The 72,089-nt window shown below is 43.0% G+C and overlaps 1 protein-coding gene across 1 annotated transcript; it reads left to right on the forward strand.

Annotated features, from left to right (window-relative positions):
• The first annotated feature begins 1,021 nt into the window (after nucleotides 1-1,021).
• On the forward strand, nucleotides 1,022-52,382 carry LOC137414124 (uncharacterized). Its single transcript, XM_068099606.2, has 5 exons — nucleotides 1,022-1,083; nucleotides 3,063-3,189; nucleotides 17,639-17,695; nucleotides 35,657-35,833; nucleotides 50,394-52,382. Exons 2-5 carry the CDS (start codon nucleotides 3,063-3,065, stop codon nucleotides 51,236-51,238), a joined length of 1,206 nt encoding a protein of 401 aa, XP_067955707.1. The 5' UTR covers nucleotides 1,022-1,083; the 3' UTR covers nucleotides 51,239-52,382.
• Nucleotides 52,383-72,089: the final 19,707 nt, after the last annotated feature.

Here is a 72,089-nt window from a genome sequence, read left to right on the forward strand (position 1 = left end):
TCCCAATTCACGAAAACTCGTAGAAAGGACACCCAAAATTAGTGGGATTTGTTCAATTACTGCAGGTATACGACTGTTGAATAAATTTACGTTTCTTTTGCACCGATATTTATTTTACGATGTTGTCCGTATTTGCATCGTTATTGGCAAGGGGGGTCTCATTAAAATCCGAAATGGAGCGAAATGGACCTCAAAATCCGAAATGGAGCGAAATGGACCTCAAAATAACCAATAACTTCCCCATAGCCTACACTTTTCATTTCATTTCATACACAACATATTAAACCAACCTCAATAACATCCGAAATGGATGGTGATTCAGTAGTAAAATTAAATGTTAAAATACTGATCTAAAACAGGTTAGGAATGAATAAAATGTAATGTTAATTAAGTACCCCTAACCCTAACAACCCTAACCCTAACCCTAACCCTAACAACCCTAACAACCCTAACAACCCTAACAACCCCAAACCCTAACCCTAACCCTAACCCTAATCCATTTCGGATGATTTTGAAGGTCCATTTCGCTCCATTTCGGATTTTGAGTCCATTTCGGATGATTTTGAAGGTCCATTTCGCTCCATTTCGGATTTTGAGTCCATTTCGGATGATTTTGAAGGTCCATTTCGCTCCATTTCGGATTTTGAGTCCATTTCGGATGATTTTGAAGGTCCATTTCGCTCCATTTCGGATTTTGAGTCCATTTCGGATGATTTTGAAGGTCCATTTCGCTCCATTTCGGATTTTGAGTCCATTTCGGATGATTTTGAAGGTCCATTTCGCTCCATTTCGGATTTTTAGTCCATTTCGGATTTTAGTGAGACCATTGGCAAGGGTGTTTTAAGAGGCGGTGTATAACGTGCAATCTGTGGTTGGTCGCAGGTTTTTCATTTTCCGTTTCTTTAATTGGGGAATAATTTACACAGAACAGCATCTTACCATTGATTAATATTTGGCGTACAATAATAACGCTGGATAACACGGTAACAAGATGGGATGAGGTAAGACACCTATACACTGTACTGTACTTCCTTATTGAGGTCGGCGGTTTCAACGTGAGGTTTGCGATTTGACGTTTTAAAGGTAAGTTGGTGCTTGTACAATTAATTATCTCTTGAGATGTGTAAGTTTTCTTCTCGTGTAGTCATTCTTATTCTTCAAGACAACAAATGCTTGTTTTCATGTCCAGCATGTTATTTAACCAGACTCGGTGGTGTAATGCTAATGTAATGCCAATGCAATGGTTAGAGTTCGCTATGAGTTTGGGAGGTCGGCGGACCTCCCGGACCACGGACGAATCACACCAAAGATTTTCAAAACGAGTAGTAGTACGTGCTGCTTCCTTGCTCGACGCTCACCTTTTCAAAAGGATAGTTCCGTTTTGGTCACCATAGCTGTCAGGTATAACTATAAGGTACAGCGTGGAGACGTGCCATGGCGAGGATACAGCATAGAGTCAAGTTTCAAATTCCTGCCCCAAGTAGTGCTGGGAAGGCAATGGCAAACAACCCAGTATAACCTTTGCCAAGAAACTGCTTTGACAGCAGCACCGACGCTTTGTAACAGAGCACAGTACATCAGAATCGTAGCCCTCTATTAAGTATGTACGGTTACAATACGAGTACTGTTACATTTGCAGGGGGAGGGGGGGGTCAGGTAGAGATTACCTTGGTACAGTTAGCGATGTATAGATTAGTATGGTCCGTGTTTGGGTAGTTTGGCAATCTTGATCTATTGAGCAGAGACGGTCTGTTTGGCTGTCTGTCTTCTATCTCTTGAACGGTTGGGCAGAAATTCACCAAGCTTGGTAGTTGTGATCACCACATGGTGCATGAAGGTGCAATCCTGAGAAGTATCGTATTTGTTCTCCCCCTCCTCACCTCCACCCTCGCCAAAAAGTTGTGGCCGGTTTCGGACGAAATTTGACAGAGATATAGCGTATGTGACAATGACGAAATGATTAGATTTTGGTGATTATCCGAATTTCGGATAATAATTTTTTTTTATTGATTCTTCATCATTGGGGGTTGGGCCAAAAACGGTATATAGCAGGATATCTCAAAAAGTTGTGGAAGGATTCCGCCGAAACTTGGTGGACAGTTTGGGTGTGTGACAAGACTGAATCGATTCGATTTTGATGAAGATCTGAATCTGAATATGGATTTGGATACGAGAATTATTTAATTTTTAAGTGAGGGGACAGTGGTTAGGGTACCTAGGATCTTGAGTTCCTAGACTCCTAGGATCCCAGGATCCCGAGTTCGAATCCTGGTCGATCGCTAAATTGACGCGGGAGGGGGGGGGGGGGGGGGGGGTTGTGGCTCAGCCTGTCATCCTTCCGAGGTCGGCAAATTGAGTACCAGCTTGCTGGGATGAATGTGCCGGTGTGTGCTCCGGTTTAGAATAGGTACACTATCCCTGCGCATCGTAAGAGGCGACTAAGGGTTGGCGTCAGGAAGGGCATCCGGCCATAAAACATTGCCTCAAAAAGGGAACCATGATGATTGTACCATGATGATTGTACCATGATGGCCCGCAAGGCCCCTGTTCTAGCAGGGAAAATGGCCTTAAAATAGGTTGTTTTTTTTAAAAGTGATTCTTCACCTGTGAGAGATCAGGCAAAAAGCGATATAGAGCATGATATTTTAAAAAGTTGTGGACAAGTTGTGACTAAACTTGGTGGATGACTTTGTTAGGTGACAAGAACAAGCTGATTAGATTTTGGTTCATGTCGAATCCAGATCCGGCCCATCAGTGGGATACAAAATGTAAACTGGTCAGCCTGGCGGGGGTATGCTCTCTACCGAGTGCCGTTCTGGTTTGTTTTGTTATTGCTTTTGGTACACAAAATATATCTACCACAATTTGGTTTTTATCTCAACACCAAAAGCAATAATGTTTTACAATATTTTTGTGTGTTCTATAAACATTGCAATTAAGTAAAATGTTATTTCAGAAATAGGTGGGGAAATAATTGCTGCTAACCACTTGTGTGCAGCCAACTGCTTTCAAACCAGTCACTTTATAACCATAATCAATCCGCTGTTTGTTTCTGATTGCAGATGGAAGCTGGAACCCTTGAGATAATAGCCACCACAGTGTCTTCCTTTAAACCTGTGGAGCGTGTGGAAAATGTGGAGCAACCACTCTGTGTAAAGGAATGTGACAGCATTGCCGACCGTGACTTTTGTGAGTTGTGGTTTGTTTGTCATGCTTATGTGATAATATGTGGGTGGTTCAAGAATGAGGAGGACCTTTTACTCTATAACAGGTAAAAATAATAGTTCAAATCTGACATTTTGTCCAATGATATTGCCAAACTGATCAAGTTGACGTCACTGCTGGTCAAATAATTTGGGGTAAAATCAAGATGGCAGCCAATATGTAGAACAGAAGTGCATCATTGAGTCAATAAGTTAATTGTGAAGCAGAACATCAAAGCAGCAGAAATCCACAACACACTAGGTGTGCAATTTTGTGATGTTGGTCCTAAATGGGGCAGTGAGGTCAAAAATAGTCGTGAATTTGGGAGCAATTTTGAGCATATTCACGTGAAACGTCATTCAAACGAACATTAAACATATGTAACAGCTGGTTTTGAAGAACCGCCAGATTACGATGTGTGAAATTGCCGAAGGAATGGATGTGGGTGTTGAAAGTGGAAACAATAATTAATTCTAACCACTTTTTGGGTTTGAAGAGAGGTCTCGTCTCTTCAAAGCTGTCCATGCACGCTCGCTTTCGAAGTTAAGTAACTTTTCACAATTGTGTTTTTGTCGAAACTGGTCTTGTATGTACCTATTGGGGTGTCTTTAATAGTATTCTTGGCGTTGGTTTTTCATACCTGTGTACAGAATCGTCGGTCTTTCTCATCGTGTATTCTGAGGCCTAAGTGTAGTACTACTACTAGGCTACTGTGTCCAACCTTGGCTTTAGGCTTTGTTTTTGTCTCAGCGGTTCTCTGATTGCGCTGAAATTTTTTTCCGGTCTCTGTTTTTCACGGTCTTTTCATCCTATACTTCCTTGTTTTAAAATCTCAAAAAAAAAAAAAAAAACCCAAAAACATTTCCTTCCGTTTTTATTCGTTTATTCGTTCTTAGTTGTTCGTTCGTTCATTCTTCGACCACGCTGTTTGTGATCACGTTGTTAAAAAATGTCTCATCTGAACCCTGAAGACCTGTATTCTGTCATATTCTATAACACCTTTTTCTTCTTCTTCTATAAAAGGATGCTTTCGACTTGCTCACCAAATCCATTCATTCCAAAAAAAAATTCCATCTCTTATAGTGCATCTTTCATTCATTCCCTAAACTCTCCAGCACTCCATCCTCCCTCCAGCATCCTCAAACGTATTTTTGACTCGAATGTCTCAAGAAACTCATTTTGCAATAAATGTTCGTTTCCCATTAATCGTACATTTTTCAAAATCCCATCACCCCAAAATCCCATTTCCCATCACCCCTCCCCTCTAAATCTACCCCCTTGCCCATCCCCTCCAAATCATCCCCATCACCCATCTCTTTCAAATCTTCCCCCTTGCCCCTCCCCTCCAAATCTTCCCAATCACCCATTCCTTTCAAATCTCCCCCCACACCCCTCCCCTCCGAGACTCTCCCTCGCTCCTCCCCTCCTAGACTCCCCTCTCACCCCTCCCCTCAAAGCGTCCTCCCCGCTTCTTCCCCCTTCCAACTTTCACCTTCATCTCCCTCAACCTTCTGCCTCGCTCTTCCCCCTCGTCAAATAACACCTCACTGCGCCTCTCCCAATCACCATCAAACCTTTTGGTCTGCCCCATCCTTCCCTTTCTCCGAGCTATTCTGTAATCTCTGACACACCTTCAACAGCTCTCCCTACCTCTTCCTCCTCTTCCACATCTTACCCTACCGCTCCCCCCCCTGTTCTGTATCCGATGCTCCCCCTTCCTCTTCCTTAACAGTATGGACCTCAAACATCCGGGGCCTTCGCTCAAACATGTCTGATCTCTCCATACAGGTTGCTTCTGACAAACCAGACGTGATCTGCTTAACAGAAACTTTCCTCCTTCATGATGTCTCTGATTCCTTGGTATCTCTCCCAGGTTACTCCCTACTCCGGTATGATAGACCTGAGCCTCGTCCTGGAGGTGGGGTTGCTATCTTTATAAAAAACTCTCTTCCTCACTCGCCCTGCACTGCCCTCTCTCCACCTCACCCCCAGGAATACCTTTGGCTACGGCTTCCCCTTCGCTCCCACCTTTTGTTCATATGTGTGTTGTACCGTCCACCAAACAGTGATGACTCCATCTACATCTCGCTGTCTGAGAATATGGACCAACTTTTATCTACCCATCCCAACTCTCTCTTCCTCATATGTGGTGATTTCAACTGTCACCATGCCAGTTGGCTGGGTGTGGGTACCTCTCTCACCAGCCATGGCTCTTCAGCAAAGGACTTCTGTGACTCACTGGGACTGACACAATCTGTCAATTTCCCGACCCGGATTTCAGTCAACGGAGCATCTTCTCTTCTGGACTTGGTTATGACTAACTTCCCAGAAAATGTCTGCTCCTCTTCTTCTGCTCCAATCGGCTCTTCTGATCATGTGCTTGTTAAAGTGGACATCTCTCTGACCATTCTCAGAGAGCCTCCTCAGCGTCGACGAGTCTGGCATTTCACTCAGGCCAACTGGCACGGTCTTCAAGCAGCCATCAATCATCTGGACTGGTCTCCCATCTCTACTGCCTCTGACATAAATTCTTCCTGGGAATTCTTCCAAAGCAAACTGCTGTCTCTCATGCACAGATTTATCCCATCTCGTCTTCTGTTGTCATACCCTTCCTCCCGTCCATGGTACACGGAATCTTGTGGTGAGGCTTTTGCCCAGAAACAACTTGCTTTCGTCTCCTGGAAAGCAAATCCAACGGAAGGAAATCTCATTTCCTTTCACAAAGCCCGAAACAAGTGTGTGTCCACCCTCAGGAGAGCCAGGAAACAATATCTCTCCGTTCTCAGGACCGAACTCTCTTATCTGTCTCCCTCTTCCAAATCCTGGTCGCGTCTGGTCAAATCTGTTTCTGGTGTTTGTTCCCCCTCCATCCCCTCCCTCACCTCAAATGGCCACACGGCTGACTCCGCACGTGAAAAAGCTGAATGCCTCAACTCTGTGTTTGCCTCTAAATCTTGTGTCCCAAACCCATCCCTCTCTGTACCCACCGTACCCAGTCGTACCCAGCTGCTCCTGGACTCTGTGTCCTTTCCTCCTGACAAGGTGGAAAAGTTTCTGTCAACCTTCGACTCGGATTCTGCAACTGGACCTGACGGCATCAGCCCACGGGTCCTAAAATCATGTTCTTCCGCTCTTTCACTCCCTCTCTCTGTTCTCTTCACCCTCTCTTTTGCTCAAGGTCATCTTCCATCTGCTTGGAAATCTGCCAACATCACCGCTTTGCACAAAAAAGGTGCAAAAACAGATCCCAGCAACTACAGACCAATCAGCCTTCTCCCAATTATCAGCAAAGTCATGGAATCCATCATTGCTTCAGATATGAAATCTTTCCTCTTTTCCAATGGCTTGATCTCTGATCATCAATTTGGTTTCAGACCTGGACACTCTACTCTGGACATGCTGCTTCTGCTTTCTCAACAATGGATGGAGGTCCTCAATGCCAAACAGGAAATTAGAGCAGTCTCCCTTGACATATCACGTGCCTTCGATACGGTCTGGCACCCCGCTCTGCTCACCAAACTCTCCTCTTTTGGTATCCATGGAAATCTCCACGCATGGCTGGCGGACTTCCTCTCTAGTCGTAGTCAACGTGTGGCCCTGAATGGGTTTCTCTCATCTCCTCTTCCTGTTCAGGCTGGAGTTCCACAAGGCAGTGTTCTAGGCCCTGGGCTTTTTCTGGTCTTCATCAATGATCTCTCTGACTCTCTTGAAAATCCTCTGTATCTCTTTGCTGATGACTCTACTCTCTGTCGCTCCATTCTTCATCCCTCAGATCGGCAGTCTGCTGCCTCCTCACTCTCTGCAGACCTGGACAAAATCACAGACTGGGCAAACAAGTGGAACATGTCTTTCAATCCTGACAAATCTCACACTCTTACGATGTCTCTCCGAAAAGACCGACTGGACAACCCTCCCATCCACTTTCTGAATAATCCTCGCCAAGAAGTTCTGTCTCTCAAGCTTTTGGGTCTCTCTATCTGCCATGATCTTTCCTGGGAAAACCACATTTCAAATCTGGCCTCCAAAGCCAGTCGCCGACTGGGCATCCTCCGTCGTGCGAAGTCCTTCCTTGGCACACCTGAGCTCCTCACCACATACAAGGCTTTCATCCGCAGCTCAATGGAATACTGCTCTCCCCTCTGGGCTGGTGCTCCTGCCTCACACCTAGCTCGTCTTCACGCTGTTGAAACCAAAGCATTCAGAATCATTGGAATCTCCCGCGATGAAGCTAACTCCAAGGGCCTCTCACTCACTCACCGCAGGCAGGTTGGTGGTCTTTCCATCTTCTACCGACTCCTCTCTGGCCTTGCCCCCCCAGCTCTCTCTGGGCTCTGTCCCGCAAATATTCCTTCAGGTCGCACAAGATCTGCCTGCAACCCTCTTATGGTCAAACTGCCAAAATCAAGACTCTCTGCTCACCTTCACTCCTTCATTCCTGTTTTCTCCCGCCTCTGGAACAAACTCCCTCACTCTCTTCAATCCCACTCCACCCTCCAGGTCTTTAAAACAGCTGTTCACCACCATCTCTTATCTTCCCCCATCCAAAACCTTGATCTTTCCTACCCCCGCTAATTTCACCCCAATTCCACTTTTTTGAAATACCAACTTCTGTCCTGGAAGTCATTGGTGTCCTTGTGTTTTATACTTCTCCCTCCACCGCCCCCCCCCCCCCCTTCCCATGCCTCCTCGCCCCAAGCCTTCTCCCTTCCACACATCTCCCTGCTCTCAAATGTTGTGTTTGTGTGCTTCACCTTCTCTCCCCATCTTGTTTTCCGCTCCCGCTTTTTGTGTGTTTTGTTTGTCTGGTTGATTTGTTTGTGAAGTAAATGTTAGCTCTTTCACGAGCCTCGATTCAGTACACAAAAAAAAAAAAAAATTCTTGCTTGAAATTAATTAAGGTTGATATAATAATATGAGTTTCCTTATGAGGAACATCAGTGCAGGAGGGGGCCAGTAGGCCCAAAAAGTCTGTGCAATAGTTTCCAACCTATGGTTGTTCATGCTCTATCCTTTTTAAATGTTAAGCGTCAAGCAAGGAAGCAGCACGTACCAACTTTAGTCTTTGTTATAACTCGGCAGGAGTTGGGTTCGAACCGTCAACCTCCCAGTCTCAGAGTAGATGCTTAGTTTAAGGTGAGTACCAAAGGGCCTCGCATGCGATGAAAAGGCAAAAAGTGTGGCCACTGCTACAGAGCGACTGAAATACGACTACTAGAGAGGGAGATGATTTTTAAAGAAGATTCTTCTGACATGTGTTACGTGGTCCCCTCGGTGACTACCTGGTCTCGGTGACCCCCGGACCGTGAGAGGACCTTCGCCAGCAAGTAATATTATATATATGCGCTTTCGCAACGCAATCCCTATGAATTCCACCCAAGAGAAACTGATGTGCAATGATATATTTCCAGGGTAAGGATAGCATACGATTTCAATGATACAATCACGGATATTCCCCGAGCAATCAACAACAAACAACCATCAACAATTCCCCAATCCACAATCAATTCCCTATATGCTTAAGATGGCCATCTTATATAGGTGTGTCCACTTCTGTACTCACGACCCCCTTTTGGTCTCTGCCCCTCACAATGTCTCTGGGCCCCTCCTGACCGAGATGCGGGTCGGCGTCGCCGCTCTCGGGCGGTTGAACGAACCCCGGGTGGACGTGTTTCCACCGGGCAGGTATCGTACCAGGCACCGCGGCTGCAGCCCCTCGTGGCCACGCGAAGCGGGTACGGTAAATCAAGCCAAAAGCCCCACGCCGCTTGCAAGGCGTGTTAGGCCCCAACGGGCGACCCGTACGCGTCTGTTTAGACGGTGCCGCGAACGGTGCCAGACGCGGGGTCGATGCACGGCCCCACGTCAACTTGACGTCTCCACCGGGTAGGTACACGTCCCGGTAACTCCTCTCGCCAGACGGGCTTCGGAACGCCGCTTTTCCACGCAGCGCAAGGTCGATCCCACCTTTCGTCGGAGCGGGGCGAGGAAGAAGAATACTCGTCGCTTTTCTTCCTCCTCTTTTCTTCTTCCGTTTCCGGTCACTTCCGTTTCCGGACACTTTTCAGAAGGGCTCCTGACCCTCCAACCACAACAACCCTTAATCTACTAAACATGGATAAGCAAAGACCTGAATGGTAATTCACATACATTCACATAAATATGTAACACTCCCCCCCTTCAAGAAAGAAAGTTTGAACCCAGCGAAAACTTTCTTTGCCGGCCAATTTGGAGAAACAAACCAGATAACTCAACCCCCCCACATTATCAGTTCCCCCCGGGCACAGTTATCACTTAAAAATAAAGCAACCAAAATTTCACCACAACCCCTCCAGATTACTCACTCTGGACTAAGCACCAGCAACGACATTGTCCCTGCCAAATCAAACTCCATCTCATGACCCTCTGACTTTGACCGTCAGTTTCTTGTGAATGAAGGTTAAGGGGTTGATCAAAGATCCAAAGTTAAGCCACTCGATAGCACTTTTTCCGGGAGGCCAAGCCGAGTATTCACTACATGGATGCCTTTAGGAACGTGGAGTTCACGGTTAGTCCGTGCAGGAAAGTTCTCTACATGGGCGCCTTGAGGAACGTGGAGTTCACGGTTAGTCCGTGCATGAAAGTTCACTACATGGACGCCTTTAGGAACGGCGTTCACGGTTAATCCGTGTAGGAATCTTGGCTCGGCGGCTCCGCCGCATTCAGTGCTTCAACTTCTCAGAACTTCCCTAATACTTAGGGTGGGACCACTTGTCCCTGTAGTCCCATGAATAGCGGTCTCCTTCTCGGCCACTACTTTGCCAATCCTTCCTTCGGGAGCGGCCGTAACTCAGGGAGCCTCCATAATAATATTGATTGCGGCCACCACCAAAACTACCGCCCAGTTGTCCTCTCCTGTAGACCTCTCGACGCCTACGAAATGCCTTCCCTACTGTTATGGTCCGACCCTCCAAATCCTTGCCATTCCAATTCTTCTCTGCCTCTCTGGCGTCTTTTGTGCTGGCAAACGTGACAAAGCCGAACCCTCTTGACTGTTGCGTTTCCCAGTCTCTTACCAACCGCACTTCCACCAGCGGCCCATATCTGTTGAAGACAGAGGTCAGAACTTCTTCCTCTGTTTTGAAGTTCAGTCCCCCTACAAATAACTTGGCACTTTTGTCGCCATCCCGAGCTGGTGTGGCGTTATTTTCCCTGCTGGGCTCTTTACCAACCCTCAGGTTACCATAAACTTGACCCCCGGCCAAATCATTCCCGATAACCACAGATACACCCTCTACAGGAAGCGTGGCTTGTAAACCGACGGTGACCGGTCCTGACACCAAATCGGACTCCAAATGGATGACATGAAGGGGAGCACTAACACCGCCCCCGATCCCCTGTAAACGAACACTATCCCCCGTTGCCGTCTCCTCGGACCATGGCAAAATGCCTTCAAGCATTAAAGATTGATGTGCCCCTGTGTCCCTCAATATCCTAACCGGTTTCCGGTTAGTCGAGGCTCCATCCCGTGACACAAACCCCTCTGAAATAAATGGTTGGTAACCCTTTTGATGGCGATTTCTCACAATGGCCATTGCGTTTGGAGTCGTAGTAGTCGGACTCCGCTCTGGGTCTTCGCTTTTCATGCGGTAACAACTGGACATCAAGTGTCCAGGTTTCTTGCAAAAAGCGCAAGTAGGCCCGGAGGAAAAACTCGTGGTCTGCCTCGGGCCCCCCGAACTATAAGTTTGTCTTGGGCCCGCATCCCTCTGATTTCGAACAGGTGGGGTATCATAGTTGTCCCCATAATCATCTCGAGGCCGCCGCCATGTATGGTCGTTCTCCGCACCTGCTGTTCCCCACCTCCCCTGCGGAGATCTAGGCGAGGAGTTAGGTTCGTGGACCCCTATTCGGTGGGTTAAGGCATAATCATCTGCCATGGTGGCTGCGTCCCACAACTTTGGTACTTTCTTTTCCTGCAGGTACACTTTGATGTCCTCGTGGACACACTGCTGGAATTCCTCCACCAGGATCAAGTCCCGCAATGTTTCGAAGTCTTTCCCGACTCCTTTTGACTCACACCACCGATCAAACATGTTTTCTTTCACTCTGGCAAACTCCACATGGGTCTCACTCTCCCTCTTCCTGGCATTCCTGAATTTTTGCCTGTAGGCTTCCGGAACCAACTCATAGGCTTTGAGGATGTGCTTCTTCAGTACCTCATAATCTGCACATTGGTCCATTGGTAGCGCCGAATAAATTTCCTGAGCTTTCCCCACCAGCACACTTTGCACGAGTATGGTCCAGGCCTCCTCCGGCCAGTTTAATTGTCGAGCCACTTTCTCAAAGTGTGGAAAAAATTTCGCGACTTCCTTTTCACTGAACGGTGGAACCAGCCTCACATGTCTGCCCACATCCCAGGTTTTCTGGTTAGGTGTCGACCCCGTCAGCAAGGGTGGTGCCTCTCCCCGTTCTCTCATTAACTCCAGCTCCTTGAATTTGATTTCTTGCTGAAGCTCCATGTCACGTTCCTTTAATTCCCTTTCCGCTTTTCTCTCCTCTGCTTCGAGGTCCCTTGCAGCTCTCCTCTCCTCTGCTTTTCTCCCTTCTAACCTTTCCTGGAGTTCTCTTTCCACTCTCCTTTCCTCTGCTTGTTTCTCTTCTCTCCTCGCTTCTGCTTTCCTTTCCTCTTCTTTTAACCTTTCCTGGAGTTCTCGTTCCACTCTCCTTTCCTCTGCTTGTTTCTCTTCTCTCCTCTCTTCTGCTTTCCTTTCTTCTTCTGCTCTTTCCTTTTCTGCTTTCCTTTCTTCTTCTGCTCTTTCCTTTTCTGCTTTCCTTTCTTCTTTTGCTCTTTCCTTTTCTGCTTTCCTTTCTTCTTCTGCTAACCTTTCCTGGAGTTCTCGTTCCACTCTCCTTTCCTCTGCTTGTTTCTCTTCTCTCCTCTCTTCTGCTTTCCTTTCTTCTTCCTTAATCCGTTCCTGGCTCCGTAATTGCAACTCCAGTTTCCGGAGCTCCACGTCTTCTGGTTCTTCGGGTAGCCACTCCCAGGCTAACTCGTCCCATGTTCCCAATCCCACCATAGATTGTATCACTGTGGCCTGCAACTCTGCCTTCCTCAAATTAGTTCGGACCTCCAAGTTAAAATGTTTGGCCAATTTCAAGAGGTCCGACTTTAGTAACGCTCGGAACTGTGCCTCACTCGGTGTTACCGCAAAGTTCTGTGCCACAAACGCCATGGTGACTATCGTTAACACCTGTTAACCTTCACCCAAGACTTTACCCCAATTTCCCCAAAAATTCTCCAATTAATACTTAATTAATAAATTTTAATTAATAAAAATATTATTTTATTATTTTATACAAATACACTTTTAGATCCCGGACGTAGACCCAATTGCGTAATCGTAATTTGGACGAGCCCCCAATTCTGTTACGTGGTCCCCTCGGTGACTACCTGGTCTCGGTGACCCCCGGACCGTGAGAGGACCTTCGCCAGCAAGTAATATTATATATATGCGCTTTCGCAACGCAATCCCTATGAATTCCACCCAAGAGAAACTGATGTGCAATGATATATTTCCAGGGTAAGGATAGCATACGATTTCAATGATACAATCACGGATATTCCCCGAGCAATCAACAACAAACAACCATCAACAATTCCCCAATCCACAATCAATTCCCTATATGCTTAAGATGGCCATCTTATATAGGTGTGTCCACTTCTGTACTCACGACCCCCTTTTGGTCTCTGCCCCTCACAATGTCTCTGGGCCCCTCCTGACCGAGATGCGGGTCGGCGTCGCCGCTCTCGGGCGGTTGAACGAACCCCGGGTGGACGTGTTTCCACCGGGCAGGTATCGTACCAGGCACCGCGGCTGCAGCCCCTCGTGGCCACGCGAAGCGGGTACGGTAAATCAAGCCAAAAGCCCCACGCCGCTTGCAAGGCGTGTTAGGCCCCAACGGGCGACCCGTACGCGTCTGTTTAGACGGTGCCGCGAACGGTGCCAGACGCGGGGTCGATGCACGGCCCCACGTCAACTTGACGTCTCCACCGGGTAGGTACACGTCCCGGTAACTCCTCTCGCCAGACGGGCTTCGGAACGCCGCTTTTCCACGCAGCGTAAGGTCGATCCCACCTTTCGTCGGAGCGGGGCGAGGAAGAAGAATACTCGTCGCTTTTCTTCCTCCTCTTTTCTTCTTCCGTTTCCGGTCACTTCCGTTTCCGGACACTTTTCAGAAGGGCTCCTGACCCTCCAACCACAACAACCCTTAATCTACTAAACATGGATAAGCAAAGACCTGAATGGTAATTCACATACATTCACATAAATATGTAACACATGTGATGTAGAGAGAGTGATTTTCCATGATCGCGGAAAACGAATGGAATGTAATGTATGCAATCCGAGACGTGAAATGGAAAACTGAATCTGAGACAGCAAAAAACCGGATGTTGTAAAATTACAGAATAAAGTCTAGATTAGGGCTAATTCCAAAAATAATATTCTCTATATTGTCTGATTTTGTGTGTGCAATTCTCCAGAGCTTAATTACGAAAGGTATTAAAAATAAATGCACCACAATTCCGTGCACAAGGGGTACCTTAAGGGGTACCTTTCTATACCCGAATTATCCACAAGGGGTACCTTTCTATACCCGAAGCACGAGCACAGCCAATGCTCTGCTCGCGTCGATCACAGCTACTTCATCGCTGTGAATCACAATCTCGATTGTTGGCACTAAACGATGAATGAAATTCAATTTCAATCGAACAATCCCTGGAGAACCTAAGCAAAGTGAAATTCGATTTGAAGTCTCACCACCTTGTGGAAAACTTGAGTATTTCCTGAAAATACAATTGCCTACGAAAAAAAGAATGTCAGTCATTACTTTCACATGCGTGTCACTTTCGAGAAACTATTTTTTGCGGTAAAAAGCGGCATAATGCAGGTGAGGTTGCCAAAAACTATAATCAAAACCAAAAGAATAGTAATTTTAAAAACCTGGTGTGTTTATGTCAATATACAGAGTACCACGTCTGTGTACTTCCTTTTCTGTTGAGCATACATGGACATTGTAATCATATTAAAATGCGTGTTTTTGTCTGTTTGCTTTTTTGGCAGACATGTACAGCTTGGCCGATCTTCACTCATTTTTGTAGGGTCAAGTCGGTGGCACCAAATTATTCACTTGTTAAGCAGCTATAGTGGGAAATGTTACCTGTACCCCTTTTCTCCTTTTATTATAAATCCATCCTTTTCTTTTGCTACTTACATCTTCACTAAAACCAAATTTTGCAACCATGTCAACTTTCTCAATCGCTGCCTCAAGTTCAAAGTGATTCCATCAGGTTTTCATTCATCATTCCAACCATCATCCTTCGTTCGTCCTTGGTGCCGTTATTTGAATGATTTACATCGTGCCTCTGTGACATTCTTTCGCAACATTATGGATCCACAGTCAAGGCGATGAGTTCCATGTGCAAACATCTCGACTGTGATATTTCTCACCTCCGGTCTGAGCTTGGAAAGGGGTGCCCTGCTGTTCTTGTTTGTCCCACCGGCACAAAAATCCACAGACCGAATGTTAAACTCTACAACTATCTGTTGGTCAACAAGACCCACGAATTTAATGAGCTTGTCGGTCTCTCCGTTGCTGAACAACCATAACCACATCCATCCCATAATAAATCGTTGCTGACAATCCTCTCACCAAAGTTGAGAAAGCAGTTTTGAACAAATTTTTGAATTTCGTTCCAGTTATAAAAACAAAAGACAGATGACCTTGCTGTGAAGCGCGCGTTACCTCCCAACCTCCCATGGGGAATTTTCAAATGCATGCGCAGCCATTGCAATATCTGTGATTGTATCAACCCCACCACATAAATGTCAGGACTGAATCACACCACCAATATCGCTGATCATTTTACCTGCACCAGGTCTGCTTTTTCTGTAATTTATGTAATTTACCTGTATCTGTAATTTATGGAATTTATTGCATTTCAAGTTCACTTTGCAGTAAACTCTAAATCAGTGAAACTGGGCAATGGCTTCGAGACCACTTAGTGAACATCTTAACAATGTTGAAACAAATAATAATGACCTGCATAAGCTGGTCTCTCATCGTTTTAACCAGCCCAGACACTCAATCCATCTGGTGGCTGTGTGTGGTTTAATATGCCTCCATCTTCATCAATTTTCTTCCCACTACTCAAAGAACAGCACTTCATCTACAAACTTGGAACATCAGTACCAAATGGTTGGAATTAAAAGTTTTCTTTCTGTTAATACTGTTACCGTCGTCGCCCGTCTGAATGACTCTAGAGGGAAGGCGAGTCTTTAAAGACCACGATCGTATTTCGTTCTGAGAACCTTGAGCCAGTTCCATGTGCAAAGCCGTGTTACCGTTACCAGTGAGGTTAGCATTACGAACAGAGAATAGTGCTGACAGTCACGTAACAGATCTTGATTGATTGGCTGAGCAGAACCAAGTTACGTGCTGTGTTCTTATCTAGAGTCCAAATTTTGATCAACCAATCACCAGTTGCCAAACACCACCCTCAGGACAGATAAGATGAATCGGGACATGAAATGCATTTTTATCATGTTTTAAATCTTTCACATGTATTTACAGGAGTAATTATGTATTTACAACAATCATATATGTACAATCAATGACATTCCCTCTTATCCCCTACCCACCTCACATTCCCACCTTTGGATTCCCACACAGTCAACTTAACACTGTACAATATGCCGGATTCATGCATCCATTCAAGAAGTGAAAGATAGGGATATTAAGAGTTAGATGGGGTGTAAGTGACGAACCCTCTCGCACCTTGTGGCAGCCCTGGAGAGCTGATGCAACTTCCCTGGCCTAAACCCGCCGTGGCTCCTCTCAGGTCACGCCAGTCCCGATCAGCGTCACGCCAGTCTCGATCAGCGTCACTCCAGTACCGTCGTCGCTCTGGCGGACTGAAGTTGGACTCCTTGACTGAACACTCATACTCTCAAAGTTCCTTTAACACGCACTTTTATGAAACTCAAAAAACGCGGCCTTTGTTCTCATTGGTCGGCCCCTTTAGGTGTCCTAAGTCATTCCTCTTTTTGTGATTCGTTCTCTGCGCTTGCTCATGCTGACCCACCTTGCAGATTAGTCCAGGCGTGACGGGGCGTGTATCAATTATGATTGTTTGGTGTTCGGACAACCTCGGCGATTCCGGGAACATGCTTCGATACGGCTCTGACCCAATAGGCTGGTAGAGTGGAAACCACCGCGCCAAAACCCGTGTCAGCTTGAACGCGTCGTGCTCTGTGCCCACGTAAGCACTGAAAGGTTGTGCCTTGCGTTCGTGTGTGCATCGACGTAGAGTTATAAAGATGTAGATCGAGAAATTGCGAGACAGTGACAGAAGAAGAAGAACAAGAAGAAGAATCGATTGGATTAGATCGGCGGGAAATGATTGCACTCATTCGTCTGTCGGAACAATCGCAACACATATTTATTCACATGCAATACAGTACACTTAACTAAAGAAATGCTATGAAATATCTATCGTCTATGCTAATGATTGATTATTTTTCCCCCTAGAAGTCGTCAAAACCACAACAATGCAATAGCAACTAATTCTGCTTCTTCACTTACATTTGCTACTGTTTTTATTCACTTACCCTGCCTGTGGAAACTGCTAGTTTTTTTTTTCTTTTGGTCTTTTCAACCCATTTCTGTTTCTTCTACGAATATGTCATTCATGACGTTCACACCCCTGCCAATACGTCACTCATGACCTTTACACCCCTACTTATTCGTAATTCATGACAGTCACATCTCCATGCAATAGGTATTGCTGTCCTGTAGAACATCAGCGGTGAGGTCATTTGTGATGCCACACACCCTTTATGAACCCTCACTCCATTCCCATCTTTCTCTTTTATTGTTATGATTTTTTTTTTTTGCTTCAATGAAGGGTAAGGCCTGAAACGTCTGTCTTTCATGGCAGATGATTTAACCATTCTGTTTTCTTGTTTATATTGTCTTGTTCTGCCAATGCATGCCGTTAGTTCTTTGTTGGAATTAGCCACTACTATAATTCCCTTGTCACATTGCAAGTTTGTTTGCCCTTTACCCTCTTTTACTATGCTCTTCCATGAGCCTCAACTGTAGTGACATTATTTTAGTGCCTAGCCAAGCTTCGGCTTAAAGTAGATGATGGCCAAATACACATCGAATCATATGGAATTTGAACCTGGTTTTGAGCATCCTGATCCATAGTTAGGTGAATCCTGATTTGAGCATCCTGATCCATAGTTAGGTGAGACCAAACCATAGTTAGATGAATAATTTAATGGTCAATGTTTGTAGTTTATATTTCAATGCTGTTGTTTAAATTACGTTTGAGAATGTGGCTGCTACTGTGGCTGTCATTCCATGTTAATGCTACTCTTGTGTTTTGTAGGTGAACTGCAAATAGTGAAAGTAGAGCCAGAGGAATGGGAATCGTTCAATGAACAAGGTATGTTGTGATATCCATGTGTCGGGCATTGGTCGATAATCTGAATTATTTTTTTTACTAGTGAGGTACCCATGCTATGCATGGGTGGGAAGCCAAAAGCAAACAAACAATGCGGAAATGGTGAATGCTAAACCATTGAACCAATAAATTCCACATTCTTGTGTCACATTCAGTCGAACGTCAGACATGGACAGCTGGTTTGTGAATGACTTGGGCAAAAAATTGTGAATGGGAAACGATGAACCAATAAATTCCACATTCTTGTGTCACATTCAGTCGAACGTCAGACATGGACAGCTGGTTTGTGAATGACTTGGGCAAAAAATTGTGAATGGGAAACGATGAACCAATAAATTCCACATTCTTGTGCCACCTTCAGTCAAATGTCAGTCACCTGTCAGCAGGCCTGTCACCTGTCACATAGCCTGTCACCTGTCAGCAGGTTCGTGAAGGACTTAGGTAAAAAAAACGCATCCAGTCTGAATAGCGAATCTGCATATGGTGAATCTGCAAATGTCACTGTTAGAAAGTAGAAACCCTCACATCATTTCTTCATTCAATATTTAAACTCAGTTTCTCTATTTTCATTCCAAACAGCATCAATCCAATCATACATTAATACTATAACAAGCCTGGTGTTGGCTTAGCGGTTAGGGTGCCAGCCTGGGATCCTAGGATCCTGGGTTTGAATCCCTGTCGATCGCTGAATTAACGCCAGGGGGGTTGACTCAGCCTGTCATCTTTCCAAGGTCGGCAAATTGAGTACCAGTTCACTGGTAATTCCCTATGTGTCGCAAGAGGCAACTAACAGGTTTGGCGGCAGGAAGGGCATCCGGCCGTAAGACATTGCTTCAAAAAGGGGACTACGGTGCCCAAAAAAAGGCTAACCCCCGCTCTAGCAGGGAAAATGGCCTTAAAATGCATGTTGTTTGTTGTTGTTGTTGTTGTTGTTGTTGTTCACTTCTGGATTCGGGTCGGTATCGTGCCAATTTCAAAATCATAATTTTATTGAGGAATTTATGAAAGCTCCTACCTTCCTTACAACATTCGCTGGGACCCCAAAACGTTCCACAGAAGGTTTGGTGGAGCTAGCCCCAAAACTGAGGGAGTAGTTTGGGGACAGACAGACACTCCTGTTTTATAATATCGATTTTTGGGAGTGAGGGATTGAGTGTTGTCAATTAATAATGATTCATGTCACATGAGACCCTTTTTTTCTTCGTGTGGTGAATAGCAACGTGCAACATTCATACCATTTTTTTTTCCCAATAAAAGATCAAGGCTTATGGAAAAGTGAGGTGACAGAGGGTAAAAAGGCAACAAACTGACAGTGACTGACAGAAAATCAGAAAAAATGATTGGTGGTGAATGGATTGTCTCAAATAAAAAATAATGGATTGCACCAAAATCCAGTGAGCCTGAATTTTGGGACTTTCACCAGAAGTGGGTTCCCCATAGACCACATGTGCCCTGGAGAAACCTATGGGGAGGAGGGGGGGGGGAGGGGGGCAGAGGAACTTTTGTTTTTGCTTCGCCTTAAAATGGGGAAATGTTATCATAATTTGCACTTTTTCGATTTATTTTTTTTATTTTTTTATTTTTTTGGTATGCAGAATCGAGGCTCGTGTAAGAGCTAACACATTGAACATGAAAACATGCACAGACACATAAACATGCAATGAAGGGAGCGGGCGACAAGAGGGGGAGAGAGGGAAGTGCACAACAACAGAAGAGAACAGGGATGTCAGTAGATCCGTGGAAGGGGGAGGGCTGGGGGAGGAGGGAGAGGTACATGGTATGAAGCAAATGAACACAACTAGGAATTTCAAGAAACAAGTTGGGGATTTATAGAGGCGGATTTGGCGTGTTTTAACGTGGGTAGAAAATATCAAGGTTTTGGATGGGAGAAGATAAGAGATGGTGGTGAACAGCTGTTTTAAAGACCTGGAGGGAGGAGAGGGATTGAAGAGAATGTGGGAATTTGTTCCAGAGGTGGGAGAAAAGAGGAATGAAGGAGTGAAGATGAGCAGAAAGTCTTGATTTTGGCAGTTTCACCAGAGGAGGGTTGCTGGCAGATCTTGTGCGTCCTGCAGGAATATTTGGGGGACAGAGCACAGACAGAACAGGGGGAGCAAGGACGGAGAGGAGTCGGTAGAAGACAGAAAGACCACCTACCCAACTGTGGTAAAGAGAGAAAAAGGCCCTCAAAATCAGCTTTATCATGGGAGATTCCAATGATTCTGAAAGCTTTGGTTTCAACTGTGTGAAGCCGAGCTAGGTGTGAGGCAGGAGCACCAGCCCAGAGGGGAGAGAAGTATTCCATTGAGTAGCAGATGAAAGCCTTGTATGTGGTGAGGAGCACAGAAGTGCCCAGAACGGACTTCGCACGACGGAGGATGCCCAGATGGCGACTGGCTTTGGAGGCCAGCTTGGAAATGTGGTTTTCCCAGGAAAGATCATGGCAGATAGTGAGACCCAAAAGCTTGAGTGACAGAACTTCTTCAAGAGGATTGTTGATAAAGTAGATGGAGGGATTTCCAGACAGTCTTTTCGGAGAGACAAAGTGAGTGTGAGATTTGTCAGGATTGAAAGACATGTTCCACTCGTTTGACCAGTTTGTGATATTGTTCAGGTCTGCAGAGAGTAAAGAGGCTGCTGCCTGCTGATCTGAGGGATGGAGCGGCAGAGAGTGGAGTCGTCAGCAAAGAGATAGAGAGGACTTTCCAGAGAGTCAGAGAGATCATTAATGAAGACCAGAAAAAGCAGAGGGCCCAGAACACTGCCTTGAGGAACTCCAGCCTGAACAGGAAGGGGAGAAGAGAGAATTCCATTCAGGGCCACACGTTGACTGCGACCAGAAAGGAAGGTTGCAAGCCATGCGTGGAGGTTTCCATGGATACCCTACTAGGAGAGTTTGGTGAGCAGGGCGGGGTGCCAGACCGTATCGAAGGCATGAGATATGTCAATGGAGACAGCTCTGATTGCCTGTTTGGCATTGAGGACCTCCATCCATTGTTGAGACAGCAGAAGCAGCATGTCCAGAGTATAATGACCTGGTTTGAATCCAAATTGATGATCCAAGATCAAGCCATTGAAGAAGAGGAAGGATTTGATGTCAGAAGCAATGATCGATTGCATGACCTTGCTGATTATTGGGAGCAGGCTGATTTGTCTGTCGTTGCGAGGATCTGTTTTTGCACATTTTTTGTGTAAAGCTGTAATGTTGGCTGATTTCCAAGCTGATGGCAGATGACCTTGAGCAAAAGAGAGGGTGAAGAGAACAGAGAGAGGGTGTGAAAGAGAGGCAGATTAGGATTTTAGGACCCGTGGGCTGATGCCGTCTGGTCCAGTTGCAGAATCAGAGTCGAGGTTTCACAAAAACTTCTCCACCTTGTCAGGAGAGAAGGACACAGAGTCCAGGAGCAGCTGAGTTCGACTGGGAAAGGTGGGTATAGAGAGAGATGGGTTTGGGACACAAGATTTTGAGGCAAACACAGAGTTGAGGCATTCGGCTTTGTCACGTGCGGTGTCGGCTGTGTAGCCATTTGAGGTAAGGGAGGGGATGGAGGGGGAACAAACACCAGAAACAGATTTGACCAGACACCACCAGGATTTGGAGGAGGAAGAGTTCAGTCTTGAGAGTAGAGAATTAGTGCTTCCTCGCTCTCCTGAGTGCACACACTTGTTCTTAGCTTTCTGAAAGGAACTGAGATTGCGTTCAGTTGGATTAGCCTTATAAGAGGCAAAGGCAAGTTGTTTCAGGGCAACTGCCTCACCACAAGATTCAGTGAACCATGGATGGGAGGAAGGGTATGACAACTGAAGACGAGATGGGATAAATCTGTGCATGAGAGAGGGCAATTTACTTTGGAAGAATTCCCAAGAAGAGTTTATGTCAGAGGCAGTAGAGATGGGAGACCAGTCCAGATGATTGATGGCTGCTTGTAGACCGTGCCAGTCGGCCTGAGTGAAATGCCAGAATCATCGATGCTGAGGTGGCTCTCTGACAATGGCCAGAGAGATATCCACTTTAACAAGCAAATGATCGGAAGAACTGATTGGAGCAGAAGAAGAAGAGCAGCACACGTTGGCAGGGAAGTTTGTCATCACCAAGTCTAGAAGAGAAGATGCTCAGTTGACTGAGATCTGGGTCGGGAAATTGACAGATTGTGTCAGTCCCAATGAGTCACAGAAGTCCTTTACTGAGATGCCATGGCTGGTGAGAGAGGTACCCACACCAAGCCAGCTGGCACGATGACAGTTGAAGTCGCCACATATGAGGAAGAGAGAGTTGGGATGAGTGGATAGAAGTTGGTCCATGTTGTCAGACAGCGAAATGTAAATTGAGTCATAACTGTTTGGTGGATGGTACAGAGCACATATGCACAAAAGGTGTGAGCGGAGAGTAAGCCGTAGCCAGAGGTACTCCTGGGGTTGTGATGGAGAGAGGAGGATCGAGGAATCCTTTCATTCAGATTAAGTTCCAAGAAAGAAAAGAAAACGGAAGTTTCTTTGTTTTGTTTGACTTCAATGCACTCCTGTGCACTGCTGGTCAGAATGACTTGAAAAGTTGAGCTTGTATCGTACCGTGAAACCCCGACATTCGAGAATTTGACATTCGTGCTTCATAAAATGTGACCTGCTGGCTGCTTCTACATTCACAGCCCTGTTTCGCATATTCTCTGTTTTTTCGGGTGCAAAAAAAAAAAAATCTCCCAACACCAGGTCTGAAACCATCTTCCATGAGTCACGCATAAAACCACCTCCTGCCACGCATAAACCATTTCCCTCCAGCTGCACGCATAACACAGTTATAAAGCAATCACCCACTAACTGCACATAAAGCAGCTGTACGTGCGCATAAACCATCCCCCGCCACCATCCCCAAAAAACAATGGTTACACTACCCACCTCTCCCCCATTTACCCATAACCCCTGCATGACTACTTATGTGCAGCATGTCCCAGGTTTCATTCTTTCTTCTCGTCACGCTTTATTGACCTGCTGTGATTCCCGTGCTCATGGACTTTTTGCGCACATTGTTACCTCCGCCACCGAAGGTGGATGGAGGATATGTGTTCACCCCTGTCTGTCTATCTGTTTGTCTGTGAACACGATATCTCAAAAAGTTGTGGACGGATTCGGATGAAATTTGGCAGAGATGTAGCATATGTGACGTGGATGAAGTGATTATATTTTGGTGAAGATCAGGATTCGGATCCGGCTATTATAATTTTTAAGTGATTCTACCATGGTGCCCGAAAAAGGCCAACCCCTGCTATGCGGGGGAAAATGGCCTCTAAAGGTGGTTCATGGCCCCTGAAGGTGGTTCTTCACCATTGGGAGATAGGGCCAAAAACAATATACACAGTGCATTCAGAAAGTATTCAGACCCCTTCACTTTTTTCACATTTTGTTATGTTGCAGCCTTATGCTGAAATCGTTTAAATTCATTTTTTCCTTCATTAATCTACACTCAATACCCCATAATGACAAAGGGAAAACAGGATTTTAGAAAGTTTTGCAAATTTATTAAAAAGAAAAAACTGAAATATCACATTGACATAAGTATTCATACCCTTTGCTATGACACTTGAAATTTAGCTCATGTGCCTCCCATTTCTCTTGGTCATCTTTGAGATGTTTCTACACCTTGATTGGAGTCCACCTGTGGTAAATTCAATTGATTGGACATGATTTGGAAAGGCACACACCTGTCTATTGTCAGGGAATTTGTACTGGGGGACTCACAGGACTCCAACGACCGGACACAGGTTACAAAAGGTCTAGTTTATTAAACTGTATTCACTTCATCCAATTACCAAAATGATACCGCATAATATAATGGATCAGGTTAACTCTTTTCGCTGGTCCTTCTCGTTCATCCGACACTCCCGTTCGGTCAGCGCTTCACGTAGCAAGTACTCGTTCATTCCATCGTTCCGTCGGGCAGGGCTTCTGAGGACAAGTGTACTTTACTCAACGTTTGCTCTCGTTATATCGCCAAACTGGACTTAATCTCCTCTCCGCTAATGTCCCGAGGTCATGCATCGCACCGAGTCCTGGCATCAGCTCGCTCCCCTCCTGCTGTGATTTCCATTTACACAGCAGGGGGGGGTGCTCTAGCCTGGGGCCTTGACCAGGTGTTTCAAGAGATTACATTGTTCATACACATAAAATGTATCTGCTTTGTTACCAGGTTAATTAATAAGTTACCAGGGCCAATCAATATGTTACACTGAGTTACACTTCCACAGTTCCCTCATCTTTTTGTTTTTGTTTATATTAACCATTAATCTAAACATCAATATAAGTAAACAATCAATCACTACTAGTAAACATCATTACAAGTATAAGTAAATAATCAATCACTTTGGTAATCAAATTCCCTTAGGCATACACCGTCATCCTGCAAGAATCACAAAACATTTCGTTGGTCATTGACTTCTTCCATATCGTTCAATCTATTGCATTTGCATCACAAATATATTTTCAAAACAACACTTCACCATCACCAAGATACAACAATTTCACTTCATTTTCAAGTTTTGTACAGCATCTGCACCATCTGGCAAAAAACGTTTGCCTCCACACAAATGTTGACTTTGTTTGAAAGGAAGGGCTGATCACTTGTGTTTGAATCCAGGTATGAAGCATTTTCTCCTAATATCTTCATAGCTCCTGCACTACTTCGTGTAGGATTTCGCTGTTGTGGTAACACTGCGGAGTCATAGACTGACCCTGCTCTCCTTGTAGCATTCTTGCCACTTTTTTGCTGTGAACCATAATGATTCCTTGAACAAGGCCTTCACCCAGTTGTAGTCGACTTGCCTCTTCCCTCATTGTGAGTGGGCAGCAAGTATTGGTGTGACGTTGATTGGCCAGCAAGATGTGGAACAGGGATGCCGGATGCATCCACACTGATGTTGGGACCATGGTGTTCAGGTCATTCATGGTCCTTACCAGGAGCAACCAGCAGAATCGTGCACAGCTGTTGTGACAAGGGCACAGCCGTTTTTTGCAGCTCCATGCTGGTTCCCCGGACGTTGGTGAAGTAATAACATATGTCCCCGCATTTCACAGAGGTTGCAGGTAAAATGTCGTTGTCCTGCAACTTCTGATGTGGTGAATGTTCGAAGTCTTCGAACAAGAGTAAGTGATCGCCTTTCTTTCATATGTTGCAGTGTGATCCAGGCAAATGGTCACATAAATTTCCTTGGTGAAGGTAAGCATTCATCTCCAAGTTACACGGGAGAATGTCTTCATCATTCTTTGAGAAAGAGGGTGTATGCCACGATTAACTTCATTTTTTAGCCACAAATTTTCTTTCTTTCTTCTTCCCAATTCCGTTAGCAATCCCTCCAAAATGTGATCTCGTCTTATCCTTATGCTCAGTCATATCTGAATCTGCTTTCCGCACACACTGGATCAGATAGGGTACATCTTACCATGAAATCAGCATAATCATGTATATCTTCCGACAGTTTCACATTCAACAATTTGTTGTTTTTCCTTAACACAAAAAGTTATATTCATTTATATGCGTCACACAAATAATATTCAATCAGGTATGTATTTTATTACTAAACTAAGAATAGCATTGTATATGATTACAATCACAAACGGGAATACCTAATTCCCAACAACAATTTTCCCAAACCAACAAATTAAGCATAATGCATTATTACCATAATTCCTCTCCACTTTTTCTTTTCCCTCTTTTTTTTTTTTTTTTTTTTTTTTTTTTTTTTCTAACAGTGTGTCACTCGTGGTGATATGAGTTCATTGATATTGTAATTGACACAACTCATAACATTGTCGTTATGCCATTATCTTAATTCTACTGTTTATGTCGCCATAAAAGTCTTCCTTTTCTGGTTCCACATTTCTTTCCTCATTTGTCACTTCATGTGTTATCATCGTGTTGTTGGTTACCTTATTCAAACACACCGTCACTAAGGCTTTCAAGCAAGCCACCACTAAAACAATTGCCAATATAACTACTAAACCAACAAACAAGTCTGCTACTCCTTGTATATATTCATATCTATGACATAGTTATATGTCGATGACATTTAACATTATATACCAAACTAACAAGCTTCCTAAAAGGTAAATAAAGAAAATCCCTTAATATGTAACATAATCAGATTATTTGTCTTACCCTGATCCCCCTATCTCCCGGGGTTGAACTCAATCCCCTGATCATGAGTGTAGTTGTGATACATTTTTTCACTCATGCTGTATTAATATCAGCAGGTAATTGTATGTCATGTAGGCAAATAAATGTCACTATTCCAAGTAGGAATATCACATGTTGAAAATGTAATGTTTATCAATGCAAGGGGTGTTAAAATGTAATTCAAATGACTGTAAATCATGACTATCATTTTTCTACCACTGAATGTTCTGCTGGGCTGCTAGGTGCAGCCTCATTTTCTGTGGGATCGTCCACCTTAGCCCCATGTGCTTGCTTGCAATGAGAGGCATGAATCCAACTTTCTATTTTGGGTCCATATTTGTTTCTATTCTTATCAATCTCCTATGGTTTATCAATTCGTTCCAAGATACCGCAACCAAAGGTTTTAACCAAAGCTCTACCAAACTATTTCCAATTTGAACAAAAATGCCAGTGAAACAATGATTCGAAGGATTAACTTCAAGGGGTCAATAAATTTATTCTATAGCCAGATCTAATTTTCCCATCCAATAGTTTGCCTTGCCACATGTCATATTATAACACCTTAATAAACCTTCGAAAAAATGTTTCCCATCTCAACAAATTTCCTTTTTTACAAATAGCCATGTGTAACTTACGTATTTAACTACAATTTCCAAAAAATGTTTCCCATCTCAACAAATTTCCTTTTTTACAAATAGCCATGTGTAACTTACGTATTTAACTACAATTTCCTCTCAATTTGTTTGGCCTAACTGGCCGCAAAAGTGGCTGCCAGCATGCAGTACCGTTTTTATCTACCAAGGAAGTGTTCCACACAAGACCTCTACCAAAATGTTGTTTGTAAAAACAAATCTGGGATTTCTGATTACATGGATGCACACTCTCAGGACATTTTCAGGCTGCTGTTAACAATCCACTACGATGACTTAATTCCTTTACCCACAATCAAATAATTAGTACAAATTGAGGATATTATCCCTATCACATTCTTTTATAGATTCATTATGTTGGATCTAATTTTTTCCAATAATTTTCCACTGCTGTAAGGCGGAACAATAGCTCTCATAAGTCTTAGTAATATCGTACTTAATTTGCCCAGCAGAGAATAATTTATTTACTATCCTTTCTCATCTGTTAACCAGTGACTTTGTTTAAACTCCAGAACTGAAAAACCCACAATAGTTCAAACCAGCAAAATTTTCTTTACTATTTTCCCATATCATCTATGCCTAAAACACATCCATACATACAGCACAATTTATATGCTGATAAAATTCAAGTTTATATATATAAAATCCATGAGCAGAGTATTCTGGGAAGTCAGTGTAAGACCTCTCCCAAATTTGGATGATTTTGTACTTCCTCATTTCCTTTTATGAAGCTCATATCCATAAATAGATGTTATTCTCATATACATTCTATCAAAAATGGAATCCCAAAATTACTCACAATTTTACTATTAATTAATGGCTGCTCATAACCCAGCACATCAAAATTTTTTTTTTTATTCCATTTCCCTTGACAAAAGAGATAATGTTCATAATCAAATTATATTTCTATTTTATTTTACGGATTCTCTGGATATTCAATCCCATCCACATATCCCAATCCCATCCACATATAACTATCCATTTCCAGACAGGCACACTGTCGGTGTCAACAATCTTGTAAGATTGATACACAAAAACACACACACACATGCATTATGCATATTTGTTTGCGTTGGAACCATTATTTACAGATCAGATGGGTGTCAATTTTATTTCAATTTCATAAAATTTGTCAATCAAATTCAAAATGCTTATAGACAAATAAACCAAAAGTCCATTCTTAGAAAACCCTTATGATGTCAAATTGAAATTACCCTTTCTGCCTTCACAATAATCTATCCAAATTTTGACTACACACCCATTTGCATGTCAGTCGACCATTGACCTATCAATCGTGCGGAACAATAGTCCGAAATTCCCACCTGATCATCATGTGACTCTTGTTACTTGGTTTGCCAACAATTGCAACGCAATTGTTCCAAACTTTGTAAATTTAAAATTGCTGTGCCCAAAATAGAAGATCCAATTTTGGCATTTGATCAATTAATTATTAATTTGTTAACAAGCAAAAAGAAAAATGAATCATTCTTGCTCTGAAAACTTTTCAGACACAAGAATCATTGACAGTTGTTCATGTTTGTCCAGTAATCGAATCTGTTGAGGCCAATCATCATTTGGGATTTGCAGCAATGAAGGCCTAATCATTGTCTGAGGTACCGGTAAGCACTGGTACCCTTGATCTTGGTTTGCCCCATGACCTTGTCTTCCTGTTGACATACGGACATCTTCTTCTCCAATGTCCCATCTTTCCACACTCGAAACACCGGTTTCTGTCGTTGTCTGATCTGTGCGCCTGTGCACTTGTATTGCTGGGCTGCATCTCTACATCCCTGAGTTGCCACTGCAATCTCTCGTTATCTCCTGAAACACGAAAAAATTCTCTGTACCGTCCTTTTTGGGGAGACAACTGGAAATCAGATGGGACAACTGTGACTTTCATTCCTAATTTCGAGGGCAGTTGTGCATTTGTCTCCTCCACTGTATCCTGTATCCTTTTTATTTTAAGTTCTAGTTCCGTTATCCGTTCTTGCTGTTCCCGTTGTCTGGATTCACCATCCCAAAGATGGAATGCAAGCCAGTCTACCGTTAGATTCTGTCTCTTCCTGGCTTTCAATCTTTGTTCCAATCTTTCCAATCGACTTCGCTCAAATGTACCATCTCTTGGAAACTCCTCATCATGTCCCTTTGTCCACAAATACCAATTCTCGACCTGCCTTATAGCTTCGGCACCATAACGGTCGTACATATGATGTGTACAAGTACCTTTTTGTGGAATCTCTGGTTGTCCTTGTGTGTTCTTGCAGGCTCCATTTCCCATTCTGCCTTTTATCAAAGTAGCGTTGGATGTGTTGTAGCTTGTTCCAGGTTCCTCTAAAGCTTCACTCGTACCTCCAGGAAGGATCTCTCCACCTGTTCGCACGGTGATTTCCAGAGAATCTCCCTCAGCTGTGGCTTTTGCACAATCCAATCTCACAGATCAGTATTTGCAGATGAGCCAGAGGGTCAGTATGAAGTGGGTGAATCCTCAGGTGTCCGCTCTGTTTGACGGGGAAATCACACAATGGTAACCGCACATATATATCTGTATATAAACTCACCACCTTGCTCAATTTTTCCAGGTTGTCTCCACATTGATAATATCTCGCAAAGATATCAAAGCTTCTTTCTTGAGACCGCATTTTCATCAATCAAACAATCAATATATTCAATTCAATTTATTCAGTTCAATTTATGCAATTAAATTCAATCAATTAGATTCAATCAATTAACAATTCAATCAATTATTCAATTTCAATTAATTCATCAATATTCATCAATAAATCAAATTAATCATTTTGAATGACTCCTTGCATAAGCCCTTTCCCCAATGATGTCAGGACAGGTCCATCCATTGACTGAGATCGAATTTCATCGGTCGTCACCTCGGATTCGTACCTCATGTCAATTGATGAATCGCCGTCCTGTCCTAGGGTCATATCTGACATATTTCCCCATTTTGCCTGGTCTCCACAAATTTTTCTTTGCAACCACTAAAGGCAACTCATCCTTCATTCGTGAGACAGCCAAAATGGATGCCAGATATTAAAGTTCTTTGGGAAAAATATCTCATCATTTTCCTTTTAATAGTACCCAAAATCTCTTGGCAATATAAATTTCGTAAAACTCCTGAAATGGGACTGTCAAATTCCTTCAATCATGCTAAATTTTGAAACTCCATCGCTTGTAATACCCAATTTATCCCATAGGGCTTGAAAGTTCTTTCCCAAGTTCATGCAATCATTCTGCATTTGAACCCTATGATATCATTCATAATAATCATCATGATTTTATAGTCATGGTCCTATCATAATCATCTATTTAAACGAACATTTCCTTTATCACCACAGCTATGTGGTATAATCAACAATAGAATAAAACTGTACATAGCAACAGGCTACCTCATGGCCACTTAGTATAACTATTGACAAAAAGTCATAACAATATCGAATAATCATTGAACAATTCAAAAATCGCTTCCACTGCTCTAGCCGCAGCATCCGTGATATTTGTTTGCTCATTCCCTATTCCTGATTCGTCATCAAGGATCTCCATCATCACACAGCGTACTTAATTCCGCTTTTTAATGAGAGTTCAACAGGAATTTACGACTCAAAGGAAAAAGAACGAGCAGACCTTTTGCAGGATGATCGTTACAAAATCGTTACATATATTAAAGTATTTCTAATGTCGACAAATCATATCTTAATTCTTGCAAGATTTGGTTCTTTGAATAAATCACAGCACCGGGAGAACCAGCTCCAAAAATGGATCTTTGTGTTTATTCAGCACCCTAGTAATTGGTTCTTTGTGTACTAATTACACAGCACCCAGGCCCCGCTCATATGGATCTTTGTGCAGCGCTACACAGCACCTGAGCAAAAGGGGTTTCATCTACATTTTCCCTATCTGGTGTACCATCCGTGATATTTGTCTGCTCATTCACTATTCCTGATTCGTCATCAAGGATCTCCATCATCACACAGCGTACTTAATTCCGCTTTTTAATGAGAGTTCAACAGGAATTTACGACTCAAAGGAAAAGAACGAGCAGACCTTTTGCAGGACGATAACTGGAATTAGTCGTGAAAATATATCCAAAATACTCAAAATAGACACCCACAAAAATAAACAACAAACCCAAACAAACCCAAGGTCGACCATATTACACAATAAATTACATCATTTCAGCATCGTATTGATTGCTGAAATATTCCAGGGTTTATACACACCTCAAAAGAGGTATGCGTGGTGTTGCCCCCTCCCACGTTTATTCCTCATTAAATCGTTTCCATTTAAAAAACATCGCCTTTACTGCTCCAGTCGCAGCATTTGTCACTTTGTTTGCTCATCCGCATGACCAAAACGAAATAAAGGGAGCTCAACCATTACACTGCGCTTTTAATGGCGCATGCCATAGAAACTCAACGCAATTTCGACTCGGCCAGCAAACGAGCAAATTGTGCAGGATGTTAACTGGAATTAGTCGTGAAAAATATATCCAAATTCACAAAAATACACACCCACACAAATAAACAACATTTATTCCGTTTAACAGAACAAACATTTCCTCTATCATGACATGCATGTCTTCAAAATTATATGCCCAAGAGAAAAAGTAAAATTAATTAAAACTGCGGGCAGTGATGATCCGGGGACCATACCGCTCCATCCTGATTGGACGAGTGCGTGCTAGAGTCGTTAACAACGACAGTCCAGATCCGATTGTTCAAAATTTCAACTCAATCGATCGAAAAATGAACGCAGGGATGCATTTTAAAGGTGCAGTGGCACTAACTGAGTTGCCACGAATATGGCCACGAAATTGCCAATATGGCCAATATGACAAAATATTTTCCTTAATCAATTGGCTCATAGCATAACCAATCTGTAAGTATTTCATCCGAAGATGTATCTCTGAGGACTTTTAATTAAATAAGTCATTTATAAATCAACGAGTTAATTTATTAAATGATTAATCAATAAATCAATATTTTCCTTGACAGCCACCTCACTTGGTCAGTGTCATGTCCAAATATCAGCTTCCTTACTCAACAGGTGCCTGAGTTAATGTAATGTAATTACTGTAATAAGATTACTGCAATTACTGTAATGATTACTGTAATTACTGTAATTACCGGAACTGTAATTACTGTAATTACCTCAGGTAATTAGCATCAGCAAAACACAACATTTGAATGTTCCCAAAACGTTGGAGCAAAACGTTGCAACAACGAAAGTGAAACGTTGTGGCGACGTTGTGGAAACGTTTTACAACAACATTATTTCAATGTTGCAGGAAAGTAATGTGAAAAACGTTCCCAAAAATGTTCTCTCTTTTTCTGTCTCTCTTTCTGTCTGTCTGTGTCTCTCTCTCACTTTCTGTCTCTCTCTGTCTATCTCTCTCTGTCTGTCTGTCTGTCTCTCTCTATGTGTCTGACTATCATCTTTATCTCTGTTTGTCTCTATGTCTCTCTTTCTTTCTTTTCTGTCTATCTCTCTCTGTCTGTCTCTCTTTCTCACTTTCTGTCTCACTCTGTCTATCTCTCTCTGTCTGTCTCTCTCTATGTGTCTGACTCTGACTATCATCTTTATCTCTGTTTGTCTCTATGTCTCTCTTTCTTTCTTTTTCTGTCTATCTCTCTCTGTCTGTCTCTGTTTCTCACTTTGTCTCACTCTGTCTATCTCTTTTTGTCTGTCTCTCTCTATGTGTCTGACTATCATCTTTATCTCTGTTTGTCTCTATGTCTCTCTTTCTTTCTTTTTCTGTCTATCTCTCTCTGTCTGTCTCTCTTTCTCACTTTGTCTCACTCTGTCTATCTCTTTTTGTCTGTCTCTCTCTATGTGTCTGACTCTGACTATCATCTTTGTCTCTGTTTGTCTCTATGTCTCTCTTTCTTTCTTTTTCTGTCTATCTCTCTCTGTCTGTCTCTCTTTCTCACTTTGTCTCACTCTGTCTATCTCTTTTTGTCTGTCTCTCTCTATGTGTCTGACTATCATCTTTATCTCTGTTTGTCTCTATGTCTCTCTTTCTTTCTTTTCTGTCTATCTCTCTCTGTCTGTCTCTCTTTCTCACTTTCTGTCTCACTCTGTCTATCTCTCTCTGTCTGTCTCTCTCTATGTGTCTGACTCTGACTATCATCTTTATCTCTGTTTGTCTCTATGTCTCTCTTTCTTTCTTTTTCTGTCTATCTCTCTCTGTCTGTCTCTGTTTCTCACTTTGTCTCACTCTGTCTATCTCTTTTTGTCTGTCTCTCTCTATGTGTCTGACTATCATCTTTATCTCTGTTTGTCTCTATGTCTCTCTTTCTTTCTTTTTCTGTCTATCTCTCTCTGTCTGTCTCTCTTTCTCACTTTGTCTCACTCTGTCTATCTCTTTTTGTCTGTCTCTCTCTATGTGTCTGACTATCATCTTTATCTCTGTTTGTCTCTATGTCTCTCTTTCTTTCTTTTTCTGTCTATCTCTCTCTGTCTGTCTCTCTTTATGTGTCTCTCTTTCTCACTTTCTCTCTTTGGTCCATTCGCAAAGCCAAAACGAACGACCACAGAACCCTCGCCATTAATATCTATTGTAAGCGTGCCAAATCAATAAGTATCAATTTTTTTCTATGAGCCTCGACCAGAGAGTGGTTGCTACTCACAAAACACCATTTCCTGTAATTATCTCTCACTAGGGCATGCCCGTACTATATATATATCTAAAATTATATCCCCCGCCGAGCAAGTCGCTGGCTCCAAGTCGAGTGCTTTGAACAAAAAAAAGAAGTACTCTAAACGGTGGTTTTTTATTCAACCGTGAAGCATGTCTCAAAGGCTTCGTGATGGACCTGGACAAAATTTGATGCAATTTTTTTTCAATCGCCATCTTTCATCATAATTCTGGACCGGCATGAGGGGGGGTTGTCTGTCATGAATTTATAGGCATGGCGGGAAAACTGAAAAAAATTATTTATTTAAAACGGGTGTACACGATTGTACACGTGTACGGACGGACCTTACCGAACCGGCAAACAAGTCGCTTCATGCACATCAGTGGTGCGTTTCTTCGTGGCGCGTGTCAGAAGAATTACACAGCGCAGGAAAAATACGTATTTACAGAAATCGTTAAAAAAAAACTCGGATAATCGCTAAAATCGTTGTGGCCGGTGTACCATATTGGAAATATATATATATATAAATATAATTCCGTTTCCCGGTTCCCTGTCGCTCGCCGAGCGCCGATCAAGTCAAGTGCTTCGAACAAGTGCAAAAAAAAGTAGTACTTTATCCGTGTCCGGGTGGGTAAACGAGTGTACCGGCCTTACACGTCCTGGAAGCAAGCGGTCGCAAGGTGCACACTTGCTTCGTTTGCTTCCAGGTTACAGTAAGGCCCTTTAATAACCAGCGCAAAAATACGTATTTACAGAAATCATTTAGAAAAAAACGAATAAATTGCTACAGTCGTTTATCGAAATCCCATTCGTGATGGCTCACGCCACCTATATCGCGGCATCGGTGCGCAAAGAAGCCCCAGTCCACCTGCTCCCCCATGTATGTACCCATAACTTCCAAGTTCGTAAATCATATTGGACCAAACAAGACACACTCACCTTTTAAAGAAGACTTGTTTGTGTGTACAATTGATGTCAGCGGTGCCTCCAAGATTGTCAGGGAATTTGTACTGGGGGACTCACAGGACTCCAACGACCGGACACAGGTTACAAAAGGTCTAGTTTATTAAACTGTATTCACTTCATCCAATTACCAAAATGATACCGCATAATATAATGGATCAGGTTAACTCTTTTCGCTGGTCCTTCTCGTTCATCCGACACTCCCGTTCGGTCAGCGCTTCACGTAGCAAGTACTCGTTCATTCCATCGTTCCGTCGGGCAGGGCTTCTGAGGACAAGTGTACTTTACTCAACGTTTGCTCTCGTTATATCGCCAAACTGGACTTAATCTCCTCTCCGCTAATGTCCCGAGGTCATGCATCGCACCGAGTCCTGGCATCAGCTCGCTCCCCTCCTGCTGTGATTTCCATTTACACAGCAGGGGGGGGGTGCTCTAGCCTGGGGCCTTGACCAGGTGTTTCAAGAGATTACATTGTTCATACACATAAAATGTATCTGCTTTGTTACCAGGTTAATTAATAAGTTACCAGGGCCAATCAATATGTTACACTGAGTTACACTTCCACACTATGTAAGGTCTCACAGCTGACAATGCATAGCAGAGCAAAAACCAAGCCAAGAGGTCGAAGGAACTGCCCGCAGAGCTCAGAGACAGGATTGTGTCGAGGCACAGATCTGGGGAAGCCAACAAAAAAATTCTGTTGCATTGGAGGTTCCCAAGAGCACAGTGGCCTCCATAATTCTTAAATGGAAGAAGTTTGGAACAGCCAGGACTCTTCCTAGAGCTGGCCGCCAGGCCAAACTGAGCAATCGGGGGAGAAGGGCCTTGGTAAGAGAGGTGACCAAGAGCCCGATGGTCACTGTGGCTGAGCTCCAGAGATCTTGTGTGGAGATGGGAGAAACTTCCAGAAGGACAACCATCACTGCAACACTCCACCGATCTGGGCTTTACGGCAGAGTGGCCAGACGGAAGCCAAACAGTTCAATCTTGGTTTCATCAGACCACAGAATCTTGTTTCTCACAGTCTGAGAGTCGTTTAGGTGCTTTTTTGCAAACTCCAAGGTGGCTTTCATGTGTCTTTCACTGAGGAGAGGCTTCCATCTGGCCACCTTGCCATAAAGCCCAGATCCTCACTTCCTGAGCGTATCGCTAGGCCAGTATCTATTCAACACCTAATTTTATTTTTCCCCATTAACAAAATCTTTTATTTTTTATTTTTTATTACACAAAGATTGGTATTCCGTCAGCGAAGTGACAGGTCTTCTATTCTAATGTTGCATGAAGATGGCCCTAAGTTGTGTTGCAATACTGCTAAGAAGCCATTTTCATAATACACTTGTAAAACGACAGGTGACAGGTGCCTGACTGCTCTTTATCATACCAAATTCCCAACCTTCGCATGGTATCTCACTTGATAAGCCATATGATTGTTATTACATTTCTTGTTTGTGTAGGAAGGTTGTTTGAGGAAATGGGTGTTTATTTGAATGTACTGTATATAAATTTCATTTGGATACAGAAACCTGGCAGCTGAGAACCCGGTGGGATGGAGGGATCTTCCGAAAGGCGCCAGGACATGTGTGTGACATTCGCGGATCTCTATATTGGGAACAGCCTGTCAGCCATGACTCAAACAGAGTATACCTTGAACATCAGGAGAGAAGTTTTGTTAACAGCACATTTCCTGCCCATTGTGGTATGTCATTTTGTCTTTTTTTTTTTTTTTCCAATGGATATGTGTAGCAAATATTTACTAATTGTACATGGGTGACTGTTGAAAATTGAAACTGAAATGGAGCATTTCAACATTGTCATATTTATCTCGCTGCTATTGTGTAATCACTTACTGAACGTTTCTTCCATTCGCTTCCGGAATATGTTCCAGAATCGTTAAAGAATGACCAACTGTACTTATTAGCGTCGTCTCAAAAGTAATGGCAACACGTGAATAGATTTGGATCGTTCGACATTTTATTCAACAGAAACTTTTTACGATCTGTCAAAGTAATCTACACGGTGTTGAACTACCGTTTCAATCCTGATGGAACATGCTGCCACACTTTTGGAAGCTGTAGAATTACCTCTGAGTCCTGTTGTTAAACTTCAGTGTTTTAATGGTTTACGTACGCAATAGCTTTATGAAGCTAACCTAATGTCCGAAATCGCAGTCATCTTGGGTCCTGTTCCAGTTGTCGAAATATATTGATCATGTGAGCTCCTGTCAGGCGAATATGGAGGGTGTTCTGGGACTTCCCATTATCACGCAGCCCACTGGGTTGTCACGGTGGTGGAAGTATGGCACTAATTATCTGTAGTCCTTCATGAGGAAGAAATGGATGGACTTTTCACAGATGCCAAGCTCTTCACAAGCCTTTTCCCCTCAAGTCCTTGGTGGTGTGTCCTTGCTTGAGAGTTCTGCATCCTTCGAATCCTAATGAAAGCAAAGCTGTTCCTATTTACTGAACTCCGTCATGGAACACCATCAATTGTGAATATATACATGAAACGCTTGTCAAAATACAGTGCAAGTGCATGTTCCTTTAAACTTCCAAGCCGATTTCACGAAGGTATCATGGCATAGCTATTGTAGGGGAAGTAGTGGGGGAGACTCAAGACTCCAATGACTGGACACAGGTTTTACAAAAGGTCTGGTTTATTAACTGGTTATTCACTTCATTCCAATTACCAAATAATACCGCTTAATTCAATGGACCAGGTTAACTCTTTTCGCATGGTCCTTCTCGTTCGGCCGATGTTCCTCCGCCACTCCCGTCGGGCAGAGGGTCTGATGATGAGTCCTCGTCCGTTCCGTCGGTCAGAGCTTCTGCTCACAAGTCTGCTTGACTCAACGTTTGCTCTCGTTTATATGGACAAACTGGACTTAATCCCCTGTCCGCTGAACGTTAATCCTTTCTCCGCTAATGCCCCGAGGTCATGCATGCACCAAGTCCTGGCATCAGCTCGCTCCCCTCCTGCTGTGAGTTCCGTTTACCAAACGATAGGGGGGTGCTCCAGCCAGGGGCTGTGACCAGGTGGACAAGAGATTACCATGTTCGGGCACATTCCTGACACTCATTTACGAACTCGTCTTTCACAGAGTTTGCAGGTAAAATGTATCTGCTTCGTTACCAGTGTTAATTAATAAGTTACCAGTGCCAATTAATAAGTTACACTGAGTTACACTTCCACAATTCCCTCATCTTTTTGTTTTTGTTTATATTAACCATTAATCTAAACATCAATATAAGTAAACAATCAATCACTACAAGTAAACATCATTACAAGTATAAGTAAATAATCAATCACTTTGGTAATCAAATTCCCTTGGGCATACACCGTCATCCTGCAAGAATCACAAAACATTTCGTTGGTCATTGACTCCTTCCATATCGTTCAATCTATTGCATTTGCATCACAAATATATTTTCAAAACAACACTTCACCATCACCAAGATACAACAATTTCACTTCATTTTCAAGTTTTGTAAAGCATCTGCACCATCTGGCAAAAAACGTTTGCCTCCACACAAATGTTGACTTTGTTTGAAAGGAAGGGCTGATCACTTGTGTTTGAATCCTGGTATGAAACATTTTCTCCTAATGTCTTCATAGCTCCTGCACTACTTCGTGTAGGATTTCGCTGTTGTGGTAACATTGCGGAGTCATAGACTGACCCTGCTCTCCTTGTAGCATTCTTGCCACTTTTTGCTGTAAACCATAGTAATTCCTGAACAAGGCCTTCACCCAGTTGTAGTCGACTTGCCTCCTCCCTCATTGTGAGTGGGCAGCAAGTATTGGTGTGACGTTGATTGGCCAGCAAGATGTGGAACAGGGATGCCGGATGCATCCACAATGATGTTGGGACCATGGTGTTCAGGTCATTCATGGTCCTTACCAGGAGCAACCAGCAGAATCGTGCACAGCTGTTGTGACAAGGGCACAGCCGTTTTTTGCAGCTCCATGCTGGTTCCCCGGACGTTGGTGAAGTAATAACATATGTCCCCGCATTTCACAGAGGTTGCAGGTAAAATGTCGTTATCCTGCAACTTCTGATGTGGTGAATGTTCGAAGCCTTCGAACAAGAGTAAGTGATCGCCTTTCTTTCATATGTTGCAGTGTGATCCAGGCAAATGGTCACATAAATTTCCTTGGTGAAGGTAAGCATTCATCTCCAAGTTACACGGGAGAATGTCTTCATCATTCTTTGAGAAAGAGGGTGTATGCCATGATTAACTTCATTTTTTAGCCACAAATTTTCTTTCTCAAACTTCTTCCCAATTCCGTTAGCAATCCCTCCAAAATGTGATCTCGTCTTATCCTTATGCTCAGTCACATCTGAATCTGCTTTCCGCACACACTGAATCAGATAGGGTACATCTTACCATGAAATCAGCATAATCATGTATATCTTCCGACAGTTTCACATTCAACAATTTGTTGTTTTTCTTTAACACAAAAGTTATATTCATTTGTATGCGTCACACAAATAATATTCAATCAGGTATGTATTTTATTACTAAACTAAGAATAGCATTGTATATGATTACAATCACCAACGGGAATACCTAATTCCCAACAACAATTTTCCCAAACCAACAAATTAAACATAATGTATTATTACCATAATTCCTCTCCACTTTTTCTTTTCCATCTTTTTTTTCCTAACAGTGTGTCACTCGTGGTGATATGAGTTCACTGATATTGTAATTGACACAACTCATAACATTGTCGTTATGCCATTATCTTAATTCTACTGTATTCACTATTCATTTGCAACATCACTTGATTCATTCTTTTAATCTCGGTATTATTCATATCATCATAACAATCTTTCTATTTTAGGTCCATATTTGTTTCTATTCTTATCAACCTCCTACGGTTTATCAATTTGTTCCAAAACACTGCAACCAAAGGTTTTAACCAAAGCTCTACCAAACTATTTCCAATTTGAACTCAAAATGCTAATTAAACAACAATTCAAAGAATTAACTTCAATGGGTCAACAAACTCATTTTATAAACAGATCTAATTTTCCCATCCAATAATTTTCCTTGCCAAATGTCATATTGCAACACTTTAATAAACCTTCGAAAAATGTCTCCCAAATCAATAAATTCCCTTTTTACTTCCCAAATACTCATCTGTAAATTACATATTCAATTACAGTTTTTCCCTATTTGTTCGGCCTAAATGGCCACCGAAGTGGCTGCCAACATGCAGTACCGTTTTTATCTACCAAGCAAGTATTCGTCCACATAAGATCTCTACCAAAATGTTGTTTGTAAAAACAAATCTGGGATTTCTGATTACATGGATGCACACTCTCAGGACATTTCAGGCTGCTTGTTAACAATCCACTACGATAAATTAATTCCTTTACCCACAATCAAATAATTAGTACAAATTGAGGATATTATCCCTATCACATTCATTTATAGATTCATTATGTTGGATCTAAATTTTCTCCCACTGCTGCAAGGAAGAACAATAGCTCTAATAAGTCTTTGTAATATCTCACTTCATTTACCCAGCATCGAAGAATTTATTTACTATCCATTCCCATCTGTTAACCAGTGACTTTGTTTGAACTCCAAAACTTAATTTGATGAATCCCATGTGTACAGCTACCACTTATTGAAACCCATACTTTTGTAGAAAATATCCAAGTAAGTGTTTTTATTTTAAACCCCCTTAACTGTTGCTCATCCATTTCTATGCACCCAGTGAGTACTACTGACACCAGTATGCCAATATAGGTGTGCGAGTTTAACAAATATGTTGCAGGTACACGTGACATCGCGTTCTGAGTATAAATAACGTAACAGCGCGTTCATGGCTGCCCCTTGGTTTAAGATTCACAATGCATTCCGTTTTAAAACTCACAATAGTTCAAATCAGCAAGATTTTCTTTACTATTTTCCCATATCATCTATGCCTAATACACATCCATACATGCAGCACAATTTATATGCTGATAAAATTCAAGTTTATATATATATATATAAATCCATGAGCAGAGTATTCTGGGAAGTCAGTGTAAGACCTCTCCCAAATTTGGATAATTTTGTACTCCCTCATTTCCTTTTATGAAGCTCATATCCATAAATAGATGTTATTCTCATATAAATTCTATCAAAAATGGAATCCCAAAATTACTCACAATTTTACTATTAATTAATGGCTGCTCATAACCCAGCACATCAAATCTTTATATTCCATTTCCCTTGACAAAAGAGATAATGTTCATAATCAAATTATATTTCTATTTTATTTTACGGATTCTCTGGATATTCAATCCCATCCACATAAAACTATCCATTTCCAGACAGGCACACTGTCGGTGTCAACAATCTTGTAAGATTGATATACAAAACAACAAAAACAAAAACACTAACATTGACACACATAAACACACACACACATGCATTATGCGTATTTGTTTGCGTTGGAACCATTATTTACAGATCAAGATGGGTGTCAATTTTATTTCAATTTCATAAAATTTGTCCTTCAATTTTATAAATGCTAATACACAAATAGACCAAAAAGTTTATTCTTAGAAAACCCCTATAATGTCACATTGAAATTACCCTTTCAGTTCCCACCATAATTTATCCAAATTTGACTACACACCCATTTGCATGTCAGTCGACCACTGACCTATCAATCATGCGGAACACTAGTCCGAAATTCCCACCTGATCATCATGTGACTCTTGTCACTTAGTTTCAAAAATTTGCAAAGCAATTGTTCCAACTTTGTAAATTTAAAATTGTGTGCCCAACATAAAAGATCCAATTTCGGCATTTGATCAATTAATTACTAATTTGCTTACAAGCAAAAGAAAGAATGAATAATTCTTGCTCCGAAAACTTTTCAGACCCAAGAATCATCGACGGTTATTCATGTTTGTCCAGTAATCTAATTTGTTGAGGCCAATCGTCATTTGGGATTTGTCGCAATGAAGGCCTAATCATTGTCTGAGGTATCGGTCAGCACTGGTACCCTTGATCTTGGTTTACCCTATTAACTTGTCTTCCTTTTGGTATACGGACATCCTCTTTTCCAATGTCCCATCCGTCCACACTTGAAACACCGGTTTCTGTCGTTGCCTGGGCTGTGCACCTGTGCACTTGTATTGCTGGGCTGCATCTCTACATCCCTGAGTTGCCACTGCAATCTCTCGTTATCTCCTGAAACACGAAAAAATTCTCTGTACCGTCCTTTTTGGGGAGACAACTGGAAATCAGATGGGACAACTGTCACTTTCATTCCTAATTTCGAGGGCAGTTGTGCATTTGTCTCCTCCACTGTATCCTGTATCCTTTTTATTTTAAGTTCGAGATCCGTTATCCGTTCTTGCTGTTCCCGTTGTCTGGATTCACCATCCCAAAGATGGAATGCAAGCCAGTCTACCGTTAGATTCTGTCTCTTCCTGGCTTTCAATCTTTGTTCCAATCTTTCCAATCGACTTCGCTCAAATGTACCATCTCTTGGAAACTCCTCATCATGTCCCTTTGTCCACAAATACCAATTCTCGACCTGCCTTATAGCTTCGGCACCATAACGGTCGTACATATGATGTGTACAAGTACCTTTTTGTGGAATTTCTGGTTGTCCTTGTGTATTCTTGCAGGCTCCATTTCCCATTCTGCCTTTTATCAAAGTAGCGTTGGATGTGTTGTAGCTTGTTCCAGGTTCCTCTAAAGCTTCACTCCTACCTCCAGGAAGGATCTCTCCACCTGTTCACACGGTGATTTCCAGAGAATCTCCCTCAGCTGTGGCTTTTGCACAATCCAATCTCACAGATCAGTATTTGCAGATGAGCCGGAGGGTCAGTATGAAATGGGTGAATCCTCAGGTGTCCGCTCTGTTGACGGGGAAATCACACAATGGTAACCGCACATATATATCTGTATGTAAACTCACCACCTTGCTCAATTTTCCCAGGTTGTCTCCACATTGATAATATCTCGCAAAGATATCAAAGCTTCTTTCTTGAGACCGCATTTTCATCAATCAAACAATCAATATATTCAATTCAATTTATTCAGTTCAATTTATTCAGTTAAATTTATTCAATTAAATTCAATCAATTAGATTTAATCAATCAACAATTCAATCAATTATTCAATTTCAATTAATTCATCAATATTCATCAATAAATCAAATTAATCATTTTGGATGACTCCTTGCATAAGCCCTTTCCCCAATGATGTCAGGACAGGTCCATCCATTGACTGAGATCGAATTTCATCGGTCGTCACCTCGGGTTCGTACCTCATGTCAATTGATGAATCACCGTCCTGTCCTAGGGTCATATCTGACATATTTCCCCATTTTGCCTGGTCTCCACAAATTTTCTTTGCAACCACTAAAGGCAACTCATCCTTCATTCGTGAGACAGCCAAAATGGATGGCAGATATTAAAGTTCATTGGGAAAAATATCTCATCATTTTTTTTTTTTTTTTTTTTTTAATAGTACCCAAATCTCTTGGCAATATAAATTTCGTAAAACTCCTGAAATAAGACTGTAAAATTCCTTCAATCATGCTAAATTTTGAAACTCCATCGCTTGTAACACCCAATTTATCCCATAGGGCTTGAAAGTTCTTTCCCAAGTTCATGCCATCATTCTGCATTTGAACCCTATGATATCATTCATAATAATCATCATGATTTTATAGTCATGGTCATATCATAATCATCTATTTAAAACGAACATTTCCTTTATCACCACAGCTATGTGGTATAATCAACAATAGAATAAAACTGTACATAGCAACAGGCTACCTCATGGCCACTTAGTATACCTATTGACAATAAGTCATAACAATATCGAATAATCATTGAACAATTCAAAAATCGCTTCCACTGCTCCAGCCGCAGCATTCGTCATTTTGTCTGCTCGTCCGCATGACCAAAACGAAATAAAGGGAGCTCAACCATTACACAGCGCTTTTAATGGCGCATGCCATAGGACCTCAACGCAATTTCGACTCGGCCAGAAAACGAGCAAATTTTGCAGGATGTTAACTGGAATTAGTCGTGAAAATATATCCAAAATACACAAAAAATACACACCCACAAAAATAAACAACAAACCCAAACAAACCCAAGGTCGACCCTCTTACACAGTAAATTACATCATTTCAGCATCGCATTGATTGCTGAAATATTCCAGGGTTTATACACACCTTAAAAGAGGTATGCGTGGTGTTGCCCCCTCCCACGTTTATTCCAGGGTTTATACACACCTTAAAAGAGGTATGCGTGGTGTTGCCCCCTCCCACTTTTAATTCCTCATTAAATTCCTCATTAAATTCCTCATTAAATTACTTATTAAATTACTTATTAAATTACTCATTAAATTACTCATTAAATTCCTTATTAAATTACGTATTAAATTACTCATTAAATTACTCATTAAATTCCTTATTAAATTACTCATTAAAAATTACTCATTAAATTACTCATTAAATTACTCATTAAATTACTTATTAAATTGCTCATTAAATTACTTATTAAATTACTCATTAAGTTACTCATTAAATTACTCATTAACTTAACTTACATAGTTTCAGCATTGTATTGATTGCTGAAATATTCCAGGGTTTATACACACCTTAAAAGAGGTATGCGTGGTGTTGCCCCCTCCCACGTTTATTCCAGGGTTTATACACACCTTAAAAGAGGTATGCGTGGTGTTGCCCCCTCCCACTTTTAATTACTCATTACATCGTTTCCATTAAAAAAACATCGCTTCTACTGCTCCAGCCGCAGCATTTGTCACTTTGTTTGCTCATCCGCATGACCAAAACGAAATAAAGGGAGCTCAACCATTACACAGCGCTTTTAATGGCGCATGCCATAGAAACTCAACGCAATTTCGACTCGGCCAGCAAACGAGCAAATTTTTGCAGGATGTTAACTGGAATTAGTCGTGAAAATATATCCAAAATACACAAGAAATACACACCCACACAAATAAACAACATTTATTCCGTTCAACAGAACAAACATTTCCTATATCATGACATGCATGTCTTCAAAATTATATGACCAAGAGAAAAAGTAAAACTAATTAACACTGCGGGCAGTGATGATCCGGGGACCATACCGCTCCATCCTGATTGGACGAGTGCGTGCTAGAGTCGTTAACAACGACAGTCCAGATCCGATTGTTCAAAATTTCAACTCAATCGATCGAAAAATGAACGCAGGGATGCATTTTAAAGGTGCAGTGGCACTAACTGAGTTGCCACGAATATGGCCACGAAATTGCCAATATGGCCATCACAAAATATTTTCCTTAATCAATTGGCTCATAGCATAACCAATCTGCAAGTATTTCATCCGAAGATGTATCTCTGAGGACTTTTAATTAAATAAGTCATTTATAAATCAACGAGTTAATTTATTAAATGATTAATCAATAAATCAAAATTTTCCTTGACAGCCACATCACTTGGTCAGTGTCATGTCCAAATATCAGCTTCCTTACTCAAAAGGTGCCTGAGTTAATGTAATGTAATTACTGTAATAAGATTACTGCAATTACTGTAATGATTACTGTAATTACTGTAATTACCGGAACTGTAATTACTGTAATTACCTCAGGTAATTACTGTAATGTAATTACTGTAATGTAATACGAAATGTAATTAATTAAATAAGTACTTCCTTAATCGCTAATAATTAAATAACTCGTGAATTTTTATCCGATTTACTTAACATTTGAGTGTCCCCAAAACGTTGGAGCAAAACGTTGCAACAACGAAAGTGAAACGTTGTAGTGACGTTGTGGAAACGTCAGCAAAACCCAACATTTAAATGTTCCCAAAACGTTGGAGCAAAACGTTGCAACAACGAAAGTGAAACGTTGTGGCGACGTTGTGGAAACGTCAGCAAAACCCAACATTTAAATGTTCCCAAAACGTTGGAGCAAAACGTTGCAACAACGAAAGTGAAACGTTGTGGCGACGTTGTGGAAACGTCAGCAAAACCCAACATTTAAATGTTCCCAAAACGTTGGAGCAAAACGTTGCAACAACGAAAGTGAAACGTTGTGGCGACGTTGTGGAAACGTCAGCAAAACACAACATTTGAATGTTCCCAAAACGTTGGAGCAAAACGTTGCAACAACGAAAGTGAAACGTTGTAGCGACGTTGTGGAAACGTCAGCAAAACATAACATTTGAGTGTCCCCAAAACGTTGGAGCAAAACGTTGCAACAACGAAAGTGAAACGTTGTAGCGACGTTGTGGAAACGTCAGCAAAACATAACATTTGAATGTTCCCAAAACGTTGGAGCAAAACGTTGCAACAACGAAAGTGAAACGTTGTAGCGACGTTGTGGAAACGTTAGCAAAACACAACATTTGAATGTTCCCAAAACGTTGGAGCAAAACGTTGCAACAACGAAAGTGAAACGTTGTGGCGACGTTGTGGAAACGTCAGCAAAACCCAACATTTAAATGTTCCCAAAACGTTGGAGCAAAACGTTGCAACAACGAAAGTGAAACGTTGTGGCGACGTTGTGGAAACGTCAGCAAAACACAACATTTGAATGTTCCCAAAACGTTGGAGCAAAACGTTGCAACAACGAAAGTGAAACGTTGTAGCGACGTTGTGGAAACGTCAGCAAAACATAACATTTGAATGTTCCCAAAACGTTGGAGCAAAACGTTGCAACAACGAAAGTGAAACGTTGTAGCGACGTTGTGGAAACGTTAGCAAAACACAACATTTGAATGTTCCCAAAACGTTGGAGCAAAACGTTGCAACAACGAAAGTGAAACGTTGTAGCGACGTTGTGGAAACGTTAGCACAACCCAACATTTGAATGTTCCCAATTTATCCCATTAAAATCCCATTAAATCCCATTAAAATCCCATTAAAATCCTATTAAAATCCCATTAAAATCTTATTAAAATCCCATTAAAATCTTCAGACAAAACACTAGCAATATTATTCCTAGGAATAAAATTACCAGGACCATTATCAAACATTTATCAAAATATTAGGACCATCATCAAACCAATGAATGACTCAATCCTTTAATGACTACATCCAAACCCAGACATTTTGAGTTCCGTAACTTTAATACTTCAAATTTTCCATTCCTTCCCTTCCTGATCCTTAGATGTAGGGATGGGTTCTTTTTAGGATCATGTTGCATCGAGCATTATTTTCCAAAACAGTGTGAACATTAAACCACACCATTACCTCTGACATCCCACCATTTACACCAGCTTTTCCATGATGTCGCGATATGACCCCATAATCCCACAAAACTCTTCGTTGCTTTGACATCCAATATGAAAATTCTCATTTAACCCGTTCAAAGAACGTCCATTTCGCTAAATCGAACCAACCACAACCTTCGCCATTAATATCTATTGTAAGCGTGCCGAATCAGTAAGCATCACCCCTCCTATGAGCCTCGACCAGAGGGTGGTTGTTACTCACAAACACTCGTCGCTAGCTGTTCCATTGTCTGCCGATTCCCACTCTGCTGCCGATTTCCACTGAGCCATCAGAGTGGAATTTGGAATTTTTTTATTTCTCTGAGCTCATGAAAGTGGTGACAATGGGTGGTCTGCCATTGCTTTCCACAAAAGTATCTTTCACCTTTCAATAAAATATTTGTACCAACCAAATCTGCGAGTATGGGGCGCAGAGAAAATACACAAAAAGCAACAGCCCTGGCTTTGCTTCCTGGAAGCTTCCTGCAAAACGCTTTGCTTCTCGCAAAACGTCCGCCTATGGGAACTAGAGGGAGGGGAGGGAGAAGGAGCGGGAGCAAGAGACAGGGTGCCGGAATGGACATGAGGGACAATGAGGGACAGTGAGGGAGTGTTGGTATGCAATTTTCATCCAATCGCCATCTTTCACAATAATTCTGGACCGGCATGAGGTGGGGTATTCTGTCATGAATTTATTTGTTGATCGAACGAGTTTTAGACATGGCGGGAAAACTGAAAAAAAAAAATTCTCTCCTCCACCCTCGTTTTTTTTTTTTTTTTTTTTTTTTTTTTTTTTTACTTTGGACCCACGGCTTTCGTCCTACACAATTCCGTTTAATTTGTCTAAATCCGACCAGTCGTTCCAAAGATATAAGCCGTTTTGTCGCAATACCATAAATTGGAATGAGGTAAAATATATATATATAAATATAATTCCATTTCCCGGCTCCCTGTCGCACGCCGAGCAAGTCGAGTGCTTTGAACAAGTGCAAAAAAAAAAACTACTTTACACGTGTACGGGTGTGTAAACGAGTGTACCGGCCTTACACGTCTTGGAAGCAAATGGTCGCATGGTGCACGCATGCTCCGTTTGCTCCCAGGTCACAGTAAGGCCCTTAATGACCAGCGCCGACCTGGTGCATTTTATTTAGACAGCGCAAAAAATACGTATTTACAGAAATCATTTAGAAAAACACGAATAATAGGTACAATCGTTTATCGAAGTACCATTCGTGACTTCATATCATCTATATCGCGGCATCGGTGCGCAAGGAACCCCCAGGACCACCTCCTCCCCCATGTATGTACAAAACTATTTCCAAGTTCGTAAATCATATTGGACAAAAACAAGCCACACTCACCTTTTAAAGACTTGTTTGTACAATTGATGTCAGCGGTGCCTCCAAATTGTAGGGGAAGTAGTGGGGGAGACTCAAGACTCCAATGACCGGACACAGGTTTTACAAAAGGTCTGGTTTATTAACTGGTTATTCATTTCATTCCAATTACCAAATAATACCGCTTAATTCAATGGACCAGGTTAACTCTTTTTGCATGGTCCTTCTCGTTCGGCCGATGTTCCTCCGCCACTCCCGTCGGGCAGAGGGTCTGATGATGAGTCCTCTTCCGTTCCGTCGGTCAGAGCTTCTGCTCACAAGTCTGCTTGGCTCAACGTTTGCTCTCGTTTATATGGACAAACTGGACTTAATCCCCTGTCCGCTGAACGTTAATCCTTTCTCCGCTAATGCCCCGAGGTCATGCATGCACCAAGTCCTGGCATCAGCTCGCTCCCCTCCTGCTGTGAGTTCCGTTTACCAAACGATAGGGGGGTGCTCCAGCCAGGGGCTGTGACCAGGTGGACAAGAGATTACCATGTTCGGGCACATTCCTGACACTCATTTACGAACTCGTCTTTCACAGAGTTTGCAGGTAAAATGTATCTGCTTCGTTACCAGTGTTAATTAATAAGTTACCAGTGCCAATTAATAAGTTACACTGAGTTACACTTCCACACTATCAATTTTAAATTTACATACAGTTAACATCACAAAATTCCAAATGCATTGCAATTACTGTGTGCATGAAGCTTGTGTACCTCATGTTGGAGCAAGACTCCATGATAATAGATCTGTACACGAGGAAGAAGATCTGACGAGAGTTACAGAGTATAGTTGAGACATCGTTATTAAAAATCAAAGCAGGTGAAACGAGAACGGCACTCGGTCGAACGCATACCTTCGCCAGGCTGAACAGTTTACGTTTTGTATCCCGCTGATAGGCCGGATCTGTATCCGGACCTCAAAGTTTGAATCGGCTTGTTCTTGGCACTTAACGAACTCATGTACCAAGTTTTATCATAACTTGTCCACAACGTTTTGAACCATCATGCTACAAATTGTTTTGGCCCTATCTCTGAAAGGTGAAGAATCACTTAAAAAATTCTTGTATCTGGATTCCGATCTTCACTAAAATCGAATCGATTCATCCTTGTGACACACCCAATCTGTCCACCCAGTTTTGTCTGAATACGTCCATAACTTTTTGAGATATCATGCTATAAATTGTTTTTGACCCAATCTCTCAATGGTGAAGAATCGCTTTAAAAATATTGTATCCAGATCTTCACCAAAATCGAATCAATTCATCTTTGTCACACATCCAACCTGTCCACCAAATTTTGTCCGAAGCAGTCCACAACTTTTTTGAGATATCCTGTTCACAGACCGACAGACAGACAAACAGACAGGGGTGAAAGCATAACCTCAATCTACACTCCGTAGCGGAAGTAATAAAATTCTCGATAGTTCTCACTCCATATTACACTTATAAAAGTACAGTTCCATCATTTACAAACACCAGGTCCTACATTCTTTCCATTGTACTGACCTGGAGGTTCAGGCTTTCTTGTCATGTCGGTTGCCTTATTCTGGTGGGATTCAAACACTGTTGACTGGATATTCAATGCTGTATTCTCCCCAACTTTGACAAAAGGAAGCAAGTGACATACCTGAGAAAAACGAGTTAAGAAGCCCAATCACATCAAAGAAGCAAGTACCAGCACATGAATGATTTACAATAACAAAAGGAAGCAAGTGCCAGCACATGAATGATTTACAATAACAAAAGGAAGCAAGTACCAGCACATGAATGATTTACAATAAGAAAAGGAAGTACCAGCACATGAATGATTTACAATGACAAAAGGGAGCAAGTGCCAGCACATGAATGATTTACAATAACAAAAGGGAGCAAGTGCCAGCACATGAATGATTTACAATAACAAAAGGGAGCAAGTGCCAGCACATGAATGATTTACAATAAGAAAAGGAAGTACCAGCACATGAATGATTTACAATGACAAAAGGGAGCAAGTGCCAGCACATGAATGATTTACAATAACAAAAGGGAGCAAGTGCCAGCACATGAATGATTTACAATAACAAAGGAAACAAGTAGCTAAACATGTGTTCGTAACTTACTTCCTTTTGTCAAAGTTGGGCAGTATTGGTCACATGTGAAGGACTCCAAAACTTGTGTGTATATTGAAAACGACTGTCATTGCCTGCATACTATCCCCACAAATTATTATCTGCTGTGATTGGGGTCCATACCGTTACGTCGGTTGACAGGAAAGATCATGCGACCAGAAACTGATCATGCGACCATGCCAACCTGATCATGCGAAAAGATCATGCGACCAGCAAGGACTCGAGATGTATTTTCAGGCTTGATATCTAATTGAGAAAGTCGGAATAAATTTCTCATATCATGAAATGGCTAAATTGGAAGACACAAACAGGCTTGCATTCAAACTTTTAACTCGATGTGCAAAATGAAATAAATATATATTTATGTTTTTAACTTTTAAAATTACGATCTATTGTAGTACTTCCCTCAATTTTATTGTTGATTTTAATTCCGATACGAACTTCTTTCTGAATAAAAAATAAGGTTAAAAGAAAGTGATATAACATGTGGATGAGAATGTGACTTCATGATTCCCCCAGAAATTAATCGAGGATTGAGGTTGAAGCACGTTCTTGAGTGGAAACCTGGTGGCTGCGAAGAAGTGCTTGAGATGGATGATGAGAAGCTGGCTGAAAACACAAATGCCCACCTGCTGACATCTGAGTACAGCCACTCTGATGGCTTTGTAGACATGGACTTTAGCTTCAGTTCCAGTACCTCTCATTGCCATGTCTGTTCGATCTGCCACGTGGCATTTGCAACAGAAGACCGCTTAGTGACTCATGAAATGACACACCTGGGGGAGAATCCTTACAAGTGCAATGTGTGTTCAAAGGTTTTTAACAACCGCAAGGACCTGGAACAGCATCAACTTGTTCATACAGGCGAGAAACCTTATTGCTGCACAGACTGTGGCAAAGCCTTCCGGCAGAAGAGCTCGCTCGTGTCTCACTACTGGAATCACAAGGATAAAAGACCCTACACTTGTCCAGACTGTGGAAAAGGCTTCATTGCTAAATCACAGTTTGAGCAGCATGTCCGTGCACACAAGGGTGAAAAGCTTCACGCTTGTGAGATCTGTGGCAAAGACTTCGGCAAAAAATCTGGTTTGAAGCAACATCGCCTGGTACACACCGGGGAAAGACCATTCAGCTGCACCGATTGTGGCAGATCCTTTCGGCAAAAGGGAGCACTTATGGTTCACATTAGAACGCACACTGGAGAAAAGCCTTTTGACTGTACAATTTGCAGAAAAGCTTTCAGGAAGAAAGATCATCTAGAAAAGCATCTTCATGTTCATGGGGAGACAGCCATTCGGTTATATGAAGCAGTGGGATCGGCTTCTCGATCCACCAATGCAGGCCCTTTAGGGCCTGATATTTAGGCTCCAGCTCATTGACATATGGACCTTGATTGTGTTTTTTGTTTTTTAAAATGCGTATATATTTTTTCAGTGGTCAGCTCATGTTGAGCACTTTTTTCTTCTCTTTTTTTTAATACAAAGTCTAGGCTCATGGAGGAGTTCGAACATAGAATGGATCAGGACATAATAGAACAAAAGGAGAAGAAGCAGGAGAGGGTGGAAACATATCAACAGCAGTGTTGACAGACAAAATAGAGGGAGACCTTGGAGAAATAAGGGATGTGGGGAAGAATGAAGGGTAGGAAAGTAGGCACAGGGTGGACAAGATGGATACAAAAAACAAACTCTCAGGAAGTAAAAACTGGAACTTTGGAAAGAGGTGGGTCTGGGGAGCAGTATTGGAAGTAGAAAAGATAATGGTTTTGGATGGGGGATGATCTAAGATGGTGGTGAACAGCTGTCTTGAAGACCTGGAGGGAAGAACGAAATTGAAGAGAATGTATAAGTTGGTTCCACAGGTGGAGGAACCCTTGGGTAGGGGGACCGAACACAGAAAGACCAGAGCGTGCAAGATCAGAAAGGAGGCAGTAGAAGACAGAGACCACCGGACCTGTCTGTGATGTGAAAGTGATAGGCCCATAGACTCACTTTGACCAAAAGGCTCTTTTGTTCGATAGCCGATATTGAAGAAGATTATTATTCTGCTGACCACCCTCCCACTCTGGTGTTATTTTTGATAATGTAGGATTTGAACTCTGTTGTACGATTCCATGATAAATGTAGTCATTGAGATGCAGAACCCTTTCCATACATGCACTTATGAACCAAGTATGAGGATTATTGATCATTGAAAGTCTGGGAAAACACTTACAATGCTCATCACCATCTATATAGATAAATCTTTACACATTCCTCGTTCAAGAAGTCACAAACTGAAAGTTAGTTGAGCAGCAGGTTTGCACATGCAGTGGCGCAAATTTCTTGAAAAGCATAGAATTTATTTAATCTCTGTGAGATGGTTTTATCTCATTTATGGGTTGCAGCCCCAGAAATAAATCTTTCTCACGAAGCCTCTAAATAAGAAATTGATCTTTCTCAATAAGATGTATACCGTATTTTCACGCAAATAACCCTTTGGTTATACATTAAAAAAAAATGTTCCAAAAATTCCAACTGCGGGCTGTACTCGTGTGCGGGTTATACGGTAAAGTATGTAATCACAGGGGGCCAGGTTACTGTAAATTATCAAGGAGATGCAAAAAGAGGCATTTTTTTGCAAGTTTAATTATAATAATGTCTATAATTACAGTTCTTTCGTATATTTTACATACACATGTATATCTAATTCCAAAGCTACCATATTTAAGGTACCAATAAATTGTCTTACATAAAACCGACAAAGTGCACATAATGCATGGGAGTTTGGAGGAGTGTATGTCCAAGCATTACAGAGTGCTACGGGGGTGGCAGGGCAGGGGGAATTACAGGAAGGGCGTGTTTCAAGTGTCGTTACATAACGCTAAATCAATCGATGACAACTTCGTTCCACATATTCTTTATTTAAAGATGCAAGTATTTGGTGGTACACGTATTCTCATTTCATTAATGATAAAAGCAAATCGCTCTGTTTAAACGTAGTCTTCCCATGGAACGGGTGACTGAAGAAAAGGTGATGCCACTTCCCTGAGAAGACGTTATATTTTGTATATTCATAATCCTTTAAATTGTACGATTTTATTCAAATATGTTTTTATATCGCCAAGATCTGTACGATATAAAATAATAATGAAATGTAAGTTGCAAAAGTTCAACATTAATATTGTTTGTGCAATTTTGATGACTATTTCATCATTGCTATTTGCACGAACACTTAAATCTCATTTACAAATTTGAACGACACTCAGTGGAGAGCATGCCTGGTGAACAGTTTACGTTTTGTATCTCAGAGTAGACCATAAAATCACAATACAGAATCACATTTGATCAAAATCAATCACAGGAATCACCAGTCAGGCCCTGATCTACCCCTCGTTTTTGGCCATATCACTCAATGGTGAAGAATCACTTAAAAATTCTACCAGCCGGATCCGAATCCAGATCTTTACCAAAATCTAATCATTTCGTCCTTGTCACATACGCTGCATCTCTGCCAAATTTTGTCCGAATCCGTCCACAACGTTTTGAGATATTTTGTTCACAAACGGACAGACAGGGGTGAAAACATAACCTCCATCCACCTTTGGTGGCAGAGGTAATGAAGGCAATTGAACATATTTACAAACGATTACATCACTCTACATTACTCCGAGGGATTCGAGGGATTGGTCCAATGACGTCATTAAAATGATTCTGACTGCTGCCCAGTGTTGTTGATGGTACACTGTGCCACCTTTACTTTTTCAAATATAGTTTGTAGTAACTGGAAAAAACAGCAGGACAAATAGCATCCCAGGTTTAAGGTATGAAATAGGGGGAGGGGTTTCTTGCCAAGCGCAAGGTAATATTTTAGGGTGTTGTCTGTTGAAGCATTACGGACTATTACTTGGGGATAGGAGGCCATCAGATTTGGGTAAAAAATGTGTTACATAATTTTGAATGGCCCTTGACAACAAAGCCGTGCCGGCTGCTAAAAATATGGAGATCACATATCTTTTCGATCACAAAATTTCCAAGAGCACTTTTTTCTCCAGGTGCAAGGTATATAAAGGGGTGGCTTATTTGCGTGAAAATGCGGTTCCTTTTCTAACATATGCTTCCCCCTTAACCTCAAAAAAATAGGTCTTAATTGATACTTAGGTCTTAATGGATATTGCAGGTCTGTGTTGTTCTAGGAGGATAGTCATGATTTCGGCACATTAAGCTTGTATAGTCCCAAATCTGCTATGGCTTAAATGTTGGACTCCTGAGTGCCTTTTTGATAACTTTCTGAATTGGTTGTGCCTTTTTCACAACATCCGTGAACAAAGACTCTTGCTAACCTCTTCCTTCTGTCATAACTACAATTGCCACCATGCCAGCCTGCTGGGTGCCAATTGTATGGCAGCCAGAAATAGAATAGCACCCAAGCCTCAAATGCATGAGAGGCTTACAGGCCTTAACACTGTTGTTCAACTTTCTCATTTTTCACATCAACAAAAACACCATCCTCACTCCGATACATCTGGTCATACCTACCATTTCAGCCAATCTGGCATCTTTCTCCTTTGTCACTGTTATGAGCAGCATTAATCATATCCTTGTGACAGACTTCATCTGGCTGGCTGTGCAGTGCCTTCAGAAAGTATTCACACCCCTTAACTCTTTTCACATTTTGTTGTGTAACAACCTGAATTTAAAATGGATTAAATTGAGATTTTTTTGTCATTGATCTACATATAATGCCCCATTAATGTCAAAGTGGAATTAAAATTATTTTTTTTTACAAAATAATTAAAAATGAAATACAGAAATATCTAATTTACATTAGTATTCAACCCCTGCGTCAGTATTTTGTAGAAGCACCTTTGGCAGTGATTACAGCTTCAAATATTCTTGAGTATGTCTGTATCAGCTTTACACATCTGGATTTTGTGAGTTTCTCTCATTCTTTGCAGATTTGCTCAAGCTCTGTCAAGTTGGATGGGGAGCATCACTAAGCGGTAATCTTCAAGTCTTTCCACAGATTCTCAATGGGATTCAAGTCTGGGCTTTGGCTGGGCCACTCAAGGACTTTCACATTCTTGTTCTAAAACAATTCCAGTGTTGCTTTAGCTGTATCATAAATCTTTGCCATAGTCTAAAGTCTTTTGCATCCTGAAGCAGGTTCACCTCAAGGATTTGCTTGCATTTGTCTCCATTCATTGTTCTCTCTATCCTTAAAAGTCTCCCATCCCTGTCACTGAAAAGCATCCCCATAGCATGATTCTGCCACCACCATGCAGGAATGGTGTTAGGTGGGTGTGCTTGGTTTCTGCCAGACATAGCACTTTGCATTCAGGCCGAAGAGATCAATTTTCATCTTGTCAGACCACAAAATATTTTGCCTCATGCTTCGAGTCTTTCACGTGCCTTTTTGCAAACTCCAGACGAGCTGTCATGTGCGTTTTTCTCAGGAGTGGCTTCCATCTGGCCACGCTCCCATAAAGCCGAGATTTATGAAGTGCTGCAGAGACTGTTGTCTTTCCGGCAGGTTCTCCCATCTCAGCCAAGGAACTCTTTAGCTCTGTCAGAGTGACATGAATGGGGTATGATGTGTTGATCAGTGACAAAAAATTCCATTTAATCCATTTCAAGTTCAGACCGGAAACACAACAAAATGTGAAAAAGTCAAGGGGTGTGAATACTCTCTGAAGACACTGTATATTGAGTGTTTTGGAAATGATAAAGAATGGGAGCGTTTTCTTGGACCAATGTGGCCAGCCCGTGCATGTTTTCGTCTTTCTCAGGAGGTTAACATTCATTTCATTTGCACCCAACATTGACAACTTCTGGATATACTTAATTCATTTCCTTTGATGTATGAGTTCACGTCTTCTCACTCACATTTCTCTCTTGTTCATCCTCTAGGAGTCTAGAACCTTATTGTGTTTCATACATTGGTTTGAGCTGGTTGGTTTTGGTTTTTTTTTTTGGTTTTTTTTATACATTGGTTTGAGCAGTAGCAATTTGACACGGCTTCATTCACAATGAGTGGTGAAAATACATGCCCCCACCAAGGTGTTAGCACAATAAGTAGTAATCACAAATGAGCCATTGGCATCTGAATGTGCACAAAACTAAAAGTAAAACACAGAACAAAACAAAAGTTTCTGTGATGTTTGCATACTGCACATCTGCCAAGGGAAGGCCAAATCCATATTCCCTATGTGGTGCTGATGAAGCAGAGAGGGCTAAACAGTTGCCAAATATATTAAAAACCTATTCTGCCTTTCTATGGGACCCAATAAAAAAAAACTTATGTCGACGTAATACAAATCGACAGTTTGACGTTCAAAAATGTATAGTTCTTGCTAAAAAATATCCCTTTATATTTGGTGATGCCAACGCTACTGAGCTGCTGCTCTACTCTCTTCATAACACTCCTCCACCGCCGTCTATCACCATCCACCTCTACCTTTCTGACACCCCTCTTCACACATTTTCTCCATCTCGACATGGTCTACCCCTTTTTCACCTGCTTCACTCTTTCAAAACAGCTGCTCTCTTCAGAATCTTCCTCCATCTTCACCAGGTGCCTTGCCCATTTCAGCCAGATCTTTACCAATCATACCGTCAAGCTCATCCCCACACTGATCTCTCCTCCAATCCACCTGATCCAGTTGTTCTTGTTGCTGCTGTCTGAAATGCCACCATCTCTAGACTGCATAGTTATGCCGGCGTTGCACATGACCTCTGGACTTTCCTTTTCAACCTCCTCTATCCTCCTGTCCACCGGCAATAACTTCAATAATAAGTAAACTTTAATTGTGTGATCAGCCATTGAGATTGCATTAAGGTTATGATCATGCAGCATTTGTGAGCAGAATTGTACCCTCTTATTGTGCCTTGAATCAGTCGGTGTTAGAATTGCATCCTCCTCTCATCAGTGTATATTACTCACTGAGCGGAGCAGATTTTGCTGACATGCACTAGAACAGTAAATATCTGTATAAAGTACGAAATATCAGGTTAAAAAAGTTGTGCACAAAGTCTACGTTCATGGAAGACAACAGAAGCATGTGACACAGAAGAGAAGGCAATGTACTGACAGTGGGGGCAGTGCAATGACACGTGGGTTCAACGATGGGATGAACAAACAGGGGCAGAAGGAAACTGCAACCCACAAGTACATGGTGAGAGGTGGGAGAGATTAATGAGGATAGAAGAGATTACAGATAGGGATGATGACCTGAGATGTTGTTATACTGCCAACCTGAAGCTGTTTCCCTTGGAGGAAACGGTGGAATTAAATAGACTGAGGAAGAAGTTCCGCAAATGTGAGAAGTGAGGAAGAAAGAGCTGAGGTAAGAAGTTAAACCTGGATTTTTGGGGTTCACAAGGAGGGGATGTTGGAAGGTGGTGTGTAATCTGGATGGATTGGAGCAGGATAGAGGAAGGAAAGAACAGAGAAATTAAGACTTGAGGATAGGTGTTGAAATATAGACAAGCCATCAACCTGTCTGATGGAAGCAGCAAGCCTGTGCTTTTGCCTCTTGTGCCCTCTCTGCCAACGTCTCTTGTGCCCTCTCCCAACATCTCTTGTGCCCTCTCCCAACGTCTCTTGTGCCCTCTCCCAACGTCTCTTGTGCCCTCTCCCAACGTCTCTTGTGCCCTCTCTCCCAACGTCTCTTGTGCCCTCTCTCCCAACGTCTCTTGTGCCCTCTCTCCCAACGTCTGTGCCCTCTCTCCTCAACGTCTCTTGTGCCCTCTCTCCAAACGTCTCTTGTGCCCTCTCTCCCAACGTCTCTTGTGCCCTCTCTCCCAACGTCTCTTGTGCCCTCTCTCCCAACGTCTCTTGTGCCCTCTCTCCCAACGTCTCTTGTGCCCTCTCTGCCAACGTCTCTTGTGCCCTCTCCCAACATCTCTTGTGCCCTCTCTCCCAACGTCTCTTGTGCCCTCTCCCAACGTCTCTTGTGCCCTCTCTCCCAACGTCTCTTGTGCCCTCTCTCCCAACGTCTCTTGTGCCCTCTCTCCCAACGTCTGTGCCCTCTCTCCTCAACGTCTCTTGTGCCCTCTCTCCAAACGTCTCTTGTGCCCTCTCTCCCAACGTCTCTTGTGCCCTCTCTCCCAACATCTCTTGTGCCCTCTCTCCCAACGTCTCTTGTGCCCTCTCTCCCAACGTCTCTTGTGCCCTCTCTGCCAACGTCTCTTGTGCCCTCTCCCAACATCTCTTGTGCCCTCTCTCCCAACGTCTCTTGTGCCCTCTCCCAACGTCTCTTGTGCCCTCTCCCAACGTCTCTTGTGCCCTCTCCCAACGTCTCTTGTGCCCTCTCTCCCAACATCTCTTGTGCCCTCTCTCCCAACGTCTCTTGTGCCCTCTCTCCCAACGTCTCTTGTGCCCTCTCTCCCAACGTCTCTTGTGCCCTCTCTCCCAACGTCTCTTGTGCCCTCTCTCCCAACGTCTCTTGTACCCTCTCTCCCAACGTCTCTTGTGCCCTCTCTCTCAACGTCTCTTGTGCCCTCTCTCCCAACGTCTCTTGTGCCCTCTCTCCCAACGTCTCTTGTGCCCTCTCTCCCAACGTCTCTTGTGCCCTCTCTCCCAACGTCTCTTGTGCCCTCTCTCCCAACGTCTCTTGTGCCCTCTCTCCCAACGTCTCTTGTGCCCTCTCCCAACGTCTCTTGTGCCCTCTCCCAACGTCTCTTGTGCCCTCTCCCAACGTCTCTTGTGCCCTCTCCCAATGTCTCTTGTGCCCTCTCCCAACGTCTCTTGTGCCCTCTCTCCCAACGTCTCTTGTGCCCTCTCTCCCAACGTCTCTTGTGCCCTCTCTCCCAACGTCTCTTGTGCCCTCTCTCCCAACGTCTCTTGTGCCCTCTCTCTCAACGTCTCTTGTGCCCTCTCTCCCAACATCTCTTGTGCCCTCTCTCCCAACGTCTCTTGTGCCCTCTCTCCCAACGTCTCTTGTGCCCTCTCTCCCAACGTCTCTTGTGCCCTCTCTCCCAACATCTCTTGTGTCCTCCTATATGTTGCCCCCCCCCCCCCTTCCAGCTGTCAGTATGTGAACCTCTTTCCTGCATTTTGCCAATGATTTATCCTGTCATTTTTTTTACAATGAACTCGTTTTGGAAACTCGTCTTGAAAGAGAAAAAAAAAACGTTTTTTTAAATATGTGAGCTCTAAATGTGTGTGTTGTCTTTCCACTTTTGCTGGCATTAACAATGTGGGTGGAAAAACGAATCAAACCCAGCAATGTATACCCAAGTAGAAGAGCAACATCATGTTTTTCTTTCTCCTCCTGTAATATGTTACCTCTAAGAACAGATCTGTAAGTCGTTTGATAAAGTCTTTGCCAAAATGCCTTATTTTTAATATACATTGTTGTAAACTTAGTTTTATTGACTTTTTCAGATTGCTTGGATCCACGATAAATTGAATGTTGCACTCAAGTTTAAGTTAAAAAAATTAATGTACTTTTAAATACTTTATTAAGTAGTTTGCAAGTGGCAGTTTTTATATCAAATTGCAACGTTAACTGATATCAGTGAAATATGTATGTTTGCACTTTTGATGGAGGAGAGCATTTTCCATTTGTAGTTGCAGTGAGATAGCTGAGATAAAAACTTGTTTGATGATTTTTGCCTGACAATCAAGGGGTTTTCAAGTGAAGTAAAAAAAAAAATTTGTCATCATTGCCTGAAATGCCAAGTACTGTATTCTATCATTAAAAACCAAGGATTTTTTTTTTCAGAAGTATCAGTTGACCCTGATTTCAGGTGACATTGCTGTATTCGTCAATGATCATTAGCTTGAGCAAAATATTCTCACCTTTCAGGGACCCAATCTTGTTTATGTGCTCTGCACACTGCAAAGATGGTTCAAAATGTTGTGCAGATGTTTGGCCAATAACTTTTCGAGTGTTCTTCATTCATGGGCCGGCACCGGTCATTGGCGTGGCATGTTGCTCCCGCTGCAGCTATGGCACATGGGCAGGGCGTTATCACCCATGCTGTTAAAACCATTGGTGTGCCACTTTGCAGGCGCAAATGGCATCGTGCCCTTGAGGCCTCGGTAGGACCGGTGCTACACCAAACTTCCTGCACTTGGAGCATGGACTGCAAGTGTGTTTATTGAACTGCATGTGTAACACAAACTCATCCATTGTGACTCTACCACTTACCTTCCCTGGGCTTTGCCTGGTCATACAAAGAGGATGTACAAATTCCACGTTCCAAGCTTGGCCATGTAGCAAACGAAATACTGCATTTCACAGCATATGTAAAAACTGAACAACTTCACTCTAACGAGTCCCTGGTTACAAGAAATGATCTACCCTACATGAACACATGGACCAACCTAACTTAACATCCTAGCTTGTGCATACCTGCCTCTAACGTAACATTATTCGGTTATGAACGGTGTAAAAAATAAAAAGAGGCTACTCATCCTTTTGTTTGTACAAGAATATTATATTGAAACCATGTTTGGTGGATGTCCTGGAAACAAGTCATCTTTTGCTCTTGTGCTGGTAAAGGTTTTTTGACATAATGTTTGTTGATCTCTAAGATGGTGGAGAGTGCGTGTATGAACGGCAGTTCAACCCATGAGTGCGACACTGCCGGTCAAAAGTTTTAGAACACCTCAATTTTTCCAGTTTTTATTGAAATTTATGCAGTTTAATGTCCAGTGAATAACCTGAAATGGTACAAAGGTAAGCAGTAAACGGCTCGAGGTTAAAAAAAAAAGTTTAGTTTAGCAAAAACGGGAAAATAATGTAAATTGCACAGTTATATTGTAAAAAAAAAAAAGGCCTTCTTCAGGGAACAAGTAATGGGTTAACAACTTACAGCTGTTCTGCAGAAATGTAAGTAAATTAAGCCTTGAAAGTTGATGCAAACAATTCCTACAGGTGTCCCAACCTCTGCTGATTACTTGATTACAAACCCCCTGTCTGTATAAAAGCAGTATTGGAACAGACTGTTATTACACCCTCTGAAGCATTATTTGGACAATATTGCACTACAGGAAGTAGTATATTGGCAACTGGAGGAAACTCTGACAGGAAGAGGTCTGGCCGACCCAAAGCCTCAACGGAATCAGAAGACAAGTTTCTGAGAGTCAACAGCTTGCGTGACAGGCGGCTCACAGGACAACAGCTTCAAGCACAGCTCAACACTGGTCGAAGTAAGCAAGTCTCAGTTTCAACTGTGAAGTGAAGACTTCAAGCTGCATGTTTGACAGGTCGAGTGGCAGTAAGAAAGCCATTGCTAAGATGGCAAAATAAGAAAAAGAGGCTTGCCTGGGCCATGAAGAACTGCCAGTGGATTACTGAAGACTGGAAGAAGGTCTTATGGACCGATGAATCAAAATTTGAAATCTTTGGTTCATCACGCAGGGTTTTTGTATGCTGTCGAGTGGGCGAAAGGATGGTTCCTTAGTGTGTGACATCAACTGTCAAACATGGAGGAGGAAGCGTGATGGTCTGGGGCTCTTTTGCTGGATCCAGAGTCAGTGACTTGCACAGAGTGACTGGCACCATGAACCAAAAGGGCTACCACAGCATTTTGCAGCGCCATGCAATACCCTCTGGTATACGCCTAGTTGGTCAGGGGTTCGTCCTACAGCAAGATAATGACCCTAAACACACCTCCAGGCTATGTCAAAACTACCTTCGGGAAAAGAACAAGATGGTAGGCTTCAAATCATGGAATGGCCAGCACAGTCTCCAGACCTAAACCCCATCGAGCTGGTTTGGGATGAACTGGACAGAAGGGTGAAAGCAAAGCAACCCCCAAGTGCAACACATTTGTGGGAACTTCTGCAACAGTGTTGGGAAGAACTTCCCGAACAATATTTGATTTCCATTGTAGAAAGAATGCCACGAGTGTGTTCGGCGGTTATATCTGCAAAACGTGGCTACTTTGCTGAGTCAAAAATTTAAATTAAATTTTGTTAAACAAAATGATTCTATGATTTATTTTTTATCTCCAATTGTTTATTTGTTCTATGCTTAATTTCAGAGTACATTTAGACATTGAACCGTAAATTTCAATAAAAACTGGAAAAATTGAGGTGCTCTAAAACTTTTGACCGGTCGTGTAAATCTTGTGTGGCCTCGTCCACCGTTGATGATCATCTCTCACAATCATCAGGCTCTCACACCTCCGGTGAGAAATCCGATTTTTATGAATATCGGAGAAATCCAATCGACTGCACCATTGAGGGCTTTACTTTGCGTGTACTTGGTGCCCTGCAGAGCGAGGAAAGAAAGATCCTCAGTGCATGCTAAATAATTCAGAGGAAGAGTTTGAGGGAGTCAAGGAAGAGCTCGAGGGATTGTAGAACCACATGAAGGAGCTGGCTGAGGGGAGTGTACTGTATTTATACGAGCATGAGCATGCTGAGTGACGAGAATTCATTTTTAAAAACTTGGTGGATAAGCGCAAGGGAGGACTGGGAGGTAATGGGTGAGAGTAGGGCGAAGGCATCCACTGATGATTCTTAAGGAAGAGTTGAGGTGCACATCAACCTTAGTGTGGTGGCTCCTTATCCATGCAGAACACAGTATTCTGCAGGTGCATGCACAAGGGCAAGTGTTGAGGTGTGTAAGGTAGTGAAATAAGCTCCCAAGTCATGGCCAGCCCATCTGAGGATATGGTTAACTCCAGCAGCTGTTTTCCCTGCTACCTGATCTGCATGCTGCTTGAAAGTCAAGGACACGTCCATGCGTATGTGTTGACATTGTGGTTGCATCGAGGGCAAGGAGGTTGGTAGGAGGGTACAAGCTGTTGCAAGCGGGAGGGGATGGAAGGAATAATGTCGCCACCATGGGAATAATTATCGGAGAAGATCAATAAGGAGGTGGTCAGAGTGTAAAGATGGGAAGGACGTCAAGTTGTAGCATGAGGTAGCCAAGATATTGTTACGGATCTCAGAGACAGCACTCCCCTTAGCAAGGGGGGGTTAATCCCCTTGGCCTGTTAAGCCGGCCATCTCTGGTCCTGGTACTTGTAACGCTCTTTTGCGGGGTGGGATTGATCAGGGTTATTGGTCAAGGTGTTATCCCGAATACCTTCACCAATCCCTCCGCAAAACAGGGAGAGAAGTACCGCTCGAACCACGGACAAGATGGTATTTGCCGAGCGGTTTAGCAATCCGCGGTTCGAGCCGTTATCAATTGACTAAACCCGATTCCGAGCGTTGGCCAAATCGTGCCACAGGTATTCAATCGAAAGAAAAGACTAAAGCGATCGGGGAAAGTGAAACCAAAAGGGTAAGAAATAACAGACATTTATTAATTATGTACAACAAACCAAAGGAAGAGAAACGAAAGTAATATACAGGACGAAGAAGAAGAAGATACACAGGGCAGCCTTAGACAGTCTTATATTAAATCCCAGACAACAAAAAGGACAGACAACAGACTTACACGACAAGGGAATAGCAGGCAGGAATCACTGGAGGAGGGGATGAGAAGGCCCAGGCAGACGGTGGCGTCGAGGTCCGGCTCCAAGAGTCGACTCGCGTCGTGGCGGGAAACCCTGGCAGGCAGCGAGTGCGTATCGTTCACTGCGAGTGGTCGTTGCATACAGCGATTGGGATGCTCCTCTCTCCCTTGCCTTCGTCTTCCAACTCCGGATCACGTCTCTCTTTCATGCCTTCTCACCGACTCGTACCTTCTCTCTCTCCTTCTTCGGAACCCTCTCACTCCAACTCTTCACTCAACTCAACAAGCAGTCCCTTGCAGCCATTTTTATTGCTGTGTTCGAAATCAAGTCGCCAGCTCTAATGACCCGCCCACCGGTTGGCTCACCGCGGGGCTGGCTGGCCGGTAAGGGCTTGCTGACTCCACCTCCGATGACGCGTTGACGTGCCACGCCCGTGGTCTGGCGGCTCCTCCCCCTTCTTCTCGGCCCGACCGCATGGCCAATGGCGGCTGGTGGGGAGTTAGAACACCACTCGCACCGCTTTTGAAGGGAACGAAAGGGACCTATCTTATTTGATTAATGCAACGCAGATTCAACTACTGGGAACAGATCCTTAACTAAAACACATAATAATGAAATAACTACGAAGAGGGCCTAGGGTTCGCTACGTGTTGTTCATGGACTAACTAGGGTGCGATCTTTAACCAGCCAATTGATGGGAATATTTACAGGGGGACATTTATAAGGGATACATTTACTAAAATTTACTAGTGAAGGTTCTAAAAACCGTAACACAGCACCCGTTTTTCCTCTAGGGTCGTCTCGACCCGAACTAACTTTACTTAATGTGACACTCAAGTGTAATAACCCTCCACTATTAACCTTACCCTTGAGTGCGACAGTTTTAAAACAACTACGTATGTCCCGCCTGCTACGTTGCATCCTACCTAACAGACTCACGCCCACAGGATAACCGAATCACGGAATGGTTTTCAAACTACACATAGACGGTGGGGAGCATTATTTACAAAACACGAATTTGTATTTACACGGCAACCCAGGACCTGTCATTTTGGGAGACAAAAAGATGTTCCTGAAAAAGAGGAAGAGCATGCATTGCACTGCATCGATACACCATACTCAAGTGCCCGGGGATGCACAATTGATATTGCAGTGCACCCCCGAGCACAAGAGCATTACAAAGCACCAATCAGTACCAGAAAACCACACAAAGCACTATCCAGTGCTCATTGCACACACATTTCAAATAAAAACAAGCAAACAAACGGTTGTCCGGTTCTTCTTGCTGCTCCTGCTCTGCTGGTCCGATGTTTCTTCCAGAGGTTGTCCTTCTTGTGGCTTGCTGCCTATTTGCAATAATAAAAAGGCACAAAATGCGTCCATTTTTATTTGGGGGCCCACAGGGGCCAACTATGGGTGGTCCACCTGTAGGGCAAAAGGGGCCACCTCACCGTGGTCCGCAAGCCAACTCTTCTCTGGCCATCATGGCCGGTCCCAGCAGAGGGGCCAGGCCCCAATACGTGGGGTCCATAAGGGTGTGGTGCTTAGCCACAGAAGCGTGTGGTCCATATGGTGGTGCTAGGCCGCAAGTCGTGCGGTCCATAAGGTCGTGTATCGATTCAGGCAGGCTGTGCAGCGACGGCTCGGGCACACAAATGCGGCTCCTGCACGCTTTCCCCTTAGTGCCCAGAGAACACGGTCCATATGTGGGGAAGGAGGACAAAGCAAAGTTAGCGGGGTGCAAGGGTACACATCAATACAAGGCAATGCAGAGATGAGGTGCGCATGGGAGTGAGCGGAGAAAGCTCGTCTCTATCGTACATCACCCCCCCCCCCTGTCACCTAATCTACCCTTGCCCCTTACTCCATATTTACACCAATTTACAATTCGTCTCTACATCCTGTCTTCCCCATATCTCCCCTAATTCCAAATTCATCAACAATCCCTCTAACCAAATTTGCCATCGATTCAAATTCCTCATCAATTCCTCATGAGGAGGAAGAGATGGAACAACAAAGCACAATGTCACCCCACGTCATGATGCGTCTTACCATTCCAAAACATTTGCACAAAAAAAAAAACATGGTGTGGAGTCTTGTCATCACCTCAGGTGAGTGGCTGCAGATGGTGCGAAGGGATTTCCATCCTAACTATCCTCTAAATGACTTTAACACGTTTACTCTACCCGTGGTCTTTCCCTGCAAAACCATTGGCCGTCTTACACTATGTGGTTCTAAGAAACGAACTCCCATTGACCAAACTGTGGTGCTCATCAATTTGGGGTCTCACTCCCCCGATTCAACTCCCTGTGCCTTTGCACAATTTCGGGGCTGAGTTGTGTGGCTCCCCTAGCAGGTCTACTCACCTGCACACCTCCACCACTGTAGTTGCCTCCGAGCTTACCTGCTCCTTACCCTAACCTATCTACCTGGGGAAGGCCCTCTGGCGCTCTCCCCACTCGGTGCCCTCTCTGGCACTGGGCTACCCGGGTCCGTCCTCCGGATCCTCGGGCCCCATTCACAACTCTACTGGCTCCCAGAGCCCACCTGCGGCCTCACCTGGCCGACATCCTCACAGTGGCGGAGTGCCCATTTAACCACACACACACTAACAGGCCACACGCCCAGCCATTTCCACTTCACTAATGCACCCATCCAAACACCATTCTACCGCACGCACCACAGATGCCAATATATAAAAAAAATAACCACCTTTAGAGGCCATTTTTCCCCGCAAAGCGGGGGTTGGCCTTTTTCGGGAACCGTGGTTGTTGTTGTTTTTCGGTCCCCTTTTTGAAGCAATGTTTTACGGCAATGTTTTACGCAATGTTTTACGGTTTTACAATCCAACCACAATTTACCTATACCCTCTACCTACTCTTAAACTACCACCCTCCCCGGGTATTCGTGAAAGGGGTCCATCTTCCCCATCCACTCCTTTCGCACCAACCACTCCACTCCACATATTCCACACTACTCACTCCACACCATCCATTCCATACTCCATATATTCCATACTCCATTCACTCCAGACCATCTATTCCATCCAACCATTCTCCACACACCTGTGCTTCACTTACACACCTGTGCTCACACACACCGGGTGGCTCTTGCACCCGTCTCTCCTCCAGGACCATTCACTCAGTACTATGCACTCAACTCACACTTTTCACAATACGCTGCTCAATCACCTCCTTCACACACACTGCATCGTCTAAGCTGACTATCCCCCTTCTGAAACTCGCGCTTCCCAGTCGCCCCTTATACTACTGCGCTCCCTCGTCGTTATAATCCACCTAATCTATTCTACGTCCCCACTACAGGTACAATGTTGCTACTTAAATCTCAGTCACCTATGGTCATCTCTAGGTCCCTATACATTTATCCGAACCCACCCTCGGCGAGCTTACACTGCCAAACCCCATAAGTCTATAGCTCATGTGCCCGGGGGATGTGAGGGATGGTGGATTTACCATCCCTCTACATCGGGCATCTCCCACTATCAATTTTGCCCATCCAATTTTTGCCAATCAAAATTTGCCAATCATTACTGCCAATCATTTTTACCCATCAAATTTGCCAATCATTACTGCCAATCCTATTCACTATTCCCAATTTTGAATCAAAACACTGTCATCATCACAGTCCATTAAACTTGAGCCTCTCGGTACGTCCATGCATTATTAAAACTCGGCTTCGCAAAGCCGAGCAATGAATTCAGGTGGTTTGGTCGCCTGCAGGTTGGGTCTGTCCGGCATTCGGTTCAGGGGAGGAGGTTTGGTTGGGCCAAGGTTAAAAGCACCATCCCGGCGCTGGGCCTTTCGCTCCCATGCGCGGTGGGCCAACCCCGCCCGGGTGGGACGCCGCCACCATAAGGGGGCGCCGTTCCGATCCCTCCTACCTTCCCTCGAACCGGGCCGGTCGCCTTGCCCGGCAAAGCCCGGACTCGACCGTGCGGGGCGGGGCCCGGCCCGGATCGTGCACGACGCTCCGAAGAGGAGCGACGCAGCACCGATCCCCGCCGGCTCCCGCAATAACCAAAGCCCGGCATTGACCGAGAGCTCGCGTCGGTTAAACGTCAGTCTAACCGCTATCCCGTTTAAGGTCGATACTCCCCGGACATGCTCACACCACTCGTTCCGTTCGTTGCTCATACATCCCATACTCTCCGTCAATTCCACCACCGCACTCTCTGTTACACACCACTCGCTGTTCGCACACTTCATCAACACACCTCCTCGCGCCCACTCCTCCGTCACATCCTCTGTGACAACCATGGGTGTGCACTCTTTTGCACACCCAATCACGCGCTTCACCACCAACTCAGATGTGCCTCCTCGCACCAGCTCCTCATCCATCTCACTCTCCGTGTCACTCTCATTACACATACACTCCGACGTGCATTCTCGCTCGCACTCAGTTTTACTCCCACACTTTATAACACACTCACTCTTCGACGCACACTTTTTCCTCACACGCATGCCATTTTCTCTCACACAGCGCACCACGGACCTCCCACAAACGCCCACGGTACGCTGGGATCCAAAGTGTGAAAAGTGGTTTCCCACACCAACACAAGTGCAAAAAGTGGTTTCCGACACCAACACAAGTGCGAAAAGTGTTTTTTCAACACGAACACAGGTGCGAAAGGTGGTTTCCTACACCAACACAAGTGCGAAAAATGGGTTTTCAACACTAACACAAGTGCGAAAAGTGGTTTCCTACACCAACACAAGTGCGAAAAGTGGGTTTTAACACGAACACAGGTGCAAAAAGTGGTTTCCTACACCAACACAAGTGCGAAAAGTGGGTTTTCAACACGAACACAAGTGCGAAAAGTGGTTTCCTGCACCAACACAAGTGCGAAAAGTGGTTTTCCACACTAATACAAGTGCGAAAAGTGGTTTACTACACCAACACAAGTGCGAAAAGTGGTTTTTCAACACTAACACAAGTGCGAAAAGTGGTTTCCGACACCAACACAAGTGCGAAAAGTGGTTTTTCAACAGTAACACAAGTGCGAAAAGTGGTTTCCTACACCAACACAAGTGCGAAAAGTGGTTTCCTACACCAACACAAGTGCGAAAATTGGTTTCCTACACCAACACAAGTGCGAAAATTGGTTTTTCAACACCAACACAAGTGCGAAAAGTGGGTTTTCAACACTAACACAAGTGCGAAAAGTGGTTTCCTGCACCAACACATGTGCGAAAAGTGGTGTTTCAACACTAACACAAGTGCGAAAAGTGGTTTCCTACATCAACACAAGTGCGAAAATTGGTTTCCTACACCAACACAAGTGCGAAAATTGGTTTTTCAACACTAACACAAGTGTGAAAAGTGGTTTCCTGCACCAACACAAGTGCGAAAAGTGGTTTCCTGCACTAACACAAGTGCGAAAAGTGGGTTTTCAACACGAACAGAAGTGCGAAGAGTGGTTTTTCAACACGAACACAAATGCGAAAAGTGGTTTTTTTCCACACTAATACAAGTGTGAAAAGTGGTTTCCGACACCAACACAAGTGCGAAAAGTGGTTTTTCAACACTAACACAAGTGCGAAAAGTGGTTTTCCCACACTAATACAAGTGCGAAAAGTGGTTTCCTACACCAACACAAGTGCGAAAAGTGTTTTTTCAACACTAACACAAGTGCGAAAAGTGGTTTCCTCCACCAACACAAGTGCGAAAAGTGGTTTCCTACACCAACACAAGTGCGAAAATTGGTTTCCTACACCAAGACAAGTGCGAAAATTGGGTTCTCAACACCAACACAAGTGCGAAAAGTGGGTTTTCAACACAATCACAAGTGCGAAAAGTAGTTTCCTGCACCAACACAAGTGCAAAAATTGGTTTCCTACACCAACACAAGTGCGAAAATTGGTTTTTCAACACCAACACAAGTGCAAAAAGTGGTTTCCTCCATCAACACAAGTGTGAAAAGTGGGTTTTCCACACGGAGACAAGTGCGAAAAGTGGTTTCCTACACCAACACAAGTGCGAAAAGTGGTTTTTCCACACGGAGACAAGTGCGAAAAGTGGTTTCCTACACCAACACAAGTGCGAAAAGTGGTTTTTCAACACGAACACAAGTGCGAAAAGTGGGTTTTTTCCACACTAATACAAGTGCAAAAATTGGTTTCCTCCACCAACACAAGTGCGAAAAGTGGTTTTTCAACAATAACACAAGTGCGAAAAGTAGTTTCCTACACCAACCAACACAAGTGCAAAAAGTGGTTTTTCATCACTAACACAAGTGCGAAAAGTGGTTTCCTCCACCAACACAAGTGCGAAAAGTGGGTTTTCAACAATAACACAAGAACGAAAAGGTGTTTCCTACACCAACACAACTGCGAAAAGTGGTTTTTCAACACTAACACAAGTGCGAAAAGTGGTTTCCTCCACTAACACAAGTGCGAAAAGTGGGTTTTCAACACTACCACAAGTGTGAAAAGTGGTTTTTCAACACTAACTCAAGTGCAAAAAGCGGTTTTTCCACACTAATAGAAGTGTGAAAAGTGGTTTCCAACACCAACACAAGTGCGAAAAGTGGTTTTTCAACACTAACACAAGTGCAAAAAGTGGTTTCCTACACAAACACAAGTGCGTTAAGTGGTTTTCCAACACTAACACAAGTGCGAAAAGTTGTTTCCTACACCAACACAAGTGCGTTAAGTGGTTTTTCAACACTAACACAAGTGCGAAAAGTTGTTTCCTACACCAACACAAGTGCAAAAAGTGGTTCTTCAACACGAACACAAGTGTGAAAAGTGGGTTTTCAACACTAACACAAGTGCGAAAAGTAGTTTCCTGCACCAACACATGTGCGAAAATTGGTTTCCCACAGCGAAAAGTGGTTTTTCAACACTAACTCAAGTGCAAAAAGTGGTTTCATACACCAACTCAAGTGAGAAAAGTGGTTTCCTGCCCCAACACATGTGCGAAAAGTGGTTTCCTACACCAACACAAGTGCGAAAAGTGGTTTTTCAACACGAACACAAGTGCGAAAAGTGGGTTTTTTCCACACTAATACAAGTGCAAAAATTGGTTTCCTCCACCAACACAAGTGCGAAAAGTGGTTTTTCAACAATAACACAAGTGCGAAAAGTAGTTTCCTACACCAACACAAGTGCAAAAAGTGGTTTTTCATCACTAACACAAGTGCGAAAAGTGGTTTCCTCCACCAACACAAGTGCGAAAAGTGGGTTTTCAACAATAACACAAGAACGAAAAGGTGTTTCCTACACCAACACAAGTGCGAAAAGTGGTTTTTCAACACTAACACAAGTGCGAAAAGTGGTTTCCTCCACCAACACAAGTGCGAAAAGTGGGTTTTCAACACTACCACAAGTGTGAAAAGTGGTTTTTCAACACTAACACAAGTGCAAAAAGCGGTTTTTCCACACTAATAGAAGTGTGAAAAGTGGTTTCCAACACCAACACAAGTGCGAAAAGTGGTTTTTCAACACTAACACAAGTGCAAAAAGTGGTTTCCTACACAAACACAAGTGCGTTAAGTGGTTTTTCAACACTAACACAAGTGCGAAAAGTGGTTTCCTACACTAACACAAGTGCGTTAAGTGGTTTTTCAACACTAACACAAGTGCGAAAAGTGGTTTCCTACACCAACACAAGTGCAAAAAGTGGTTTTTCAACACGAACACAAGTGTGAAAAGTGGTTTCCTACACCAACACAAGTGCGAAAAGTGGTTTTTCAACACGAACACAAGTGCGAAAAGTGGGTTTTTTCCACACTAATACAAGTGCAAAAATTGGTTTCCTCCACCAACACAAGTGCGAAAAGTGGTTTTTCAACAATAACACAAGTGCGAAAAGTAGTTTCCTACACGAACACAAGTGCGAAAAGTGAGTTTTCAACAATAACACAAGAACGAAAAGGTGTTTCCTACACCAACACAAGTGCGAAAAGTGGTTTTTCAACACTAACACAAGTGCGAAAAGTGGTATCCTCCACCAACACAAGTGCGAAAAGTGGGTTTTCAACACTACCACAAGTGCGAAAAGTGGTTTCCTGCACCAACACATGTGCGAAAAGTGGTTTTTCAACACTAACACAAGTGCGAAAAGTGGTTTCCTACACCAACACAAGTGCGAAAAGTGGTTTCCTACACCAACACAAGTGCGAAAATTGGTTTCCTACACCAACACAGGTGCGAAAATTGGTTTTTCAACACCAACACAAGTGCGAAAAGTGGGTTTTCAACACTATCACAAGTGCGAAAAGTAGTTTCCTGCACCAACACATGTGCGAAAAGTGGTTTTTCAACACTAACACAAGTGCGAAAATTGGTTTCCGACACCAACACAAGTGCAAAAATGGGTTTTTCAACACTAACACAAGTGTAAAAAGTGGTTTCCTCCACCAACACAAGTGCGAAAAGTGGGTTTTCAACACTAACACAAGTGCAAAAAGTAGTTTCCTGCACAAACACACATGCGAAAAGTGGTTTCCCAACAGCGAAAAGTGGTTTTTCAACACTAACACAAGTGCGAAAAGTGGTTTCCTACACCAACACAAGTGCGAAAAGTGGTTTCCTGCACCAACACATGTGCAAAAAGTGGTTTTTCAACACTAACACAAGTGCGAAAAGTGGTTTCCTACACCAACACAAGTGCGAAAAGTGGTTCCCTACACCAACACAAGTGCGAAAATTGGTTTCCTACACCAACACAAGTGCGAAAATTGGTTTTTCAACACCAACACAGGTGCGAAAAGTGGTTTTTCAACACTAACACAAGTGCGAAAAGTAGTTTCCTGCACCAACACATGTGCGAAAAGTGGTTTTTCAACACT

Source organism: Myxine glutinosa, chromosome 4, assembly GCF_964187855.1.
Source record: "Myxine glutinosa chromosome 4, kmMyxGlut1.1, whole genome shotgun sequence".
NCBI classification, from domain to species: domain Eukaryota; kingdom Metazoa; phylum Chordata; class Myxini; order Myxiniformes; family Myxinidae; genus Myxine; species Myxine glutinosa.

Coding starts and splice junctions, on each gene's coding strand:
- LOC137414124 (XM_068099606.2), top strand. CDS start 3,063: ATGGAAGCTGGAACCCTTGAGATAATAGCCACCACAGTGTCTTCCTTT. Junction 3,190..17,638: donor CATTGCCGACCGTGACTTTT/GTGAGTTGTGGT, acceptor TGTGTTTTGTAG/GTGAACTGCAAATAGTGAAA. Junction 35,834..50,393: donor CACATTTCCTGCCCATTGTG/GTATGTCATTTT, acceptor TGATTCCCCCAG/AAATTAATCGAGGATTGAGG.